Source organism: Coregonus lavaretus (genome assembly GCF_964263955.1).
Source record: "Coregonus lavaretus genome assembly, chromosome: 22".
Taxonomy (NCBI): domain Eukaryota; kingdom Metazoa; phylum Chordata; class Actinopteri; order Salmoniformes; family Salmonidae; genus Coregonus; species Coregonus lavaretus.
This window is the reverse complement of record NC_140009.1, coordinates 3468266-3523265: the sequence shown is the minus strand read 5'-3', so window position 1 is coordinate 3523265 and position 55000 is coordinate 3468266. Positions and strand designations below refer to the sequence as shown.

General features: G+C 44.4%; 1 protein-coding gene across 2 annotated transcripts; it reads left to right on the top strand.

Moving 5' to 3' along the window:
• The first annotated feature begins 25995 nt into the window (after nucleotides 1–25995).
• tcea2 (transcription elongation factor A (SII), 2) lies at nucleotides 25996–44162 on the top strand. 2 transcript variants are annotated; one of them, XR_014615033.1, is made up of 11 exons: nucleotides 26302–26472; nucleotides 27297–27359; nucleotides 30407–30512; nucleotides 30775–30871; nucleotides 39956–40104; nucleotides 40333–40389; nucleotides 40731–40885; nucleotides 41066–41212; nucleotides 42004–42075; nucleotides 43000–43524; nucleotides 43603–44162. XR_014615033.1 is itself a non-coding variant. In XM_084186872.1 (10 exons), exons 1-10 carry the CDS (start codon nucleotides 26404–26406, stop codon nucleotides 43006–43008), a joined length of 924 nt encoding a protein of 307 aa, XP_084042998.1. In that variant the 5' UTR covers nucleotides 25996–26403; the 3' UTR covers nucleotides 43009–44162. The 2 variants fall into 2 exon arrangements, 1 of the variants encoding a protein (XP_084042998.1); XM_084186872.1 differs by having other exon boundaries at nucleotides 25996–26472; nucleotides 43000–44162.
• The last annotated feature ends 10838 nt before the right edge of the window (nucleotides 44163–55000 follow it).

Below are 55000 nucleotides of genomic sequence, written 5' to 3'. Positions count from 1 at the left end.
TGAGGTAAGTTGAGCCAATGGTCTTGGGGTAAGTTGAGCCAATGGTCTTGGGGTAAGTTGAGCCAATGGTCTTGGGGTAAGTTGAGCCAATGGTCATGAGGTAAGTTGAGCCAATGGCCATGAGGTAAGTTGAGCCAATGGTCATGGGGTAAGTTGAGCCAATGGTCTTGGGGTAAGTTGAGCCAATGGTCATGGGGTAAGTTGAGCAAATGGTTGAGCAAATGTAAGTGTTTTCTTCCCGGGTGTAATGCAGGGCATTATCACTGGGATGTGAGGTAACAACAGGGACTATGTAAAAGTTCAAAGTGTTTGTTGGGTGTTAAGCCTGTGTTAAAAGATGCTTAAAATGATTAAAAGATGTAAAAGCAATTGTGAATAAAGATATACATGGTTTTAAAAAGGTAGTGGTGATATTTAATTCAGTACAGAAATTTGTAGGCAGCTTAACTTACCCAATATTTCCCTTGATGGAGTGATGCTGAATGATGAAAATTGCTATACTTACCCCACTCTCCCCTATTGCCCCCCCGATGTTTGAGTATCCAGTTTTCCGTTAGTTATGGGAACATTATATCTACAGTATGTTAGCAAAAATGTCCTGAGAACCTATTTAGCATGTTTTGGCTTTAGAGTCAGGAGAACAATCCCTTAATGTCAAACAGAACTTAGCTAGAACTTGGTTATAAGAATAAGATATTCATGCTCTAGACACATTTATTGGGAACGTTGCAAGAACATTAATGTTTCCAGTTTTCTGAGGGATAAGGATCTAGACAGGTTTAAATGGGAGGTTGCAAAAGGTAATTTCCTGCAATTCTATGCATTTTGACATGACTAATGATGTGTTCTTATGATCAATAAAAGGCATAAACTGACACAGAACCAAATATGTCTTGTAGAGGTGCTAAACGGAGAGTAAAGATATTATATATATATATATATATATATATATATATATATATATATATATATATATATATATATATATATATATATATATTATGACTAAACTGAGAGTAAATATATTATATTATCTTACATATTATTATTTATGACTAAACGTAGAGTAAATATATTATATTATATCGTATATATATTATTATTTATGACTAAACTGAGAGTAAATATATTATATACATATATTATTATTATTATTTATGACTAAACAGAGAGTAAATATATTATATTATATATATATATATATATATATATATAAATATATATATTAATATTATTATTTATGAATAAACGGAGAGTAAACTATAAAAAGAAAGGACATTTCACACTAATTATGCTCCAAAATATTTAATGATATAGCAACCAATGTTTCGGCACGCAGTGCCTTCTTATGGATTATATGGTAAATGCTTGAACCAGGTTACAGTGAGGGAAATAAGTATTTGATCCCCTGCTGATTTTGTACGTTTGCCCACTGACAAAGAAATGATCAGTCTGTAATTTTAATGGTAGGTTTATTTGAACAGTGAGAGACAGAATAACAACAAACAAATCCAGAAAAACGCATGTCAAAAATGTTATGAATTGATTTGCATTTTAATGAGGGAAATAAGTATTTGACCCCTCTGCAAAACATGACTTAGTACTTGGTGGCAAAACCCTTGTTGGCAATCACAGAGGTCAGTCGTTTCTTGTAGTTGGCCACCAGGTTTGCACACATCTCAGGAGGGATTTTGTCCCACTCCTCTTTGCAGATCTTCTCCAAGTCATTAAGGTTTCGAGGCTGACGTTTGGCAACTCGAACCTTCAGCTCCCTCCACAGATTTTCTATGGGATTAAGGTCTGGAGACTGGCTAGGCCACTCCAGGACCTTAATGTGCTTCTTCTTGAGCCACTCCTTTGTTGCCTTGGCCGTGTGTTTTGGGTCATTGTCATGCTGGAATACCCATCCACGACCCATTTTCAATGCCCTGGCTGAGGGAAGGAGGTTTTCACCCAAGATTTGACAGTACATGGCCCCGTCCATCATCCCTTTGATGCGGTGAAGTTGTCCTGTCCCCTTAGCAGAAAAACACCCCCAAAGCATAATGTTTCCACCTCCATGTTTGACGGTGGGGATGGTGTTCTTGGGGTCATAGGCAGCATTCCTCCTCCTCCAAACACGGCGAGTTGAGTTGATGCCAAAGAGCTCCATTTTGGTCTCATCTGATCATAACACTTTCAACCAGTTCTCCTCTGAATCATTCAGATAGTCATTGGCAAACTTCAGATGGGCATGTACAGTGGGGAGAACAAGTATTTGATACACTGCCGATTTTTCAGGTCCAGAAAATCACATTGTATGATTTTTAAGTAATTAATTTGCATTTTATTGCATGACATAAGTATTTGATCACCTACCAACCAGTAAGAATTCCGGCTCTCACAGACCTGTTAGTTTTTCTTTAAGAAGCCCTCCTGTTCTCCACTCATTACCTGTATTAACTGCACCTGTTTGAACTCGTTACCTGTATAAAAGACACCTGTCCACACATTCAATCAAACAGACTCCAACCTCCACAATGGCCAAGACCAGAGAGCTGTGTAAGGACATCAGGGATAAAATTGTAGACCTGCACAAGGCTGGGATGGGCTACAGGACAATAGGCAAGCAGCTTGGTGAGAAGGCAACAACTGTTGGCGCAATTATTAGAAAATGGAAGAAGTTCAAGATGACGGTCAATCACCCTCGGTCTGGGGCTCCATGCAAGATCTCACCTCGTGGGGCATCAATGATCATGAGGAAGGTGAGGGATCAGCACAGAACTACACAGCAGGACCTGGTCAATGACCTGAAGAGAGCTGGGACCACAGTCTCAAAGAAAACCATTAGTAACACACTACGCCGTCATGGATTAAAATCCTGCAGCGCACGCAAGGTCCCCCTGCTCAAGCCAGCGCATGTCCAGGCCCGTCTGAAGTTTGCCAATGACCATTTGGTTGTTCCAGAGGAGGAATGGGAGAAGGTCATGTGGTCTGATGAGACAAAAATAGAGCTTTCTAGTCTAAACTCCACTCGCCGTGTTTGGAGGAAGAAGAAGGATGAGTACAACCCCAAGAACACCATCCCAACCGTGAAGCATGGAGGTGGAAACATCATTCTTTGGGGATGCTTTTCTGCAAAGGGGGCAGGATGACTGCACCGTATTGAGGGGAGGATGGATGGGGCCATGTATCGCGAGATCTTGGCCAACAACCTCCTTCCCTCAGTAAGAGCATTGAAGATGGGTCGTGGCTGGGTCTTCCAGCATGACAATGACCCGAAACACACAGCCAGGGCAACTAAGGAGTGGCTCCGTAAGAAGCATCTCAAGGTCCTGGAGTGGCCTAGCCAGTCTCCAGACCTGAACCCAATAGAACATCTTTGGAGGGAGCTGAAAGTCCGTATTGCCCAGCGACAGCCCCGAAACCTGAAGCATCTGGAGAAGGTCTGTATGGAGGAGTGGGCCAAAATCCCTGCTGCAGTGTGTGCAAACCTGGTCAACACCTACAGGAAACGTATGGTCTCTGTAATTGCAAACAAAGGTTTCTGTACCAAATATTAAGTTCTGCTTTTCTGATGTATCAAATACTTATGTCATGCAATAAAATGCAAATTAATTACTTCAAAATCCTACAATGTGATTTTCTGGATTTTTGTTTTAGATTCCGTCTCTCACAGTTGAAGTGTACCTATGATAAAAATTACAGACCTCTACATGCTTTGTAAGTAGGAAAACCTGCAAAATCGGCACTGTATCAAATACTTGTTCTCCCCACTGTATATGTGCTTTCTTGAGCAGGGGGATCTTGCGGGCGCTGCAGGATTTCAGTTCTTCACGGGGTAGTGTGTTACCAATTGTTTTCTTGGTGACTATGGTCCCAGCTGCCTTGAGATCATTGACAGGATCCTCCCGTGTAGTTCTGGGCTGATTCCTCACCGTTCTCATGATCATTGCAACTCCACGAGGTGAGATCTTGCATAGAGCCCCAGGCTGAGGGAGGTTGACAGTTATTTTGTGTTTCTTCCATTTGCGAATAATCGCACCAACTGTTGTCACCTTCTCACCAAGCTGCTTGGCGATGGTCTTGTAGCCCATTCCAGCCTTGTGTAGGTCTACAATCTTGTCCCTGACATCCTTGGAGAGTTCTTTGGTCTTGGCCATGGTGGAGAGTTTGGAATCTGATTGATTGATTGATTGCTTCTGTGGACAGGTGTCTTTTATACAGGTAACAAGCTGAGATTAATTTTTCACATATCTTGATGTTGGGGTGGTGCTGGAGATGATGAATATGAAATTGAAACCTGTGTGGAGCCTGTGTGGAGCCTGGAGGCCAGCTAGCGGGGTGGAGCCTGGAGGCCAGCTAGTGGTGTGGAGTCTGGAGGCCAGCTAGCGGGGTGGAGCCTGGAGGCCAGCTAGCGGGGTGGAGCCTGGAGGCCAGCTAGCGGGGTGGAGCCTGGAGGCCAGCTAGTGGTGTGGAGTCTGGAGGCCAGCTAGCGGGGTGGAGTCTGGAGGCCAGCTAGTGGTGTGGAGCCTGGAGGCCAGCTAGTGGTGTGGAGTCTGGAGGCCAGCTAGCGGGGTGGATTCTGGAGGCCAGCTAGTGGTGTGGAGCCTGGAGGCCAGCTAGCGGGGTGGAGCCTGGAGGCCAGCTAGCGGGGTGGAGCCTGGAGGCCAGCTAGTGGTGTGGAGCCTGGAGGCCAGCTAGCGGGGTGGATTCTGGAGGCCAGCTAGTGGTGTGGAGCCTGGAGGCCAGCTAGCGGGGTGGAGCCTGGAGGCCAGCTAGTGGTGTGGAGCCTGGAGGCCAGCTAGCGGGGTGGTCCGGCTGTGGTCAGGCCAAGGAGGAAGTGTTGCAGTCCCCAACTGAGCCAGGTCAAGGTTGGAGAGGGGGTTAGGATGGGGGTTAGGGAGCATGTCCTGACAGACTGCTGAGGAGAGAGGTGAGTTAAGAGAGGAGGGAGAGAATGATGTGCTGTGGAGCTAAAGAAAGAACATTGTGAGAAGTGTGATAAAGGGAGATGGATGAGGTAGAAAGGGAGTTGAGGAGGGGTCTGTGTCCGGCAGTATATCAAGTGAAAACCCTGTGCTCTCACAGCAGTGTGTCTTGTTCCAGATGCTGGTTCTGGCAGTAACAACTCAACGACACCAACTCCATCATCAAGTTTGCTGACGACACCACAGTTGTAGGCCTGATAACCAACAACGACGATCCAGGCAGGAGGTAAGTGAACTGGTATTGTGGTGCCAGGACAACAACCTCTCCCTCAACATCAGCAAAACAAAGGAGTTGATTGTTGACTTCAGGAAGCAGAGGAGGGAACATGCCCCGATCCACATCGACGGGACTGCAGTAGAGAGAGTCAGCAGTTTTTAAGTTCCTCGGGTGTCCACATCACCAAGGACTTGTCATGGACCAACACCACCACTCTTGTCAAGAGGGCGCAACAGCGTCTCTGCTTCCTAAGGCGGCAGAACAAATTCATAGCTGACCTAAGTTGTAATGTTCTTATTCTTATCTTTTATTAAATCTTATTGTCGTTGCATGGTCGAGAAGGAACCTGCAAATTAAGCATTTCATTGGACTGTGTATACCATGGTTATCCTGTACTATACATACAACTTGAAACTTGAAAATGTCCAAAAACGCTTTGATATTTTTTAGTGTGCAATTGGTTTTCTTTTACAATTGCTCCGGACATTTAGAGGACGAGGTATATGGGGTGTAACACTGATTGATCAAGGCAAGAAGAGAGGCTTACTGGCAGCAGGGTAGCCAGCTACATAGGAGCGGGTCAGTCTGAGGTGGGGTGGATGGTCATAGGAGCGGGTCAGTCTGAGGTGGGGTGGATGGTCATAGGAGCGGGTCAGTCTGAGGTGGGGTGGATGGTCATAGGAGCGGGTCAGTCTGAGGTGGGGTGGATGGTCATAGGAGCGGGTCAGTCTGAGGTGGGGTGGATGGTCATAGGAGCGGGTCAGTCTGAGGTGGGGTGGATGGTCATAGGAGCGGGTCAGTCTGAGGTGGGGTGGATGGTCATAGGAGCGGGTCAGTCTGAGGTGGGGGGGATGGTCATAGGAGCGGGTCAATCTGAGGTGGGGTGGATGGTCATAGGAGCGGGTCAGTCTGAGGTGGGGTGGATGGTCATAGGAGCGGGTCAGTCTGAGGTGGGGTGGATGGTCATAGGAGCGGGTCAGTCTGAGGTGGGGTGGATGGTCATAGGAGCGGGTCAGTCTGAGGTGGGGTGGATGGTCATAGGAGCGGGTCAGTCTGAGGTGGGGGGATGCTAGGCCATTGTGTGTCTATATTACTGTATTTCCTGCCACTGTCCAGATCAGATCGCCACGGGGTCGCGTCCCAAACACCCTATTCCCTACATAGTGCACTACTTTTTGACCAGAGCTCTACAGCACCCTTGTGAAAAGTAGTGCACTATATAGGGAATAGGGTGCCGTTTGGGATGCGGGCCCACCACATCACACCAGTGTGACTCAAATCTCAGCTTCATCTTGATGTCATTGTTATGGGCTAGCAGAATGAGGACATGAAGACATCAGTCGTGGCACACCCATATAAAAAAAAAAATACTATGGTCTAAATACTGTAGTATTACTACTATATTACTACTATAGTATTCACTGCAGTGTTTTTAGCAGGACGTTACTTTAGTATATTTTAGTAACAGCTGCCGACTAGGGTTAGCTAGCACAACTGCATTTCAGTAGACGCTCTTATCCAGAGCAACTAGGGTTAAATGCCTCGCTCAAGGGCACATCGGCAGGCTTTTTCACCTAGTCGGCTCAAGGAAATCGAAACCAGCGACTTTTTGGTTAAAAGGCCCAACGCTCTTAACCGCCAGGCTACCTGCTACCCCTACCAGACTACACCGACTGTTTAAGGAGAGGAACACCTCTCAGACTCTGGTTGGTGACAGGCCTCCTATTGAGTTGGGTCAACAGTTCAGAGCAATGCAACGGCCCAGACAACAACTTAGCGAGATGTTTGCTTTTTTGACACAGATGACACACGTCGACAAGAGTACACCAAAATGGCTTAGGTCTGTTGCTTCCACTAGATAGCTTTCTGAAATAAAACAGTGCTTTCACAGAGATTCAGCTGACCAAGTACACAAGACGACCAAAAACAGTGATAAACAGTACTGAACAGTTAACCATTGCATTTACATAAACAATATACATTTTAGAAATACAAATGTCTACTTAAAAGACAGTCACCTTCTTGGAGGTTGCTGCCAATAAACTGCCTGGACCTCAAACCAGCAAAGCCTCTCCAAACAAACCAACTGAAAACAAAAGGACATTATTGCAGAGGCTTTACATAATGAACATCTGGAATATTGTCAAATGAATAAACTCACTGGTCAAACTTAACACATAACATTCAGAACAATCAACCACACCGCAAACATTTCTTCAAGACAGCATGGTTCACAAAATGGTTGCTCGCAGAAATAAACCAACAATTGACGATGTTACATTTGATACCGGAGCTCTGAGGCATGCGTCGAAATCGCTAAGCAGTTTTACTTCGAAAAGCAGCGTGCCGACGCCTGTATCACTTTATCAGAAGTGCGTGATCAATGACGTCCGAAGCCTGGTTTAGTCGAACAACCACCTGATTGGTTTGGTATTGTTTTCAGTAGAAGACAAAAAGGCTACACTGAACACGCGCTACAGTGTGTGGGATGCCATCTATAATAATTCGCCCTCCAATAAGTTGTCTGTCTTTTAGTTAAGTCATTTGTATTTCTAAAATATTGATTGTTTATGTAAATGTTAACTGTTTCTTTTCTACCATCAGAAACAGGGGCGCAACTTTCACTGGGGACGGGGGGGGAGGACATGTCCCCCCCCCACATTATGAAATTGCATATTTGTCCCCCCCCCCCCAGTTTTATCATTGGAATGTGATACAAAACGAGGCAACGGTGTGCTTTAGGACCATGCGGATGACTCAGAGCGGTCGGGTAGGCTGTTTGGTGTTTATCCGACTGGATAAGAAATTATAATAATAAGAAGAAATTATGTCCCCCCCCATTTCTAAAACCAAAGTTGCGCCGCGGATCAGAAGTACAGTACTGTTTGTTCCTGTTTTTGGTCATCTTGTGAACTTGGTCAGATGAATCTCTGTGAAATCGTTTAAAGGGATAGTCTACTAAAATACATATTGGTGTTCTTACCCTGTAAGCAGTCTATGGACAAGGTACATTGATGACCAAAATCCATGCTTTGGTTTAGTATTTGTGGCATTTAGCATTTGTGGCACATCCCATTCAAGTCATGGGACCGATATTAGCTTTTTTTTTTTTGCACATCATGTTCGTCTAAGTGATTCACAATACATTTGCGATACTTTTGAAATATTTGTACATGATGTGCAAAAAAATTTCATATTGGTCCCATGACTTTAATGGGATTTGTGGGAAATATTTGATAACAATAACAGGGAAATATAACCACAGCATGGATTGCTGTCATACCTTGTCCATAGACTACTTCCTGGGTAAGGAAACCAGTAATTTAGTAATTTGGGTGAACTATCCCTTTAATAAACCTTGCTTGTTCTGCTTCTGTACTGTTTCCCTTTAACTCATCAGTGTCTAAGCCCTGTCTAAGCCCTGTCTAAGCTCCGTCTAAGCCCTGTCTAAGCCCTGTCTAAGCTCTGTCTAAGCCCTGTCTAAGCCCTGTCTAAGCCCTGTCTAAGCCCTGTCTAAGCCCCATCTAAGCCCCGTCTAAGCCCCGTCTAAGTTCTGTCTAAGCCCCATCTAAGCCCCGTCTAAGCCCTGTCTAAGCCCCGTCTAAGCCCTGTCTAAGCCCTGTCTAAGCCCTGTCTAAGTTCTGTCTAAGCCCTGTCTAAGCCCCGTCTAAGCCCCGTCTAAGCCCTGTCTAAGCCCCGTCTAAGCCCCGTCTAAGCCCTGTCTAAGCCCTGTCTAAGCCCCGTCTAAGCTCTGTCTAAGCCCTGTCTAAGCCCCGTCTAAGCTCTGTCTAAGCTCTGTCTAAGCCCTGTCTAAGCCCCGTCTAAGCTCTGTCTAAGCCGGGGGAGGGGTTCTACTAAGCTATATGGAATTGTTTTAAGAATGTCATACCAAGGATAATTTAGCTTTTCAATTTCGAATTTTAAGACCCCTTGAAGTATCAACAAATATTTTGGGCCTTACTGCTATTAGCCCATACAAAAACACATTGAATAACAGATTCATTACATGGAACAACAGATAGTCCTTACTGCTATTAGCCCATACAAACACATTGAATAACAGATTCACTACATGGAACAACAGATAGTCACAAAAAATATCAAAACGAATTTTGTTCTGACGTGTCTCGCCTACAGTGCATTCGGAAAGTATTCAGGCCCCTTGACTTTTTTCAAATTTTGTTAAGTTAAAGCCTTATTCTAAAATTGATTAAATAAAAAATGTTCCTCATCAATCTACACACAATACCTCATAATGACAAAGCAGAAACAGTGTTTAGAAACGTTTGCAAATGTATATATATAAAAAATATATATATACCTTATTTACATAAGTATTCAGACCCTTTGCTATGAGACTCAAAATTGAGCTCAGGTGCATCCTGTTTACATTGATCATCCTTGAGAAGTTTCTGCAACTTCATTGGAGTATACCTGTGGTGAATTCAATTGATTGGACATGATTTGGAAAGGCACACCTGTCTTAATAAAGGTCCCTAACCAAGCCATGAGGTTGAAGGAATTGTCCGTAGAGCTCCAAGACAGGATTGTGTCGAGGCACAGATCTGGGGAAGGTTACCAAAAAATATCTGCAGCATTGAATGTCCCCAAGAACACAGTGGCCTCCATCATTCTTAAATTGAAGAAGTTTGGAACCACCGAGACTTTTCCTAGAGCTGGCCGCCCCGGCCAAACTGAGCAATCGGGGGAGAAGAGCCATGGTCAGGGAGGTGACCAAGAACCCGATGGTCACTCTGACAGAGCTCCATAGTTCCTCTGTGGAGATGGGAGAACCTTCCAGAAGGACAACCATCTCTGCAGCACTCCACCAATCAGGCCTTTATGGTAGAGTGGCCAGACGGAAGCCACTCCTCAGCAAAAGGCACATGACAGCCCGCTTCTAAGCATCTAAAGGACTCTCAGACCATGAGAAACAAGATTCTCTGGTATTATGAAACCAAGATTGAACTCTTTGGCCTGAATGGCAAGTGTCACGTGTGGAGGATACATGGCACCATCCCTACGGTGAAGCATGGTGGTGGCAGCATCATACTGTGGGGATGTTTTTCAGCGGGCAGGGACTGGGAGACTAGTCAGGATCGAGGGAAAGATGAACAGAAGAAAGTACAGAGAGATCCTTGATGAAAACCTGCTCCAGAGCGCTCAGGACCTCAGACTGGGGCGAAGGTTCACCTTCCAACAGGACAACAACCCTAAGCACACAGCCAAGACAACGCAGGAGTGGCTTTGGGACAAGTCTCTAAATGTTCTTAAGTGGCCCAGCCAGAGCCCAGACTTGATCCCGATCGAACATCAAGAGCAAGGAAGAGCTGAGCTAATACTGTACTGACTGGTGTCCCCAGTGTCGACCACTGCCAGGGTTAGACTGACCCATGAACCAGTGAGTCAGTGTTTGACACACTCATATGAGGGAAACGGCATTGTCTTGGATCCACTCTCTTCCTTAGGTTAGCGTTCTTAGAAAAATATACTTCCTTAGTCCACTGACTCTCTTCCTCTGATTGGAAGCTATAGCTGGTCATTCCTTGGAAAAGAAAGCTCTGATATAATCGTTATCTTACTTTCATTACTAGTCATTATCCTTAACTTCCCATGAACCATTAGAAACTATTGGAAAGATATTCAGGAAGTTGACTCTTTCTTCTGTAGCGCAACTCAACTAAAAACTAGATGCAACATTTACAAAAAATATATGTTTTGTCTTGTCTGCTTGTGTCTCCTGGCCTGTTGTCTGCTTGTTTTTGTTTTTTGTGAACCAGTGTGTGTGTGTGTGTGTGTGCGTGCATAAGTGTGTGTGTGAACTAGTATTGTATGTGCTCCAGTACATGTGTTAGGAATCAAGAACATGTACTCTCTTCTCTTCTAACAGACAGAGAGGACCCTAGACAGAGGAGAGGCAGGGAGGATAATGCCTCTTTGTTTCTCAAATCAGCTTGGATGTCTCCCAGTCCCTTTAAAAAATAAATAAATTAATGGAAGAGCTCAGCTGAGTCCATTTACTGTCCTGTTCTGTGCTCACATATCATCCACCGAACTGTTCCCACTGTATCAGGGATTAGAGAGAGAGGGAGAGAGAGAGAGAGAGAGAACTGTGCAGATCCTTGTCAGTAAAGGCAGGCGCAAAACCGCTGGCTTAGGTGAGAAACCACCAACACTATGTAGCTTAAAACAGAGAGCTCTTTTCATTCTCAGTCTAATATCTGTCCTCATATCAACTCTTATCATCTTATATAAACAACACTGTCTATTACAATAGCCTACTCTGAAGGTTAAACACAAAAATCACACATGGTAGACTATTTAGGGCGGCAGGTAGCTTAGTGGTTAAGAGCGTTGTGCCAGTAACCGAAAGGTCGCTGGTTCTAATCCCAGAGTCAACTAGGTGAAAAATCTGTCGATGTGCCCTTGAGCAAGGCACTTAACCCTAATTGCTCCTGTAAGTCGCTCTGGATAAGAGCGTCTGCTAAATGACTAAAAATATTTAAAACTTCATAATGGTTTTACATAATAATGTGATCAAGGGATGGGAAACTTTGATGGGGGTGGGGGGCCACAAAAAATATGAACTCATCACGAGGGGCTGCAGTGGCTCGCGGGTCTGCGTACCCACATCCATATTTCTGAACCTTTCTAATCGCATAGTATCCACAGAACGTAAATAAAAAATGAATAGGCACATGGAAATCAACAGAGGGTGGTCTACAGAGATAGGTTGGATAGGCTGAGAGTAGCTGAGGGGTGGGATTAAAAGCTCCTGATCTGTAGTGGCTGGGGTCGAGAGCACCAGGTATCATGTGTGCAGCATATGTCTGAATGCCTTTTTGTGTGTGATGTGTATTGAACTGTAGCTTTGTCATGTAATACTATTTTTGTCATGTAATACTATGTGGAAAAGTGTGTGTGTGTGTGTGTGTGTGTGTGTGTGTGTGTGTGTGTGTGTGTGTGTGTGTGTGTGTGTGTGTGTGTGTGTGTGGTGGGGGGGGGGGAAACTAATACTTTTTAACTAATCATCTGAAAACAATGCCATCTAGTGGTGTAATAAAGTAACTGCCATTGGCGACCCGTGCAAAAGGACTGCCTGTAATAATTAACACACATTCCAAGCCCACGTATAAACGCCCCACAGTAACAGTTGGCATAATAAAAACGGTTCTGATAACAACTGATTGACCAGATTGTTTTGATGGAGTAAAATACGTTTAGATAAATGTATTACAAGTTAGGCTACCATAGACCTACTATACCTTCAGCCTACGGTGTATTAGCTACTATAGACCTACTACAATACGTTTACTTTAGCCTACGGTGTATTAGATGTTGAAGACGGACACCCGCAAAGCAAGAAGGCTGTGTGTTCACAGATTCATCTCTCTGTTGAATAACTTTGGTATGACAACATGTCCTCATCAGTGGGCCCCAGGGTCGAAACGTTGTTATAAATAAATATCAGCAGTGTGCGGCATTTCTTTTCCTTTTCTGTTTTTCCCCCAGTGGAGCAGAACAGGAATAGTATAGCCTTGGAAACTGTCTAAAATACATTATCGCACGTGTGTGTGCGTGTGTGTGTGTGTGTGTGTGTGTGTGTGTGTGTGTGTGTGTGTGTGTGTGTGTGTGTGTGTGTGTGTGTGTGTGTGTAGCCTGAACAGTGGCAGAGAGGGACTTCCCCCACTAGCGGAGGTGGAGTTTCCTTACAACGCATAGACACACACACACAGTACACACCATTCCATGTGATTAGAGGCCCACACACCTCACCTTGCCCATTTCTACAGCATATCCTATCCCAGTAAACAAAAATGATGTTGAAAAGACGTTGGCATCACATGTATTTCTGGTGCTGAATGAAAGGTCAGAAGACGTATTTTCCGGAAGCGGAAAATATGTCTTATATGGACGTTAAAAATACATATTTTCTGGATGTCAAAAATATGTATTTTTCGGTCATTGATTCTATGGACAAATTTCAACGGCACACACACTGAACAAAAATATGAACGCAACATGTAAATTGTTGGTCCCATGTTTCATGAACTGAAATAAAATAAACCAGAAATGTGTTATCAACCCTGTTAGTGAACATTTCTCCTTTGCTAAAATAATCCATCCACCTGACAGATGTGGCATATCAAGAAGCTGATTAAACAGCATGATCATTACAAAGGTGCACCAAAGGTGCATCATTACAAAGGTGCACCTTGTGTTGGGGACAATTAAAAGGCCACTCTAAAATGTGCAGTTTTATCACACAACACAATGCCACAGATGTCTCAAGTTTTGAGGGAGCGTGCAATTGGCATGCTGACTGCAGGAATGTCCACCAGAGCTGTTGCAAGATAATTGAATGTTCATTTCTCTACCATAAGCCGCCTCCAACGTCGTTTTAGAGAATTTGGCAGTACGTCCAACCCCCCTCAAAACCGCAGATCACGTGTAACCATACTGACTGGTTTTCTGATCCACGCCCCTACCTTTTTTTAAGGTATCTGTGACCAATAGATACTTATCTGTATTCCCAGTCATGTGAAATATATAGATTAGGGCCTAATTAATTTATTTCAATTGACTGATTTCCCTATATGAACTGCAACTCAGTAATATCTTTGACATTTTTGCATGTTGCATTTATATTTCTGTTCAATGAAGTAAGCATTACTGTATATCACAATAACATAGGAAAGACGAGCCAACTGAAGACTGCAGCAGGATATTTATTATTGCTCCCATCTGTCACATGCTCTTACAGTGCGTTCGGAAAGTATTCACACCCCTTGACTTTTTCCACATTTTGTTACGTTACAGCCTTATTCTAAAATTGATTAAATAGTTTTTCCCCCTCATCAATCTACACACATTACCCCATAATGACAAAGCAAAAACAGGTTTTTAGAAGAAGAAACATTTTCAGAAATATCACATTTACGTAAGTATTCAGACCCTTTACTCAGTACTTTGTTGAAGCACCTTTGGCAGTGATTACAGCCTCAATATTTCATGGGTATGACGCTGCAAGCTTGGCACACCTGTACTTGAGGAGTTTCTCCCATTCCTCTCTGCAGATCCTCTCAAGTTCTGTCAGGTTGGATGGGGAGCGTCGTTGCACAGCTATTTTCACGTCTCTCCAGAGATGTTCAATCCGGTTCAAGTCCGTGCTCTGGCAGGGCCACTCAAAGACATTCAGAGACCTGTCCCAAAGCCACACCTGCGTTGTCTTGGCTGTGTGCTTAGGGTCGTTGTCCTGTTGGAAGGTGAACCTTCGGCCCCAGTCTGAGGTTCTGAGCGCTCTGGAGCAGGTTTTCATCAAGGATCTCTCTGTACTTTGCTCTATTCATATTTCCCTCGATCCTGACTAGTCTCCCAGTCCCAGCCGCTGAAAAACATCCCCACAGCATGATGCTGCCACCACCATGCTTCACCGTAGGGATGGTGCCTGGTTTCCTCCAGACGTGACGCTTGGCATTCAGGCCAAAGAGTTCAATCTTGGTTTCATCAGACAAGAGAATCTTGTTTCTCATGGTCTGAGAGTCTTTAGATGCCTTTTTGGGCAAACTCCAAGCGGGCTGTCATGTTCCTTTTACTGAGGAGTGGCTTCCGTCTGGCCACTCTACCATAAAGGCCTGATTGGTGGAGTGCTGCAGAGATGGTTGTCCTTCTTGAAGGTTCTCCCATCTCCACAGAGGAACTCTGGAGTTCTGTTAGAGTGACCATCGGGTTCTTGGTCCCCTCCCTGACCAAGGCCCTTCTCCCACGATTGCTCAGTTTGGCCGGGCAGCCAGCTCTAGGAAGAGTCTTAGTGGTTCCAAACTTCTTACATTTAAGAATGATGGAGGCCACTGTTTTTGGGGGGACCTTCAATGCTGCAGAAATGTTTTGGTACCCTTTCCCAGATCTGTGCCTCGACACAATCCTGTCTCGGAGCTCTACGGACAATTCCTTCAACCTCCCTCCTGTAGCTCAGTTGGTAGAGCATGGTGCTTGCAACGCCAGGGTTGTGGGTTTGATTCCCACGGGGGGCCAGTATGAAAAATGTATGCACTCACTAACTGTATGTTGCTCTGGATAAGAGCGTCTGCTAATTGACTAAAATGTAAAAAAATATATATATATTCTGAAATACACTGTCAACTGTGGGACCTTATATAGACAGGTGTGTGCCTTTCCTAATCATGTCCAATTAACTGAATTTACTACAGGTGGACTCCAATCAAGTTGAAGAAACATCTCAAGGATGGTCAATGGAAACAAGATGCAGCTGAGCTAAATTTCTAGTCTGAATACCTATGTAAATAAGATATTTTTGCTTTTTACCATACCGTCATCAGAGTGCGCAGCTGAACATTGTATGCTGGAAAACACTTGGTTTGTTATTTTGGATTAAAACAAAAACGCTATTCATAAAAACGAATACAGAACCGCGTCGTGGATTCCAACAGTATTTTAACAGCTAGGACCGCTATTTCTTGTCCCGGAATCCCCCTTAAGAGACAGGTTGAAGCCTGCTTGACAGAGATGCTAAGCTGCTAGCCATCAAGCTAACGAAGTTAGTGCCAGATGAGTTTTCCAATGGAGCCCTCTTTGTCTGGAGAAGTAAATGAACGGTTCCAGAGCTGTAGGAGCTGTATATATTACGCTTTGTTTCAGGACAAACGGATCACTCAGAGTTCCAATGTGGCAATTGTTTACTTGCCGAGGATTATAGGCTTGAGGTGGCTTCCTTGATCACGCAGGTCGCCAGCCTACGTAAGAAACTGGGGAAAATGCAGAGTGGAATGTTTACATTTTCTACGCCGGTGGCTGGACGTCGTTCGCACTTGTTGGATAGATCTCTGCCTTGTCTTTTGTCGTTATCCGACTGGCCGGTGTTGCCCGGAGCTCCCCCATCTGATAGCGCCGTTGAAGGAGCACAGCATGAGGAGAAAGGCAATCAACGATGGTCGCATGTCACGAGCCGTGGAAGCAACCTTCCGTCCCTGCCCTGGATCGAGCAGGGCTTCTCCATCTGTCGGAGGCCTGCATCCTGTGAAGCATGGGAGTGAGTGAATTTCCTCGTCCTTCTCGCCAGCCGTGATTTTGGGCAGCTCAATGGTAAGAAATGTGACTGTTCCTGGTGCAAAAACAACGTCCTATCCCGGAGCTCAAGTAAATGACACTACTAAGCTCCTCCCGAATATACTAAGTCAGGTCATGGAAATCAATTATATCGTAGTCCATGTGGGTTTTAATGACATTATGAAGGGCAGCTCTGAACAGTTGAAACTGGATTTTAAAGAACTGATAGACACTAACTAAAAACCCATCATATCTGACTCTGTGCCCTCTCTGAATCGTGGCATTGAACGCTTTAGCAGGATTCTTGCTCTTCACAATTGGATGCGTGATTATTGCAGCTCAGTGGGTTTAACTTTTGTTGACAATTTCGATACCTTTTGGGAAAAAAACACGTTTTATAAGGAGGATGGGATCCACCCAAATCATTTGGGTTCCTGGATCCTTTCACAGTATTATAAGGCTGCGTTGAGACAATGACTTAGCAATGACCCAAGCCCAGCTCAGCTAATCCCTACCATTGTGACGCAGAGTTGTCAAAATGCTTCAGCAAATGTACATTACAACAAGGGCGTAGGTAGACACAATATAAGTAACCTAATGTATGTTCCTCTAACTGCCCTGAATGCCTCTGCTGATCCTACAGCTATTGTATGCAGGAATCATGTGCCTAAGAACCAGATTTATACTGTTAGCACTGAGCCGGTGTGCCTGAGGAGGAAGTCCACTGTGTGCAGCTCACCCTGCACTAACATAAAGAACATGAGCACATCTACTGCTGCTAAGCTTCCCAGTAAAGCAATAAAAACAAGTAAGCATCCCAGAAGAAAAGTGCTTAAAATAGCCCACGTTAACATATGTAGCTTAAGAAACAAGGTTCATGAAATCAATAATTTGCTAGTAACAGATGACACTCATATTCTGACTATCTCTGAAACTCACTTAGATAATACCTTTGAGGATACAGTGGTAGCAATACAAGGTTATAACATTTACAGAAAATATAGAAATGCCAATGGTGGAGGTGTTGCTGTTTATATTCAGAACCACATTCCTGTGAAGATTAGAGAGGACCTCATGTTAAATTCTCTTGAAGTAATATGGCTACAGGTTCATCTGCCTCACCTAAAGCCAATTCTGGTGGGAAGCTGCTATAGACCACCAAGTGCTAACAGTCAGTATCTGGATAACATGTGTGAAATGCTTGATAATGTATGTGATATCAATAGAGAGGTATACTTTCTGGGTGATTTAAATATTGACTGGCTTTCATCAGGCTGCCCACTCAAGAGAGAGCTTCAAACTGTAACCAGTGCCTGCAACCTGGTCAAGGTTATCAGTCAACCTACCAGGGTAGTTACAAACAGTACAGGAATTAAATCATCAAAATGTATTGAGCATATCTTTACTAATGCTGTAGAGATTTGTTTGAAAGCAGCATCCAAATCCATTGGATGTAGTGATCACAATATAGTAGCCATATCTAGGAAAACCAAAGTTCCAAAGGATGGGCCTAATATTGCGTATAAGAGGTCATAAAATAAGTTTTGTAGTGATTCCTATGTTGATGTAAAGAATATATGTTGGTCCGTGGTGTGTAATGAGGAGCAAACAGACACTGCACTTGACACATTTATATAATAGCTTATTCCAGTTAATAATAAGCATGCACCCATTAAGAAAATGACTGTAAAAACTGTTAAATCCCTGTGGATTGATGAGGAATTGAAAAAATGGTATGGTGGAGAGGGATGAGGCAAAAGGAAAGGCAAATAAGTCTGGCTGCACAATCGATTGGCAAACATATTGCAAATTGAGAAATGTGATAAAACTGAATAAAAAGAAGAAGAAACAACACTATGAAAAATAAATGACATAAAGAATGATAGTAAAAAGCTTTGGAGCACCTTAAATTACATTTTGGGAAAAAAGGCAAACTCAGCTCCATCATTAATTGAATCAGATGGCTCATTCATCACAAAACAAACTGATATTGCAAACTACTTTAATAGTTTTTTTCATTGGCAAAATTAGCAAACTTAGGCATGACATGCCAGCAACAATTGCTGGCACTACACATCCAAGTACAGTGGGAAAAAAAAGTATTTAGTCAGCCACCAATTGTGCAAGTTCTCCCACTTAAAAAGATGAGAGAGGCCTGTAATTTTCATCATAGGTACACGTCAACTATGACAGACAAAATGAGAAAAAAAATCCAGAAAATCACATTGTAGGAATTTTAATGAATTTATTTGCAAATTATGGTGGAAAATAAGTATTTGGCCAATAACAAAAGTTTCTCAATACTTTGTTATATACCCTTTGTTGGCAATAACACAGGTCAAACGTTTTCTGTAAGTCTTCACAAGGTTTTCACACACTGTTGCTGGTATTTTGGCCCATTCCTCCATGCAGATCTCCTCTAGAGCAGTGATGTTTTGGGGCTGTCGCTGGGCAACACAGACTTTCAACTCCCTCCAAAGATTTTCTATGGGGTTGAGATCTGGAGACTGGCTAGGCCACTCCAGGACCTTGAAATGCTTCTTACGAAGCCACTCCTTCGTTGCCCGGGCGGTGTGTTTGGGATCATTGTCATGCTGAAAGACCCAGCCACATTTCATCTTCAATGCCCTTGCTGATGGAAGGAGGTTGTCACTCAAAATCTCACGATACATGGCCCCATTCATTCTTTCCTTTACACAGATCAGTCGTCCTGGTCCCTTTGCAGAAAAACAGGCCCAAAGCATGATGTTTCCACCCCCATGCTTCACAGTAGGTATGGTGTTTTTGGATGCAACTCAGCATTCTTTGTCCTCCAAACACGACGAGTTGAGTTTTTACCTAAAAGTTATATTTTGGTTTCATCTGACCATATGACATTCTCCCAATCCTCTTCTGGATCATCCAAATGAACTCTAGCAAACTTCAGACGGGCCTGGACATGTACTGGCTTAAGCAGGGGGACACGTCTGGCACTGCAGGATTTGAGTCCCTGGCGGCGTAGTGTGTCACTGATGGTAGGCTTTGTTACTTTGGTCCCAGCTCTCTGCAGGTCATTCACTAGGTCCCCCCGTGTGGTTCTGGGATTTTTGCTCACCGTTCTTGTGATTATTTTGACCCCACGGGGTGAGATCTTGCGTGGAGCCCCAGCTCAAGGGAGATTATCAGTGGTCTTGTATGTCTTCCATTTCCTAATAATTGCTCCCACAGTTGATTTCTTCAAACCAAGCTACTTACCTATTGCAGATTCAGTCTTCCCAGCCTGGTGCAGGTCTACAATTTTGTTTCGGGTGTCCTTTGACAGCTCTTTGGTCTTGGCCATAGTGGAGTTTGGAGTGTGACCGTTTGAGGTTGTGGACAGGTGTATTTTATACTGATAACAAGTTCAAACAGGTGCCATTAATACAGGTAACGAGTGGAGGACAGAGGAGCCTCTTAAAGAAGAAGTTACAGGTCTGTGAGAGCCAGAAATCTTGCTTGTTTGTAGGTGACCAAATACTTATTTTCCACCATAATTTGCAAATAAATTCATTAAAAATCCTACAATGTGATTTTCTGGATTTTTTGTGTACCTATGATGAAAATTACAGGCCTCTCTCATATTTTTAAGTGGGAGAACTTGCACAATTGGTGGCTGACTAAATACTTTTTTCCCCACTGTATATATACATATATACTACTGCTGACACTACACATCCAAGTATATCTGACCAAATTATGAAAGACAAGCATTGTAATTTTGAATTCTGTAAAGTGAGTGTGGAAGAGGTGAACAAATTATTGTTGTCTATTAACAATGACAAGCCACCGGGGTCTGACAACTTGGATGGAAAATTACTGAGGATAATAGCGGACGATATTGCCACTCCTATTTGCCATATTTTCAATTTAAGCCTACTAGAATGTATGTGCCCCAAGGCCTGGAGGGAAGCAAAAGTCATTCCGCTACCTAAGAATAGTAAAGCCCCCTTAACTGGCTCAAATAGCCGACCAATTAGCCTGTTACCAACCCTTAGTAAACTATTGGAAAAAATTGTGTTTGCTATTTTACAGTAAACAAATTGACAACAAACTTCCAGCATGCTTATCGAGAAGGACATTCAACAAGCACAGCACTTACACAAATGACTGATGATTGGCTGAGAGAAATTGATGATAAAAAGATTGTGAGGGCTGTTTTGTTAGACTTCAGTGTGGCTTTTGACATTATCGATCATAGTCTGCTGCTGGAAAAACGTATGTGTTATGGCTTTACACCCCCCTGCTATAATGTGGATAAAGAGTTACTTGTCTAACAGAACACAGAGGGTGTTCTTTAATGGAAGCCTCTCCAACATAATCCAGGTAGAATCAGGAATTTGAGTAAAGCCTGAGTGTCTATGTATGCGGATGACTCAACACTATACACGTCAGCTACTACAGCGACTGAAATGACTGCAACACTTAACAAAGAGTTGCAGCTAGTTTCGGAATAGGTGGCAAGGAATAAGTTAGTCCTAAATATTTCCCAAACTAAAAGCATTGTATTTGGGTGAAATCATTCACTAAACCCTAAACCTCAACTACATCTCTGAATGAATAATGTGGAAATTCAGCAAGTTGAGGTGACTAAACTGCTTGGAGTAACCCTGGATTGTAAACTGTCATGGTCAAAGCATATTGATACAACAGTAGCTAAGATGGGGAGAAGTACAGTGGGGAGAACAAGTATTTGATACACTGCCGATTATGCAGGTATTCCTACTTACAAAGCATGTAGAGGTCTGTAATTTTTATCATAGGCACACTTCAACTGTGAGAGACGGAATCTAAAACAAAAATCTTAGAAAATCACATTGTATGATTTTTAAGTAATTAATTTGCATTTTATTGCATGACATAAGTATTTGATCACCTACCAACCAGTAAGAATTCCAGCTCTCACAGACCTGTTAGTTTTTCTTTAAGAAGCCCTCCTGTTCTCCACTCATTACCTGTATTAACTGCACCTGTTTGAACTTGTTACCTGTATAAAAGACACCTGTCCACACACTCAATCAAACAGACTCCAACCTCTCCACAATGGCCAAGACCAGAGAGCTGTGTAAGGACATCAGGGATAAAATTGTAGACCTGCACAAGGCTGGGATGGGCTACAGGACAATAGGCAAGCAGCTTGGTGAGAAGGCAACAACTGTTGGCGCAATTATTAGAAAATGGAAGAAGTTCAAGATGACAGTCAATCACCCTCAGTCTGGGGCTCCATGCAAGATCTCACCTCGTGGGGCATCAATGATCATGAGGAAGGTGAGGGATCAGCCCAGAACTACACGGCAAGACCTGGTCAATGACCTGAAGAGAGCTGGGACCACAGTCTCAAAGAAAACCATTAGTAACACACTACGCCGTCATGGATTAAAATCCTACAGCGCACGCAAGGTCCCCCTGCTCAAGCCAGTGCATGTCCAGGCCCGTCTGAAGTTTGCCAATGATCATCTGGATGATCCAGAGGAGGAATGGGAGAAGGTCATGTGGTCTGATGAGACAAAAATAGAGCTTTTTGGTCTAAACTCCACTTGCCGTGTTTGGAGGAAGAAGAAGGATGAGTACAACCCCAAGAACACCATCCCAACCGTGAAGCATGGAGGTGGAAACATCATTCTTTGGGGATGCTTTTCTGCAAAGGGGACAGGACGACTGCACCGTATTGAGGGGAGGATGGATGGGGCCATGTATCTCGAGATCTTGGCCAACAACCTCCTTCCCTCAGTAAGAGCATTGAAGATGGGTCGTGGCTGGGTCTTCCAGCATGACAACGACCCGAAACACACAGCCAGGGCAACGAAGGAGTGGCTCCGTAAGAAGCATCTCAAGGTCCTGGAGTGGCCTAGCCAGTCTCCAGACCTGAACCCAATAGAAAATATTTGGAGGGAGCTGAAAGTCCGTATTGCCCAGCGATAGCCCCGAAACCTGAAGGATCTGGAGAAGGTCTGTATGGAGGAGTGGGCCAAAATCCCTGCTGCAGTGTGTGCAAACCTGGTCAAGACCTACAGGAAACGTATGATCTCTGTAATTGCAAACAAAGGTTTCTGTACCAAATATTAAGTTCTGCTTTTCTGATGTATCAAGTACTTATGTCATGCAATAAAATGCAATAAAATGCAAATGAATTACTTAAAAATCATACAATGTGATTTTCTGGATTTTTGTTTTAGATTCCGTCTCTCACAGTTGAAGTGTACCTATGATATAAATTACAGACCTCTACATGCTTTGTAAGTAGGAAAACCTGCAAAATCGGCAGTGTATCAAATACTTGTTCTCCCCACTGTATGTCCATAATTAAGCGCTGTTCTGCCTTCTTAACAACTCTATCAACAAGGCAGGTCCTACAGGCCCTAGTTTTGTCACACCTAGACTACTGTTCAGTAGTGTGGTCAGGTGCCACAAGGAGGGACTTGGGAAAATTACAGTTGGCTCAGAACAGGGCAGCACGGCTGGCCTGTAAAAGTACACAGAGAGCTAACATTAATGACATGCATGTCAGTCTCTCCTGGCTTAGAGTGGAAGAGAGATTGACTTCATCACTGCTTGTTTTTTTAAGAGGTGTAGACAAGCTGAATGTACCGAGCTGTCTGTTTGGAATGCTGGCACACAGCTCAGACACCCATGCATACCCCACGAGATATGCCACCAGAGGTCTCTTCACAGTCCCCAAGTCCAGAACAGACTACGGGAAACGCACAGTACTACATAGAGCCATGACTACATGGAACTCTATTCCTCATCATGTAACTCAGTCAAGCAGTAAAATCAAATTTAAAAAAACAGATAAAACTACACTTTATGGATCAGCGCGGACTGTGAAGAGACACACACACACACAGCATTCGCAAACACATGCTAACACACGCACTCTACACACACACATTTTAATATTGTTATTTTGCTGTATTATTGATGTTGTATTGTAAATATGTTATGGTAGAGTAGTGTGTAATTAGGTGTTGTGTTATGTATTGTTTTATTGTATGTAAATTGTGGTTGGACCCCAGGAAGAGTAGCTGCTGCCTTGGCAGCCGCTAATGGGCACCGTAATAAATACAAATACATTTGCCCAAATGTTTAAAAACCTGTTTTCGCTTTGTCATTATGGGGTATTGTGTGTAGATTTTGTTGTTGATATAATCAATTTTAGAATAAGACTGTAACGTAACAAAATGTAGAAAAATAGAAGGGGTCTGAATACTTTCCGAATGCATGGTAAGTATATTTACAACCAATTCTTTAAGACTTTTACTCAAGTAGTATTTTACTGAGTGACTTTCATTTTCACTGAAGTCATTTTATATTAAGGTATCTTTACTTTTACTCAATGTGACAGAATGGCGCTGAAGGGATGGCTGCCGTTTTACATTCTCCTAACCAACTGCGCTATTTTGTGTGTTTTTTCGCATTGTTTGTAACTTATTTTGTACATAATGTTGATGCTACCGCCTCTTATGACTGAAAAGAGCTTCTGGATATCAGAACAGCGATTACTCACCTCGAACCGCGTAATATAAGAAGCTATACACCTTTAATGATAGTTCATAAATCCCTTGTGTTTAACAGCCAATCAGTATCACTCTTGAGGTTGAAGGTCAAGGGGATATGTAAATGAGCTGTCTTGCAGTTTGAAGTGTGCCTGCGTGTACAGCGTTAATTCTTACCATGCTTCAGATATAAAGCTAAAAGTAATAGTACTTCAGTCCCCATTGTCAAGTTAATTCTACCGCGCCATCTAGAGCACGACAAACTGGACGAAGATTTTTTCTTTAATGAGTTGGACGCGAAGGATATAATGTTGCTCCTAGACAAGGTCCAAATTCGCATGAAGAAAATAAGGAAATACAAGGGGAGGAGATCAGGGTGCCTTGTGAGAATTAGTCGGCGAGTGGGTAACCCACCTCTACCATCCGTTCTATTAGCCAACGTGCAATCACTGGAGAATAAACTGGATGAGCTCCGTTCGAGACCATCCTACCAACGGGACATTAAAAACTGTAATATCTTATGTTTCACCCGAGTCGTGGCTGAACGACGACACAGATAATATACAGTTGGCTGGGTTTTCCGTAAAATCGGCAGGAAAGAACAGCTACGTCCGGTAAGATGAGAGGTGGGGGTGTGTGTCTATTTGTCAAGAACAGCTGGTGCACTATGTCTAATATTAAGGTAGTACTGAGGTATTGCTCACCTGAGGTAGAGTACCTCATGATAAGCTGTACCAAGAGAGTTTATCTATATTTTTTGTGGCCGTCTATTTACCACCACAAACCAATGCTGGCACTAAGACCACACTCAATGAGCTGTATAAGGCCATAAGCAAACAAGAAAAATGCTCATCGAGAAACGGCGCTCCTAGTGGCTGGGGACTTTAATGCAGGCAAACTGCTATCCGTATGCCTAAGAGTAACCTTAAATTAAGACTAAAATGCATTTGTTTGTTAATTAATTTTTAAGATATATAGCCAATTCTGACTTTGCGCCTGTGTTAACTAGCGGAAACCGTTGCTCCTCACACGCATATCTGCCCTCTCATTGGCTAAAATGGTCCCACCTGATCTTGCCTCCTCCAGGCTGGCTTCCATTTTTGAATACATTTATTTTCATCGTTAGAACGGCCACTAGAGTATCTGGTCAATATAATCTATAAAATGTGCATCCGGTTTCAGGGGAAATGGAAAGAGACTGTGTCGCCTCTTCCACTTTCGGCCGTTGTCAATATAATAGATACTCTTTGGTTAAGATAGCAAAGTGACTGCTTTTACAATGGAAATACATGTCCTTAATGATGGAAGGCAGGCGAGATCAGGTGTGACCATTCTAGCCAACGAGAGGGCAGTATATGCACAAAAGGCACACCTAAGTCGTTTTTCTCAAAGTTGCCGGAATACCACGTGCATCAGCCTAAACATTACCAAACTTATATTTGATCAAATAAACCTCACGTAATTCGACACTCTCTCATAGACCTCCATACAAAAAAATGGGCTTATCTCACGCTGACAGATTTTGGACGGAGTAATCCTCTCGCTTCGCCTTTTCCTCTCCGGGTTAACAAAGTCGACATCAGAGAGGAAGAGGAGAAGCCTGGCGACACTCCATTTTAACTAATGCACATTTACTGGATTGGATGAACAGTGCAGAAAATAATCTACCCCGACAGTTTTTTTTCTCTCGTCAGGACCAAAAAGAAAGAAATGCCAGAGTTTCTAAATCAAGAGGCGCAACATCGCGAGACTTCCGGGAACGCTTGCGAAACAGACCAGACCAGTCAATGAGAGAAGTGAAAGATTCTTCCTTTAGTTGTTATTTTTTTCTCAATCTAAAAGGCACAACCTAGATTCGAGCCAATGTCTTAAGTAGTTGAACATGTTATTACTCAGACCTCGTGACAAACTGACACGTTTTCATTTTCGTGAGAAAAAAAAACTACTTTATATCGAAGGAGTGCCTTTTGATTTTACGGCCTGCACATGCGCAGTTAAGCGCGATACGACCCGTTAGACCCGATGAGGTGTTTATGCGCATGAGCAGAGCTAGCCAACGTCGCCTACAAGCGTGATCGGGGGATTTCTATTGGAGAATGAGTTTCTGCTCGTCTTCATACTGTACTGTCTTCGGACAAGCCGTTCGAGGAGTTTCTTTTAAACCTGCTGTGTTAGGTTATCCCGCCACTAGTCAACCCAAAAGAGTGGAAACAGCGACGCCCACTGGGCTAATGAAAGAAAGGTGTTATTTACCGAGGCCAGGGAGGTGAGTTCAACAAGAGCAACAGAGGCAGATGAGTCAACTGATTACAGTTTCATGCGGTCTATACAAAAAAACAAAACAGAAAGTGATTAGAGAGATGTTTGCACACGTTTGGAGCGCATTTGGTGAAGTAATGGTTGGGTGAAAGATTAGAGAAATGAACAAGCGTCAAACAGCATATTTTTCTGTAGTCCACAAACTACAAATCCCAACCTCTCTCGCCTTAACAGACAGAAAAGCCACACCGCGCCGTAGGGAAATAAGTGGATGCGTTGGTGACAGTAGGGGAAGGGAAAGAGACGAGAGAGGTTTTTCAACATAAATGGAGGTTCATCCGTAGCGGGAGAGAAGAGCAGCTGCAAAAATATAAGCAAAATGGCGAAAGAGCAGGAGGTCGAACGCATTGCTAAAACGCTGGACAAAATGGTGCACAAGAAAAACACGGTAAGTTGAGTTTGCTAGGTGGCGCGGCAGAAATCAGGTATGCTAGGCATGGCAGGAGTGTTGTGGTGGTCGTGTGATGTCGGATGCACCTTTTGTAGACATCGAAAATTCTAGCAAGCTACAGAAAGCTGTTGGCTATTGGTTTTTCGGGGTTCCGAACAGGGGAAAAAACGAGTTGATTGCGCTGTCGACCTTGAAGTGAAAGTGAATTGTTGCACTTCACTACTACTGTGTGGCAGCGTAGGTTGTAATGGCAACATATTGAAACATTGTTGCATTCACGCGGTGATTTGTTTGTTATGAACGGCTGTCCACACCGTAGACATTAAAACCTGCCCCCAGACCCCCCCCTGCCCCTCCGTTCTCCTAATTAGTTAAGCCCAGTCATGGCTACTCGGGTTTATCAGCGGGATCGTTTGTTATCTGTATAGGTTAACTTTGGCCTAGATATGTCGTTTTTCGAACATGCCACTCACTACCTCTGCTTTCGACCCTTGCATGGAGGCGACACCGGAATATTTTACCTGGAGATAAAGTCCTTACATCCATACGCATTCAGTCCCCGCCACACGGATGACCAGCCATTTAAAACGTACAGTTAACCTAACCAAATTTGGCCGCTGTGCTCACATTCGTTCCCATATCACCATAGGCCTACACCACCCAGTTTTTATTGGTCTTATCATCTAGATTCTAGCCTAATATTGTTGGAATAACAGCATATGCATAATGCTCGTTCACTAAAAAATAGATTGATATTATTGTATACAGCGTCCATTTCAATTTAATAGGTATCAATATTTATCTGTCTCCTTTATTCACAGGATGGTGCCCTATATCTGCTGAGGGAACTGAAGAACATGAAGATGTCTCTGGAGACACTACAGGTAGACCTAAGCTTGTTTACTGTAGGCCTCTCTGTCTATACCACAGAAGAAAATACTATTATATTGTGTTACTATGGTCAATGCAATGGTCTAAGGCACTGCATCGCTGTGCCACTAGAGATCCTGGTTCGAATCCAGGCTCTGTCGTAGCCGGCCGCGACCGGGAGACCCATGGGGGCGGCACACATTTGGCCCAGCGTCGTCCAGGGTAGGGGAGGGAATGGCCGGCAGGGATGTAGCTCAGTTGGTAGAGCATGCCGTTTGCAACGCCAGGGTTGTGGGTTCAATTCCCACGGGGGGCCAGTATGAAAAAATTAAAAAATTAATGTATGCACTCACTAACTGTAAGTCGCTCTGGATAAGAGCGTCTGCTAAATGACTAAAAATGTAAATGTAAAAAAAATGTCAATACAATACTATGTCTTTACAATTTCTCTATGGTGTCAGTCCAGGATCTGCATCAGGGGTGTCTGTTGGGCAGGGCCAGACCATAGCTCAAGACCAAACATGTAAATTAGGCTACAGTTATTCCAAGCCCGATTTAAAAAATGTAACGTCCGTTAACAAATTGATTGGCTTGCTTTAGGACCATGCGGCGCATCCCTTGGAAGGCAGAGACAGTGCCAGACAGTTTGCTTTGCCGGTCAGCCGTTTAGGCAGTGCTCTGATTGCTTTGAATTTGATGTCACCATTTGAACTCACCGATTACTTTCACATTGATGTCGGCATAGGCGGAGCATCCCATAGGCTAGGGGAAGATAAGCTTCCCCTAAAGAAAATGGAATTAAATTTGCTATATAATTGCTTGTGCCTATACAGAAATAAAATACTACACCAGAGCGCATGATTTGGCCCCAGAGGGTCATATTTTTTTATTTTTATTTTTTTGCTGTGGATTGATATAAGTGTGCAATTTGGGCAGTGCGTGGCAAATAGCCTACCAAATTGCTGATTTGTTGAGTCTAAAACTCAAATGGCTATTGTTGAAAAGAGAAGACGGAAGAAAATACTAATCTGTCTCTAGTTTATTTGAATTTTCAACTCCGAATTGGCACCAGCTGAGAGCATCGGCCATATCCCTATTGAGTGTGCATATTCACTATCTTTATCATTGGATCAGTACCACAGGATTTTTTTTTTTTGGGGGGGGGGGGGGGGACAATAATAGATGGACGTCATATTGTACAATTTGTCTCCCCTTTTAGTAGGCATAAATTAGATGGTTGCATTCAAGACAAGGTTGTTTTTACTGAACTGTTTGTCAGTGTCAGCAGAGCAGGCTACTAATTTGTTATATTAAAAAGATGTCCGGTCATGTAAAGTGTAGTAGAATTACATTAAATGTGTTTATAAAAGGCCACATTTTTTTTTTCTTGTGCAAAGAAAGGAGAAGCAACGTCTCTGATCAGTCCTACTCTGTCACTATTGTGCTCAGGCATGCACTGTTCACAACTGTGTTTGCTAACTGAGTGAGTTAGATTATTAGCCTAAGTTATGACTACGCCATTGTAACCGGTGTGAAATGGCTAGCTAGTTAGCGGTGCGCGCTAGTAGCGTTTCAATCGGGTGACGTCACTCGCTCTGAGACCTTGAAGTAGTCGTTTCCCTTTGCTCTGCAAGAGCCGTGGCTTTTGTGGAGCCGACGGGTAACGGTGCTTTCGAGGGTGACTGTTGTCGATGTGTGCAGAGGGTCCCTGGTTCAAGCCCAGGTTGGGGGCGAGGAGAGGGACGGAAGCAACGCTGTTACACTATCTACTCATCACATTAGGAATAGTAGCCTTTCTTGCATTAGTCCTGCAAGTGCGACGATAGATCCACATCAACGGGACTGCAGTAGAGAGAGAGACAGCATTTTCTCGGCATCCTCATCACCAAGGACTTGTTATGGACCAACACCACCACCCTTGTCAAGAGGGCGCGACAGCGTCTCTACTTCCGAAGGCGGCAGAAGAAGTTCAGCATGTCTCCCCGGCTCCTCTCCAAATACTACCGCTGCACCATCTAGAGAATAATTGACCGGTTGCTTCACGGCCTGGTATGGGTATTTCTTAGTTCACAACCGCAAGTTCCCCCAGTGGGTGGGGAAGATGGCCCAGTACATCACTGGGACCGTGCTCCCACCCATCCAGGACATCACTGGGACCGGTGCTCCCACCCATCCTGGACATCACTGGGACCGTGCTCCCACCCATCCAGGATATCTACTTGAAGCAGTGCTTAAGGAAGTCCTGCAGCATCATCAAGGACCCCACACCCCCCAGCCACGATCTGTTCACTCCCTTACTGTAGGGCAGACGGTATCGGAGCATGAGGTCTGATACCAACAGGCTCAGAATAGCAGACAGTTTCTATCTACAAATCATCAGACTGCTGAACACTTGAACTGGACTGACCACATGCTCTGATTCTCCACAACTTGGCACACAGACATATATATATATATATATATTACATACACTACACGCACATCACAACCGCTGCTACCAGAATCTTATTATACTGCTCAGTTTATACACTGCCCCCCCCCCCCTTCCCCAAAACGTGTAAATATTGGCACTATAAATTCTCCTCTATTATATTTATGCTAAAATGTTTATTCTGTTCTATTTACTTTATGTTCGTATTCTTATATTTTATTATTTCTTATTGTTCTTGCATTTCATTGGACGATGTACACCATGCTTATCCCATACATACGACTAATGAAACTTGAAACTAGATGCATGCAATCCGTTATTTTTAAAGCTGCAATTTTATTGTGAAAAAAGACTCAATTTATGATCAGGTTGAGTAGTGGTTGACATTGTATATGCCGTTCCACAGACCTTTTTAAACCTGATATTGATCATTAATGGTCGTTCCACATACCTTTTAAACCTGATATTGAGCATTTAATAGCCGTTCCACAGACCTTTAAACCTGATAGTGATCATTAATGGCAGGGGTCATTTTTTGTTGTTGCTGTTTTCTGAATAGCAGTTTAGAGTTTTTAAATGCAATGTAGAAAAAAAAATCGCTGACCGTAATGATAAAGATGTCTGTGTTAGTCCACCAGGATCGGCATGTCGGTGAACGCTGTGAGGAAGCAGAGTTCAGAGGAAGAGGTCCAGACTCTGGCCAAGTCACTCATCAAATCCTGGAAGAAACTACTGGGTAGGTCTGCCTCGTACCACTGTCTGTCTGTCCTGCAGGTCTGCCTCGTACCACTGTCTGTCTGTCTGTCTGTCTGTCCTGCAGGTCTGCCTCGTACCACTGTCTGTACTGGACAGGTGCGATCCACATGTCTGCTCTAGAGAGACCGGGATGGAAAATTATTATAATACAGACTTGTACAGTAATGAAGAAGACTAAACAGAAAGCATTTTTCTAAAGAGATAAACACCTGAATGGGAATAATGATGTGTTGTCTCTTCAGACGGTGCTGAGGGGAAGGCTGCGGAGGAGAAGAAGAAGGAGGGCTCTCCTCTGAGGTCATCAACGTCCAAGGACAGTCCTGGATCCAGCGACAGGAGGTGAGACACCGTGACAACCAAGTGTGTCAGGTACCAGAGGTAGTTCAGTGAATAACCTTGTGTGAGCTCCCTGAACTAATGCCTAGGCTTTAGCTCAGTGGGCTAATGTGGAGTCATACAGTGCCTTGCAAAAGTATTCATCCCCCTTGGTGTTTTTTCCTATTTTGTTGCATTACAACCTGTAATTTAAATAGATTTTTTTTTTGATTTCATGTAATGGACATACACAAAATAGTCCAAATTGGTGAAGGGAAATGAAAAATATAACTTGTTTAAAAAAATAAATAACGGAAAAGGGGTGCGTGCATATGTATTCACCCCCTTTGCTATGAAGACCCTAAATAAGATCCGGTGCAACCAATTACCTTCAGAAGTCACATAATTAGTTAGATTGCACACAGGTGGACTTTATTTAAGTGTCACATGATCTCAGTATATATACACCTGTCCTGAAAGGCCCCAGAGTCTGCAACACCACTAAGCAAGGGGCACCACCAAGCAAGCGGCACCATGAAGATCAAGGAGCTCTCCAAACAGGTCAGGGACAAAGTTGTGGAGAAGTACAGATTAGGGTTGGGTTATAAAAAAGATCTGAAACTTTGAACATCCCACGGAGCACCATTTACATTTTAGTCATTTAGCAGACGCTCTTATCCAGAGCGACTTACAGTTAGTGAGTGCATACATTATATTTTTTATTTTTTCATACTGCCCCCCCCCCCCCCCCCCCCCCGTGGGAATCGAACCCACAACCCTGGCGTTGCAAACGCCATGCTCTACCAACATCCCCTGCCGGCCATTCCCTCCCCTACCCTGGACAACGCTGGGCCAATTGTGCGCCGCCCCATGGGTCCATTATTAAAAATGGCAAGAATATGGCACCACAACAAACCTGCCAAGAGAGGGCCACCCACCAAAACTCACAGACCAGGCAAGGATGGCATTAATCAGAGGCGCAAAGACATCAACAATAACCCTGAAGGAGCTGCAAAGCTCCACAGTGGAGATTGGAGTATCTGTCCATAGGACCACTTTAAGCCGTACACTCCACAGAGCTGGGCTTTACGGAAGAGTGGCCTGAAAAAAGCCATTGCTTGAAGAAAAAAATAAGCAAACATGTTTGGTGTTTGCCAAAAGGCATGTGGGAGACTCCCCAAACATATGGAAGAAGGTACTCTGGTCAGATGAGACTAAAATTTAGCTTTTTGCCCATCAAGGAAAACGCTATGTCTGGCGCAAACCCAACACCTCTCATCACCCCGAGAACACCATCCCCACAGTGAAGCATGGTGGTGGCAGCATCATGCTGTGGGGATGTTTTTCATCGACAGGGACTGGCAAAGTGGTCAGAATTGAAGGAATGATGGATGGCGCTAAATACAGGGAAATTCTTGAGGGAAACCTGTTTCAGTCTTCCAGAGATTTGAGACTGGGACGGAGGTTCACCTTCCAGCAGGACAATGACCCTAAGCATACTGCTAAAGCGACACTCGAGTGGTTTAAGGGGAAACATTTAAAGGTCTTGGAATGGCCTAGTCAAAGCCCAGACCTCAATCCAATTAAGAATCTGTGGTATGACTTAAAGATTGCTGTACAATGGCTAGATGTGCCAAGCTTATAGAGACATACCCCAAGAGACTTGCAGCTGTAATTGCTGCAAAAGGTGGCTCTACAAAGTATTGACCTGGGGGGGGGGGGGGTGAATAGTTATGCACGCTCAAGTCTTCCGTTTTTTGTCTTATTTCTTGTTTGTTTGACGAAAACAAATATTTTGCATCTTCAAAGTGGTAGGCATGTTGTGTAAATCAAATGATACAAACCCCCCAAAAAATCAATTTTAATTCCAGGTTGTAAAAATGTCAAGGGGGTGGGAATACTTTCGCAAGCCACTGAATGTAGCAGAGGTGGTTCAATGAACTACTCTTGGGTGACGCGTAATCTAGCTTGGGTCGGTAGATGACAGGGGTTTGATACAGTCTCTCTCTCTCTCACACACACACACACACACACACACACACACACACACACACACACACACACACACACACACTGACAGGTGAACACTAGGGCTACACCACACAAGCTACATCTCCCCCTACGTCATCAGAGCGCAACGTATGTTGAACGCTGAACGAGAGACCTCTGTTTTATTGTTTTTGTAAAGTTGTGACAGTGTTTCCTTGCTAAGTTTGATTGATTATACTTTTTGATTTTGGATCCTGCGACGCGGTTAGCCTCAGTTTTCTGTGACCACTACTATCTGTCCCAGGGATCCTGCCAGACCAAAAAGTCTGAAGTTGTTTGCCGACGCTAGCTACTAGCCTAGCTGGTAGCTATCAGTATCAAACTAGCAGGGTTTTCCACGAACAGCTTGAACACAGCCTGCGACGCGGTTAGCACTTGCGCTAACACTGCGAGCGCGGAGGTGTCCCACGCTATTTGTGGCTGTATTCCCTGCTGCTTTTTCCCTGCAACCTGACCTGGCTGGAACGGCGTTGTATAGCTAACGTTAGCCGATGCTAGACGTACGTGCAAAGGCACTCCGCTTTCGTGCTCATCGCAGTGAGAGGATTTAAAGGACCTTAAAAGATCTTTCTGCTTTTTTGGGATTTTGTAAAAAAAAAAATTCTGAGCTCTATCTGTTCACTTAGTTGAGAATTCCATGTAAGGAGAGCGACAAAGAAGCCTAGCTGGCCGGCAGTCTCAAATGGATGTCGCAATTGAACGTTTTCAATGCTGCAGGAGCTGTATATTTCACTTTATTCCAGGACAATGTGGACCGCCCGGACTTTCAATGTAGCAACTGTTTGCCTGCAGAGGACTACAGGGGCGAAGTGGCTACTCTCAGCAAACAAGTAGCAAACCTACACAAGCTACTGGGGAATCCACACCCGCCTACTTCTTCTTTCTCTTTTACCCCAGTAGCCGGACGCCGCTCTGGCTTGGTGGAAGTGTCGGCTCTCCACAGCCGACTGGCCGGTACTCTGCAGGGATCCCTCCCCGAAGGGGTCTCCCCCTTCCCTGGAGAATGGAGCTAGTAGGATGCTCCTGGATGACTTTGGGGATGTTCCTGTTCTCGACCCTACCAACCAGCCATGGAGATATGTCACTCGCTGTGGAGTTCTAAAACCGCGTCCTATGGCAACGGGGGCCTCCTTGGAGATGTTAAGACCGGACATAGACCAGAAATGGCTTTGCCGCCCTGGATCCAGAGGTTCCTGTGCCTTCTTCCCTGGGGGCTTCCGATTCGAGATCAGATCCGAGCTACCTGTGTCTTCATCTTCTGTTCTGTCTCCCTCTCCGGTGGCTTCTATTTCTGGTTCAGATCCTCATAGCTCCCACCCTCATCAGACCGTGAGGCTGTCTGAGACTCCGGCCCGTTCATCATCCACGAAGGATACTAGAGCTGGCTCGGGTCCATTGGTCCCCACTGCCCTTCGGTCCTCAAGGGGTTTACGAAACCTCTCGAGGTGAAAGAACGGCCGGACTTCCTCAGCCATTGCACCAGCTGTCATCATCGGCAGTTCTATTGTAAGAAACATCTTGGTTCCCGGGCCAAAAACCCTGTGCTATCCTGGAGCACGAGTACAGGACATTACAAGGCTGCTTCCGACCATTCTACGACAGATGCCGGGCAGATTCTAGCTCTGAATGATTTCAAAAAGCGGACAATTATTTCCGGTCCGGCACCATAGTTGGGGCGCGGTGTGAAAGATTCAGCAGGCTACTGGTATTGCTAAAAGATTACTGTAGCTCTGTTGGAATCACTTTTATAGAGAACTTCGACACCTTCTGGAAACAGAAGCTGCTCTACAGGAATGACAGAGTCCATCCATTGGCTCCTGGACTCTGTCCACGCATTTCAGGGCTGCGTTGAGATGTTGACTTATCAATGACCCAAGACCAGCTCAGTTAATCCCTACCATTGTGTCGCTGAGTTGTCATAATGCTGTAGCAAATGTACATTATCCCAGGGGCGTTGGCAGACACAATGTAAATAACTTAATTTAGGTCCCCCTAACTGCACTGAATGCCTATATTGATCCTGCAGCTATTGTATGCATTAATCCTGTGCCTATGAACCAGAGTTACACTGTTAGCACTGAGGCGGTGTGCCCTTGTAGGAAGTCCACTGTTTGCAGCTTGCACAATTGGCTGAAATATAAAGAACATACTTCTGACAAGCTTCTCAGTAAAGCAATAAAAACAATCAGGCATCCCAGAAAAGTGCTAAAAATAGCCCACATTAACAATACAGTACCAGTCAAAAGTTTGGACACACCTACTCATTCAAGGGTTTTTATTTTTACTATTTTTTACATTGTAGAATAATAGTGAAGATATCAAAACTATGAAATAACACATGAAATAATGTAGTAACCAAAAAAGTGTTGAACCTCAAATATTTTGATTTGTTTTTCAAATAACCACCCTTTGCCTTGTTGACAGCTTTGCACACTAGGCATTCTCTCAACCAGCTTCACCTGGAATGCTTTTCCAACAGTCTTGAAGGAGTTCCCACATATGCTGAACTTGTTGGCTGCTTTTCCTTCACTCTGCTGTCTGACTCATCCCAAACCAACTCAATTGGGTTGAGGTCGGGGGATTGTGGAGGCCAGGTCATCTGCAGCGCCCCATCACAGTCCTTCTTGGTAAAATAGCCCTTACACAGCCTGGAGGTGTGTTGGGTCATTGTCCTGTTGAAAAACAATTGATAGTCCCACGAAGCCCAAACCAGATGGGATGGTGTATTGCTGCAGAATGCTGTGGTAGCCATGCTGGTTAAGTGTGCCTTGAATTCTAAATAAATCACAGACAGTGTCACCAGCAAAGCACCATAACACCACCTCCTCCAGGCTTTACGATGGGAACTACACATGCGGAGATCATCCGTTCACCCACAGCGCGTCTCACAAAGACACGGCGGTTGGAACCAAAAATCGTCAATTTGGACTCCAGACCAAAGGACAAATGTCCACCAGTCTAATGTCGATTGCTCGTGTTTCTTGGCTCAAGCAGATCTCTTCTTCTTATTGGTGTCCTTTAGTAGTGGTTTCTTTGCAGCAATTCGACCATGAAGGCCTGATTCGCACAGTCCCCACTGAACAGTTGATGTTGAGATGTGTCTGTGTCTTGAACTCTGTGCAGCAGTTATTTGGCCTGCAATTTCTGAGGCTGGTAACTCTAATGAACTTATCCTCTGCAGCAGAGGTAACTCTGGGTCTTCCATTCCTGTGGCGGTCCTCATGAGAGCCAGTTTTATCATAGCGCTTGATGGTTTTTGCAACTGCACTTGAAGAAACTTTAAAAGTTCTTAATGTTCCATATTGACTGACCTTCATGTCTTAACGTAATGATGGACTGTTGTTTCTCTTTGCTTATTTGAGCTGTTCTTACCATAATATGGACTAGGTTTTTTACCAAATAGGGCTATCTTCTGTATACCCCCCTACCTTGTAACAACACAACTGATTGGCTGAAACGCATTAAGAAGGAAAGAAATTCCACAAATGAACTTTTAAGAAGGCACAACTGTTAATTGAAATGCATTCCAGGTGACTACCTCATGAAGCTGGTTGAGAGAATGCCAAGTGTGCAACCTGTTAATTGAAATGCATTGCAGGTGATTTGTTTAACACTTTCTTTAGTTACTACATGATTCCATATGTGTTATTTCATAGTTTTGATGTCTTCACTATTATTCTACAATGTAAAAATAAAGAAAAACCCTGGAATGAGTAGGTGTGTCCAAATTTTTGACTGGTACTGTATGTCACCGGGGGCTTGTTTCTAAAACTTTTGACTGGTAGTGTACATATAACTGGTACTTTCTGTAGCCTAAGAAACAAGGTTCATGAAGTCAATAACTTGCTAGTAACAGATGACATTCATGTTCTGACTATCTCTGAAACTCTCTTAGATAATACCTTTTTGATACAGTGGTTGCAATACATGGTTATGACATCTACAGAAAAGACATGTCAATGCGGTCTATATTCAGAACCACATTCCTGTAAAGCTTAAAGAAGATCTCATGTTAAATACTGTTTTAGTAATATAGCTACAGGTTCATCTGCCTCACCTAACGCCCATTCTTGTGGGAAGCTGCTATAGACCACAAAGTGCTAACAGTCAGTATCTGGATAACATGTGTGAAATGCTTGATAATGTATGTGATATCAACAGAGGTATATTTTCTGGTTGACCTCAATATTGACTGGCTTTCACGAAGCTGCCCACTCAAGAAAAAGCTCCAAACTGTAACCAGTGCCTGCAGCCCGGTTCAGGTTATCAGTCAACCTATCACGGTAGTTACAAACGGCACAGGAATGAAATCCTCAAAATGTATTGATCACATCTTTACTAATGCTGCAGTAATTTGCTTTAAAGCACTATCCAAATCCACAGGATGTAGTGATCACAATATAGTAGCCATATCTAGGAAAACCAACGTTCCAAAGGCTGGGCCTAGTATGGTGTACAATAGGTTTTGTAGTGATTCTTATTTACATTTACATTTACGTCTTATGTTGATGTAAATAATATATGTTGGTCCGTGGTGTGTAATGAGGAGCAACCAGATGCTGCACTTGACACATTTTATGAAATGTCTTATTCCAGTTACTAATAATCATGCACCCATTTAAGAAAACGACTGGTAAAAATGGTTAAATCCCCTTGGATTGATGAGGAATTGATGAAAAATTGTATGTTTGCAAGGAATGAGGCAAAAGGTATTGCAAATAAGTCTGGCAGCACAACCCGCTTGCAAACGTACTGCAAATTGAGAAATATGATAAAACTGAATAAAAAGAAGATACAACACTATGAAACAAGGATAAATGACAAAGAATGATAGTAAAAAGCTTTGGAGCACCTTAAAATTACATTTTGGGAAAAAAGGCAAACTCAGCTCCATCATTAATTGAATCAGATGGCTCATTCATCACAAAACAAACTGATATTGCAAACTACTTTAATAGTTTTTTCATTGGTAAAATTAGCAAACTTAGGCATGACATGTGACTAAACTGAATAAAAAGAAGAAACCTATACTATGAAACAAAGATGAATGATAGTAAAAAGCTTAAATACAATTTTGGGCAAACTCGGCTCTGTCATTCATTGAATCAGATGGCTCATTCATCACGCAACCCACTGATATTGCCAACTACTTTTAATGATTTTTTTCATTGGCATACCAGCAACAAAATGCCGACACTACACATCCAAGTATATTTTACCAAATTAGTTAAGACAAGCATTGTACATTTTCAATTATGTGTAGTGAGTGTGGAAGAGGTGAAAAAATGATCTATCAATAATGACAAGCCACCGGGGTCTGACAACTTGGATGGAAAATGACTGAGGATAATAGAGGACGATATTGCCACTCATATTTGCCATATCTTCCATTTAAGCCTCCTAGAAAGTGTGTGCCCTCAGGCCTGGAGGGAAGCAAAAGTAATTCCGCTACTTAAGAATAGAAAAGCCCCCTTTTTACTGGCTCAAATAGCCGACCAATCAGGCTCTTAGTAAACTTAGTAAAATAGTGTTTGACCAGATACAATGCTATTTTACAGTAAACAAATTAACAGGCTTTCAGCACACTTATAGGGAAGGACATTCAACAAGCACAGCACTTACACAAATTACTGATTGGCTGAGAGAGATTGATGGGGGCTTTTCTATTTAGACTTCAGTACGGCTTTTGACATTAATCATAGTCTGCTGATGGAAAAACTTGTGGCTTTACACCCCCTTCTATATTGTGGATAAAGAGTTGCCTGTCTAACAGAACACAGAGGGTGTTCTTTAATGGAAGCCTCTCAAACTTAATCCAGGTAGAATCAGGAATTCCCCAGGGCAGCTGTTTAGGCCCCTTACTTTTAAAAATCTTTACTAATGACACTTACTAATGCGTAAAGCCAGTGTGTCTGTATGCGAATTACTCAACACTAGACACGTCTGCTACTACAGCGACTGAAATTACTGCAACACTTAACAAAGAGCTGCAGTTAGTTCAGAATGCATGGCAAGGAATAATTTTGTGCTAAATATTTCAAAAACTAAAAGCATTGTATTCAGGACAAATCATTCACTAAACCTCAACTAAATCTTGTAATAAATAATGTGGAAGTTGAGGTGACTAAACTGCTTCGAGTAACCCTGGATTGTAAACTGTCATGGTCAAAAACATGTTGATACAACAGTAGCTAAGCTGGGGATAATAGTCTGCCATAATAAAGCGCTGCTCTGCGTTCTTAACAAGGCAGATCCTACAGGCTCTAGTTTTGTCACACCTGGACTACTGTTCAGTCGTGTGGTCAGGTGCCACAAAGAGGGACTTAGGAAAATTACAATTGGCTCAGAACAGGGCAGCGCGGCTGACCCTTAAATGTACAATGGGAGCTAACATTAATGATATGCATGTCGATCTCTCATGGCTCAAAGTGGAGGAGAGATTGACTTCATCACTACTTGTGTTTGTGAGAGGTATTGACATGTTGAATGCACCGAGCTGTCTGTTTGAACTACTGGCGCACAGCTCAGACACCCATGCATACCCCACAAGACATGCCACCAGAGGTCTCTTCACAGTCCCCAAGTCCAGAACAGACTATGGGAGGCGCACAGTACTACATAGAGCCATTACTACATGAAACTCCATTCCACATCAGGTAACTCATGCAAGCAGTAGAATCAGATTTAAAAAAACAGAAAAATACACCTTATGGAACAACGGGGACTGTGAAGAGACATGCACACAAACGCTAGCACACGCGTTCGTTGTAATATTGTTTTATGGTGGTATTATACATTTTGTATTGTAGATAGGTAGTGGTGTAATAATGTTATATGATGTACTGTTTTATCTTTTGTTTTATGTGTAATGTAATTGCCTTAATGTGTTTGGACACCAGGAAGAGTAGCTGCTGACTTGGCAGGAACTAATGGGGATCCTTAATAAATAAAATACAAAGTACACACACTGATGTTACTGTTTAGAATAAATGGAAGGATCAGTGTGACTCCTAACATGTAACATTTTTCTTCTCGCTGTCACCCTCTTATCTACCCCAGCAAGAAACTGCCTGAGCCCCCTACGACCCCCACCACCCCTACGACCCCCACCACTCCAAAGTTCACCTCCTTCCCCCCCGTGCCCGTCACCACTGACAGCGTACGCACCAAGTGCCGAGAGCTGCTGGTGGCTGCCCTGCAGACCGACGGTGAGACAGACCCTACCAAGATGGCTGCCATTATCAGCACATTCTACAGCTGTATAGGTTGATGACTTCAGCAACTCTCTAGTATTATACGTCTCTGGGTGAGACGTAGCCCAATCACAGAGGGATCTAAGATATGGGGTGGCTGGAGGGCCATTTTAAAATGCATTATTTTGACGTTTAATTTGTGTATATTTTTTTAACTAATGACCACTCTGTTTGATATGTTAGATGACCACAAGACCATTGGAGCAGACACTGAGAACTTGGCTGCTCAGATTGAGGACTATATCCTTTCACCTGTATGCTTGTTGCTGTCCGTTTCTGGTGGTGAGGACCAGACAAATGTGTGGTTTGGTGTTTCTGGTGGTGTGGTGAGGACCAGACAGATGTTTGGTGGTGTGGTGAGGACCAGACAGATGTTTGGTGGTGTGGTGAGGACCAGACAGATGTTTGGTGGTGTTGTGAGGACCAGACAGATGTTTGGTGGTGAGGTGAGGTGAAGACCAGACGACAGACATGTGGATATCAAAGGTTTCTGGATGTGGATTGTCTTTTTTATAGACGGACTCTGCATGTCTAAGAGCGTCTTACTGTGTGCGGTGTTCTCCTTCACTTCCCCGCTCCACGTATCTACCAGGAGTTTAAGTCTACAGACCAGAAGTACAAGTCCAGGCTGAGGAGCCGTATCTCCAACCTGAAGGACCAGAAGAACCCAGACCTCCGACGAAACGTCCTCGCTGGAAACATCTCCGCTGACCGCATCGCTAACATGGCTGCTGAGGTACATAGGGGTCTGTGTGGGGGGGTGTGTCTGAGTTTCATGTTTTGGCAGTGAACCTCTTAGAGTTGAAATATGTCCTAAGGTTGAGTCTAAAATAACATGTTTGTGTACACTTCACATCTGACGCTGAGACACTTCTGTAAGGTCAATTCTTACACAATTCTCTGTTTGACCCACCAGGAGATGGCGAGTGCAGAGCTGAAGGAGATGAGGAAGGCTTTGACCAAGGACGCCATCCGAGAGCACCAGCTGTCCAAAGTGGGCGGGACAGAGACGGACATGTTTCAATGTGGCAAATGCAGGGGCAAGAACTGCACCTATACACAGGTACAGACATAGTGAACTGCACCTCTACACAGGTACTGACGTAGTGAACTGCACCTCTACACAGGTACTGACGTAGTGAACTGCACCTCTACACAGGGACTGACGTAGTGAACTGCACCTCTACACAGGTACTGACGTAGTGAACTGCACCTCTACACAGGTACTGACGTAGTGAACTGCACCTTTACACAGGGACTGACGTAGTGAACTGCACCTCTACACAGGTACTGACGTAGTGAACTGCACCTCTACACAGGTACTGACGTAGTGAACTGCACCTCTACACAGGTACTGACGTAGTGAACTGGACCTGTGTAACCAGCGTCACTGAGTGCAGCCTAACAGTACAGCTTCCTCATGTCCTTATCAGTACTTGATCACCTGTCCTCTGTCTCGCCAACACACGTGATCGCCTGCTGTATAACGTACTAGCAAGTCGCACCACATAAAAGCTAACGCCAGTGGAAATATTTCAAGCTGTGGGGGTGAGCCTACGACGGTACGACATTAACTTCATTACACCAACACACAGGTCAACACGTGTAGTCGGTTCAGTGTAGCACACCTGGGGTAAAATCACAGAAAATAACATGCTTCTACAGGTTAGAACAGTGTGTGTGGGTACATGCTTCTACAGGTTAGAACAGTGTGTGTAGGTACATGCTTCTACAGGTGAGAACAGTGTGTGTGGGTACGTGCTTCTACAGGTGAGAACAGTGTGTGTGGGTACATCCGTGTCCTGTATGTGTGGCTCGTTGTAAATATGCGCCGTCTCTCCCTGTGTGTTGTAGGTGCAAACGCGCAGTGCTGATGAGCCCATGACCACCTTTGTACTGTGCAACGGCTGTGGCAACCGCTGGAAGGTAGGCTGTGTATCCATTTCACTCTGTCTGGGTCTAGTACAGACCTGGGATCATTTAGTTTTATCTATGCTTAATTTGAATATCAAAATAAAATAGTTGCCTTTTTTTAGTTAACTCTTTATCAGCTATATTGGACTACCTCAAGTATTTTGAAGTTTTTAAATAAACTACAAAATAACATTATTTTTCTGCACAGGTCTGATACCCTGTTCCCAAGCTTTGTAGGCAGTTCTTAAATGATTGGATCAGTTTGGTTGGATTGGTTTGGTTGGAGCGTTCACATAATTGCTTCCGCCTATCCAGTCCTGTCAGATCTGCAGGCATGTGTATAGGGGTAGAGACCAGGGGTTACCTAACCCTGACTTGGTGTGAGATGTAAATAAGGGTTAGAAGTAGTGTGGTCCTCTGTAGCTCAGCTGGTAGAGCACGGCGCTTGTAACGCCAAGGTAGTGGGTTCGATCCCCGGGACCACCCATACACAAAAATGTATGCACGCATGACTGTAAGTCGCTTTGGATAAAAGTGTCTGCTAAATGGCATATTAATTAATATTAAAGTAGGGGAAGTGGAAACATGGTGCTTATTATGGCTTGGCTGCTCAGTACTCGTGCAGTACCACCTTGTCACCACAAGATGGCAGCAGACATTGTCAAGCAGTGCTGACTTTACTGGTGCTACTGTTGTTGTAACCATCCAGACTTCTAATGATGTTATACATTCTCTCACATCAAGATAATTCAACACACCTACCGGCCACTTTTTGTTTTGTTTTGTTGTTGTCATGTATACTCACAATCTAGTCATTTAGCACTCTTATTCAGAGTGACTTCAATCAGTGCATTCAACTAAAGTAAATCAACCACATCCCATGATCATTGCAAGTAAAACATTTTAATAAAAACCTTCTCTCTCCCTCCTCCCCAGTTCTGTTGAGATGATATTCTGGATTTGCTACAAGAAGAGCTGACATGGATAACGAAGTCAACCGGGACCTATTTTGTTACGACTGCAGACTGTTTTTCCTTTGTTGTTTTTGATACTTTTTCTTCTTTTTTTTTTTTTTTTTTAAATCTTTTTTTAAACATTAACTCATAAATCTGGATAAAATGTTTTGACATTTAGTAGCATTTAATTTTCATATCCTTTTCTCTGTCTATTATATGGAGCTAGTCTGGGTGCCTTTTGTGTTTCTGCTTGCCACAACCTCTTATGGAATGTCATGCTTGGCTTGATAACGAGTTGGCAAGAGCACAAACCGTTCTGGGACCATGCTGATGTTGAACACTTACTCTTAAAACAACATTTTTGGTTTGCTGTTTATTAGTTGAAGCTATATCTTACTTTAAATTTTTTTTCTTTCTTTCTTTGCATTAGGGAACATAGGTGTGCCTTAATTTGCCCCTCTGTGCCACAAAATAATTATTTTACTGTTAGTTTTATACACTTGCTGTATAGAGTATATACACTCTTAGGGTAAGTCCCAAATGGCACCCTATTCCCTAAGTAGTGCACTAAAAAGAGAATAAGGTGCTATTTGGGACGCATACTTGCTGTATATAAAACAAGCCTTTTTTTTTTTGAAAATGTGCTTGGGAGTTATTCTGAATCTACATGCATACATGCATACATGCATACATGCATACATACATACATACATACATACATACATACATACATACATGCTACACAGGTTCTTATAGTTCCATTTAGGTTTTGATTCTTCCGTAAACAAACGAGAGAAACCAGAGGATTTGCTAGAAGATGTAGAGATTGGAGGAGCAGTGTGAATAAGGGATGAGGAGGACGGGTTGTTCTCTGCTGAACGTTACTAAAGGGTTAGCGGGGACTGGAGAAATAGCCTGACGTCACTATCGAGTTCGCAACACATCTCCGTTTGTTGAAACCAATTTTTATAAAATGTAGGTTGGATTTCAGACATGCTGGAGTGAAGAGCCTCCTGACGAACTATCGACTGGTTTGAAAAGTTTTATCATGCAAGTGATTTATTTTGTATGTAAACGTTTGTCCTCCCAACGGGAACTTGTGTCAATTTAATTAAAAACTGATCTAAGGAGTGTGGAAAGAGTCTGGGGGATCCTGGTGAGTTCTTGTTGACACTTTTTAAACGCTCTCAACCCCGAGCCACGCTCAGTTCAGTAACCGAACATTGTTTAATGTTGGAAAATACAGATGTCATGAATAGAGCAGACGTGATCCTTGGTGTACATGTAAGAGGCATGTTTGTTCTACGTATCATAATTATATCTGAACGTTCCACAACACGTCCTGCTGAACGCGCCCCCTATGAACAGCAGGTGAAAGACCCAAGAAAGTTCTATCTGCATTACAGAATGTTTGCTGTGGAAAAGCCCAAAGAGGAAGCCAATTTCATCTGACTTTATACCCTCATATAAAATATTTGTGAGTACTAGATACAGTGGGGAAAAAAAGTATTTAGTCAGCCACCAATTGTGCAAGTTCTCCCACTTAAAAAGATGAGAGAGGCCTGTAATTTTCATCATAGGTACACGTCAACTATGACAGACAAATTGAGATTTTTTTTATCCAGAAAATCACATTGTAGGATTTTTTATGAATTTATTTGCAAATTATGGTGGAAAATAAGTATTTGATCACCTACAAACAAGCAAGATTTCTGGCTCTCACAGACCTGTAACTTCTTCTTTAAGAGGCTCCTCTGTCCTCCACTCGTTACCTGTATTAATGGCACCTGTTTGAACTTGTTATCAGTATAAAAGACACCTGTCCACAACCTCAAACAGTCACACTCCAAACTCCACTATGGCCAAGACCAAAGAGCTGTCAAAGGACACCAGAAACAAAATTGTAGACCTGCACCAGGCTGGGAAGACTGAATCTGCAATAGGTAAGCAGCTTGGTTTGAAGAAATCAACTGTGGGAGCAATTATTAGGAAATGGAAGACATACAAGACCACTGATAATCTCCCTCGATCTGGGGCTCCACGCAAGATCTCACCCCGTGGGGTCAAAATGATCACAAGAATGGTGAGCAAAAATCCCAGAACCACACGGGGGGACCTAGTGAATGACCTGCAGAGAGCTAGGACCAAAATAACAAAGTCCACCATCAGTAACACACTACGCCGCCAGGGACTCAAATCCTGCAGTGCCAGACGTGTCCCCCTGCTTAAGCCAGTACATGTCCAGGCCCGTCTGAAGTTTGCTAGAGTGCATTTGGATGATCCAGAAGAGGATTGGGAGAATGTCATATTGTCAGATGAAACCAAAATAGAACATTTTGGTAAAAACTCAACTCGTCGTGTTTGGAGGACAAAGACTGCCATACCTACTGTGAAGCATGGGGGTGGAAACATCATGCTTTGGGGCTGTTTTTCTGCAAAGGGACCAGGACGACTGATCCGTGTAAAGGAAAGAATGAATGGGGCCATGTATCGTGAGATTTTGAGTGAAAACCTCCTTCCATCAGCAAGGGCATTGAAGATGAAACGTGGCTGGGTCATTCAGCATGACAATGAACCCAAACACACCGCCTGGGCAACAAAGGAGTGGCTTCGTAAGAAGCATTTCAAGGTCCTGGAGTGGCCTAGCCAGTCTCCAGATCTCAACCCCATAGAAAATCTTTGGAGGGAGTTGAAAGTCCGTGTTGCCCAGTGACAGCCCCAAAACATCACTGCTCTAGAGGAGATCTGCATGGAGGAATGGGCCAAAATACCAGCAACAGTGTGTGAAAACCTTGTGAAGACTTACAGAAAACGTTTGACCTGTGTCATTGCCAACAAAGGGTATAAAACAAAGTATTGAGAAACTTTTGTTATTGACCAAATTCTTATTTTCCACCATAATATGCAAATAAATTCATTAAAAATCCTACAATGTGATTTTCTGGATTTTTTTTTCTCATTTTGTCTTTCATAGTTGACGTGTACCTATGATGAAAATTACAGGCCTCTCTCATCTTTTTAAGTGGGAGAACTTGCACAATTGGTGGCTGACTAAATACTTTTTTCCCCCACTGTATCTGCAATTAACTTAATCATAGAAAATACACCTTCCAAAAGTTGATGTATATTTCCCATCACCTCCCACTGGATCAACTGAAAGTTTGCTGTTGGAAAAACCCAGTGGTGTAAAGTACTGAAGTAAAAATACTTTAAATTACTACTTAAGTAGTTTTTTAGGGTGTCTGTACTTTAGTATTTATATTTGACTACTTTTACTTCACTACGTTCCTAAAGAAAATGTACTTTTTACTCCATACATTTTCCCTGACACGTAAAAGTATTTGTTACATTTTGAAAGCTTAGCATGCCAGGAATATGGTCCAATTCATGCACTTATCAAGAGAACATCCTTCATCTCTAATGCCTCTGATCTGACGGACTGCCTCTCATCTGACATACTCACTAAACACACATGCTTCATTTGTAAATGATGTCTGAGTGTTGAGGAGTGTGCCCCTGGCTATCCATATATAATACAAATAAAAAATGGTACCGTCTGGTTTGGGAATTTGAAATTATTTATACTTTAGATACTTAAGTATATTTTATTAATTACATTTACTTTTATACCAAAGTATATTTAAAACCAAATACTTTTAGACTCTTAATCAAGTAGCATTTTACTGGGTGACTTTTACTTGAGTCATTTTCTATTAAGGTATCTTAACCTTTACTCAAGTATGACAATTGGGTACTTTTTCCACCACTGGAAAAACCCAACAGAGGAACAAACCACTAGCCAATTCCCCTGCCTTGTTATCCATGACATCTCAGCTCCTTTGCATGACACTTACTAGGTACTCCTAAAAGTCAAACTGCTGTACATTTACGTAGGGGGGGCCTGTTCACAATGTAGGAAACAGACCAAAACGGTTTGAAAAGACTGTGAGGTGGCCTAATCTCTACGCTCGTTTCTGTTCTCCATTGCAAAACATTTTGCTGCGATGTGCAGTAATGACCCCGACTCCAGGTCTAGCGTCCTGGTCAGAGTGACCCCGACTCCAGGTCTAGCGTCCTGGTCAGAGTGACCCCGACTCCAGGTCTAGCGTCCTGGTCAGAGTGACCCCGACTCCAGGTCTAGCGTCCTGGTCAGAGTGACCCCGACTCCAGGTCTAGCGTCCTGGTCAGAGTGACCCCGACTCCAGGTCTAGCGTCCTGGTCAGAGTGACCCCGACTCCAGGTCTAGCGTCCTGGTCAGAGTGACCCCGACTCCAGGTCTAGCGTCCTGGTCAGAGTGACCCCGACTCCAGGTCTAGCGTCCTGGTCAGAGTGACCCCGACTCCAGGTCTAGCTTCCTGGTCAGAGTGACCCCGACTCCAGGTCTAGCGTCCTGGTCAGAGTGACCCCGACTCCAGGTCTAGCGTCCTGGTCAGAGTGACCCCGACTCCAGGTCTAGCGTCCTGGTCAGAGTGACCCCGACTCCAGGTCTAGCGTCCTGGTCAGAGTGACCCCGACTCCAGGTCTAGCGTCCTGGTCAGAGTGACCCCGACTCCAGGTCTAGCGTCCTGGTCAGAGTGACCCCGACTCCAGGTCTAGCGTCCTGGTCAGAGTGACCCCGACTCCAGGTCTAGCGTCCTGGTCAGAGTGACCCCGACTCCAGGTCTAGCGTCCTGGTCAGAGTGCACAGTGCTGGTGTTTTGTGGAGCTCTGTGTTTATTCCGGCAATAGCAGGTTATTTCCATACGTGTGAATCCAGAGTGGGACCAGATCAGCCTGTCAAATCCCTCTCTGGTCTGGCAGACACACAGAGGCACCAGATCAGCCTGTCAAATCCCTCCCTGGTCTGACAGACACACAGAGGCACCAGATCAGCCTGTCAAATCCCTCTCTGGTCTGGCAGACACACAGAGGCACCAGATCAGCCTGTCAAATCCCTCCCTGGTCTGACAGACACACAGAGGCACCAGATCAGCCTGTCAAATCCCTCCCTGGTCTGACAGACACACAGAGGCACCAGATCAGCCTGTCAAATCCCTCTCTGGTCTGACAGACACACAGAGGCACCAGATCAGCCTGTCAAATCCCTCCCTGGTCTGGCAGACACACAGAGGCACCAGATCAGCCTGTCAAATCCCTCTCTGGTCTGACAGACACACAGAGGCACCAGATCAGCCTGTCAAATCCCTCTCTGGTCTGGCAGACACACAGAGGCACCAGATCAGCCTGTCAAATCCCTCCCTGGTCTGACAGACACACAGAGGCACCAGATCAGCCTGTCAAATCCCTCCCTGGTCTGACAGACACACAGAGGCACCAGATCGGCCTGTCAAATCCCTCTCTGGTCTGACAGACACACAGAGGCACGCGCTGAGTTACGTCTAAAGAGCTGCAAGACTAGATGCTTAATTTCTGTAGTCTGATTAGGGTTCAGTGGAAATATTCAGACAGCCCCTGTCTTATAGTCCCAGTGTAGCTCAGTCGGTAGAGCGTGGCGCTCTGGATAAGAGCGTCTGCTAAATGACTAAAATGTCAAATGTCTCTGTGGTGAAGTATTCAGCCTATTTCTCTCTCTGGTTGGTAACATATTAACCCCCTCTCTCTGGATGGTAACATATTAACCCCCTCTCTCTGGATGGTAACATATTAACCCCCTCTCTCTGGATGGTAACATATTAACCCCCTCTCTCTGGATGGTAACATATTAACCCCCTCTCTCTGGATGGTAACATATTAACCCCCTCTCTCTGGACACATATTCCCACATCTCTTTCTGGTGACAACATTGAGCGTTTATGTTGAGGTCACAACTGAAGCCGAGGTCTGTATATCCAGCCCCTCTCTCTGCATGGTGGCCTATTCAGCCCCTCTCTCTGCATGGTGGCCTATCCAGCCCCTCGCTCTCCGTCTGTCTCCCTCAGCCCCTCTCTCCCTCAGCCCCTCTCTCTGTCTCTGTCTCCCTCAGCCCCTCTCTCTCTCTCAGCCCCTCTCTCCCTCAGCCCCTCTCTCTGCATGGTGGCCTATTCAGCCCCTCTCTCTGCATGGTGGCCTATTCAGCCCCTCGCTCTGCATGGTGGCCTATTCAGCCCCTCTCTCTGCATGGTGACCTATTCAGCCCCTCTCTCTGCATGGTGGCCTATCCAGCCCCTCTCTCTGCATGGTGGCCTATCCAGCCCCTCTCTCTGCATGGTGGCCTATTCAGCCCCTCGCTCTCTGCATGGTGGCCTATCCAGCCCCTCTCTCTGCATGGTGGCCTATTCAGCCCCTCTCTCTGCATGGTTGCCTATTCAGCCCCTCTCTCTGCATGGTGGCCTATTCAGCCCCTCTCTCTGCATGGTGGCCTATCCAGTACCCTCTCTCTGCATGGTGGCCTATCCAGCCCCTCACTCTCTGCATGGTGGCCTATCCAGCCCCTCACTCTCTGCATGGTGGCCTATTCAGCCCCTCTCTCTGCATGGTGGCCTATTCAGCCCCTCTCTCTCCGTCTGTCTCCCTCAGCCCCTCTCTCTCCCAGCCCCTCTCTCCCTCAGCCCCTCTCTCCCTCAGCACCTCTCTCTGCGTGGTGACATATCCAGTCCCTCTCTCTGTCTCTGTCTCCCTCAGCCCCTCTCTCCCTCAGCCCCTCTCTCTGCATGGTGACATATCCAGCCCCTCTCTCTGTCTCCCTCAGCCCCTCTCTCCCTCAGCACGGTGACCTATCCAGTCCCTCTCTCTGTCTCTGTCTCCCTCAGCCCCTCTCTCCCTCCGCCCCTCTCTCTGCATGGTGACGTATCCAGCCCCTCGCTCTGTCTCTGTCTCCCTCAGCCCCTCTCTCTCTCTCAGCCCCTCTCTCCCTCAGCACCTCTCTCTGCATGGTGACATATCCAGCCCCTCTCTCTGTCTCTGTCTCTCTCTCCCTCAGCCCCTCTCTCTGCATGGTGACATATCCAGCCCCTCTCTCTGTCTCCCTCAGCCCCTCTCTCTCTCAGCCCCTCTCTCCCTCAGCCCCTCTCTCTGCATGGTGACGTATCCAGCCCCTCTCTCTGTCTCTGTCTCCCTCAGACTCTCTCTCCCGCCGTCTCTCTCTCCCTCAGCCCCTCTCTCCCTCTCTCTCTTGTGACAGGCAGCCTCTATATGTTGAGGTCACTACTGAAGATGAGGCCCATGTTGTAGTGTACTGTACATTAAGGAACATCCATGTCTAATTATGTCCAGAGAACATTATGGCTGAAGACATGATGAGGAAATTACCGGTGGGTCACGTTCATTAGAGCATTCAATGACGAAACACTTTAAAAACAGCTCAGAGCAGAATTACAGTTTTAATCATAGTTTTACGGTAACATTATAGATATGTGAGGGTTGACTCCTGTCCTGTCCAGCCGGTCCCTCTAGCATCCAACAGATGGGTTGACTCCTGTCCAGCCTGTCCTCTTGTCCAGCCTGTCCTCCTGTCCAGCCTGTCCTTCTGTCCAGCCTGTCCTCTTGTCCAGTCTGTCCTCCTGTCCAGCCTGTCCTCCTGTCCAGCCTGTCCTCTTGTCCAGCCTGTCCTCCTGTCCAGCCTGTCCTCCTGTCCAGCCTGTCCTCTTGTCCAGTCTGTCCTCCTGTCCAGCCTGTCCTCCTGTCCAGCCTGTCCTCCTGTCCAGCCTGTCCTCCTGTCCAGCCTGTCCTCCTGTCCAGCCTGTCCTCCTGTCCAGCCTGTCCTCTTGTCCAGTCTGTCCTCCTGTCCAGCCTGTCCTCCTGTCCAGCCTGTCCTCCTGTCCAGCCTGTCCTCCTGTCCAGCCTGTCCTCTTGTATAGCCTGTCATGTCCCTCTAGCATCCAACAGATGGCCCTCTTGACCACCGAAGCTGAGGAGACAAACTCTCTTTTAGTCTCTCTGTCAAAAACATAAAATGGAATATTAAAACATGAAGGTTTAGGGCCTACTTACAACTGTGAGGCTTGGTTAATTTGGTACATTAAGGAGCAATTATGATTTGAAGGAGTGTCCACATACATTTCTATATACTGTTTAGGGTACATTTTATAAACAAAAGTATGTGGACACCCCTTCAAATTAGTGGATTCAGCTATTTCTGCCACAACCGTTGCTGACAGGTGTATAAAATCGAGCACACTGCCATGCAATCTCCATGGATAAACATTGGCAGTACAATGGCCTTGCTGAAGAGCTCAGTGACGTTCAACGTGGCACCGTCATAGGATGCCACATTTCCAACAAGTCAATTCGTCAGATTTCTGCCCTGCTAGAGCTGCCCCGGTCAACTGTAAGTGCTGTTATTGTGAAGTGGAAATGTCTAGGAGCAACAACGGCTCAGCCGCGAAGTGGTAGGCCACACAAGCTCACAGAACGGGACCGGTGAGTGCTGAAGCGCATAGTGCGTAAAAATCGTCTGTCCTCAGTTGCAACACTCACTACCGAGTTCTGTTCGTCGGGAGCTTCATGAAATGTGTTTCCATGGCCGAGCAGCCGCACACAAGCCTAAGATCACCACGCGCAATGCCAAGCGTTGGCTGGAGTGGTGTAAAGCTCACCGCCATTGGCCTCTGGAGCAGTGGAAGCGCGTTCTCTGGATTGATGAATCACGCTTCACCATCTGGCAGTCCGACGGACGAATCTGGGTTTGTCGAATGCCAGGAGAACACTACCTGCCCCAATGCATAGAGCCAACTGTAAAGTTTGGTGGAGGAGGAATAATGGTCTGGGGCTGTTTTTCATGGTTCGGGCTAGGCCCCTTAGTTCCAGTGAAGGGAAATCAACGCAACAGTATACAATTACATTCTAGATGATTCTGTGCTTCCAAATTTGTGGTAACAGTTTGGGGAAGGCCCTTTCCTGTTTCAGCATGACAATGCTCCCGTGCACAAAGCGAGGTCCATACAGAAATGGTTTGTCGAGATCGGTGTGGAAGAACTTGACTGGCACAGAGCCCTGACCTCAACCCCATCGAACACCTTTGGGATGAATTGGAACGCCGACTGCGAGCCAGGCCTAATCGCCCGACATCAGTGCCCGACCTCACTAATGCACTTGTGGCTGAATGGAAGCAAGTCCCCCGCAGCAATGTTCAAACATCTACTAAAAAATAAACATTAAAATGAGACTAAGAATTTGAATTAATTACAACTTATGCAACATTGCGTCAACATTACTGAAGAACAAAAGTGGTTTCATAATTGTCTATGCAAAAAGTGCACTGTGAACCATTGTACATGGTTCCTTGAATTAAATAAAGTGCAGGTTTTCTGGAGAACAAAGGAGAATGCACAGAACTTTCACTGTGGGCCATGCAATATTCATGTTTAAGTCACTCAGGGCCTGGGCCTGCATTAATGAGAGAAATTACACTTTCTGTCTCCTGCCAATGCTTCGAACTTTGGCACAAATGGTGTGAGAGCAACTCTGAGACACTTGTGCAGGTGTTCATTGGTGAGCCTGGTGCGGAATTTGTTTTTAATAAAGTTAATTGTGGAGAAGGCTGACTCACAGCTGTCTGTGGAGCCAAACATGGTCAGGATGTACAGTACCAGTCAAAAGTTTGGACACACCTACTCATTCCAGGGTTTTTCTTTATTTTTACTATTTTCTACATTGTAGAATAATAGTGAAGACATCAAAACTATGAAATAATACATATGGAATCATGTAGTAACCAAAAAAGTGTTAAACAAATCAAAATATATTTTATATTTTAGATTATTCAAAATAGCCACCCTTTGCCTTGATGACAGCTTTGCACACTCTTGGCATTCTCTCAACCAGCTTCATGAGGAATGCTTTCCAACAGTCTTGAAGGAGTTCCCACATATGCTGAGCACTTGTTGGCTGCTTTTCCTTCACTCGGCGGTCCAACTCATCCCAAACCATCTCAATTTGGTTGAAGGCCAGGGGATTGTGGAGGCCAGGTCATCTTATACAGCACTCCATCACTCTCCTTCTTGGTCAAATAGCCCTTACACAGCCTGGAGGTGTGTTTTGGGTCATTGTCCTGTTGAAAAACTAATTATAGTTCCACTAAGCTCAAACCAGATGGGATGGCGTATCACTGCAGAATGCTGTGGTAGCCATGCTGGTGAAGTGTGCCTTGAATTCTAAATAAATCACAGACAGTGTCACCAGCAAAGCACCATCACACCTCCTCCTCCATGCTCCACTGTGGGAACCACACATGCGGAGATCATCCGTTCACCTACTCTGCGTCTCACAAAGACACGGCGGTTGGAACCAAAAATCTCACATTTGGACTCATCAGACCAAAGGACAGATTTCCACCGAAATGAGACTTGTCACTCTTTTGCTCTGATAAGAAAGCTTTGGTTTCCTCCTGAATGGCCCAAAAGCGTTCCAAAACCCTGCCTTTGCTGAGCCATCTGACATTGTCATCAAAACATGCCATTGGCCTCTGTCAGAATGCCTCGTAGCAGGCGCTGTTGTAGGGATGATGTTGCTCTCAGAAAGTTGATCCGTTTCATCATCGTTGTCATGACCTCAGAATACTATTTTCCTAGACTGGCACACAGGACATATTGGTGAATGATGCAGCGGTATGATGTCAGGTCAGGGTGGTCGTCTTTCAAAACGTGCAACCAGTCCCCTCCCTCTTCCTATCATGGCTGGAGCTCCATGATGTCAGGTCAGTGTGGTCGTCTTTCAAAACGTGCAACCAGTCCCCTCCCTCTTCCTATCATGGCTGGAGCTCCATCTGTGGTGATGGAGACCACTGACTTCAGATCTATCCCCCTTTTCTGGAGCTCCATCTGTGGTGATGGAGACCACTGACTTCAGATCTATCCCCCTTTTCTGGAGCTCCATCTGTGGTGATGGAGACCACTGACTTCAGATCTATCCCCCTTTTCTGGAGCTCCATCTGTGGTGATGGAGACCACTGACTTCAGATCTATCCCCCTTTTCTGGAGCTCCATCTGTGGTGATGGAGACCACTGACTTCAGATCTATCCCCCTTTTTTGTCAGCATCGCCTTTGATGGCCTCATGAATGTCCTCTCCTCGTGTGTGCGCTTCAAGAGTTGTTAAACCCCAACAGCGCCTCACAGAATTCCTTCTTTGTTTCGTTATAAAATCTGACCAATACCAGAAGCTGGGCATTATCGGTGTTATCTGTTGATTCATCCACAGCTACATAAATGCGTGGTGCATTATGAATGGCCTCATCAAGTTGTGAAATCACATCTTCAGCTAATATTTCAGTTCTCCTCATTGCTGTGGGATCTGTTTGATCTTTTCCCTGAGCTCATCTTTTTTTGTTTACCTTCAAGCAAGGTGTCAGCAACTTCACACATGCATCCTTTTACCATCTCAGCGTCTGAAAATGTTTTTGTGTGTGTTTTCCCAAAACCCAAGCTATCCTCAGTGAACACTCCATTGCACGTTGTTTGGCTGTCAGGGAATTGACAAGGTGACTTGGGTGGACGTCTCATATTGGGATTCGAGTTGGTTAATCCAGTTTGTTCTCACCTCCGTGTTCAGGGGATACGTCTGATCCAATTTACTGTGCCTGGTGTCATAATGGTGCTTAACATGGGCACTTTTCAGGAGAGCTACGACTCACTGCATATCAGGCACGTTGGTTTTGTGTTAGTTGTGGGGAGAATGAATAAATACTGTTCCGTCCACTCGTCTTTGAATATACGTTTTTCAGAGTTTTTTTTTTTTTAACAAACCATATTAACAAAGATACTGGTAACTAAGCTCCTTCTATCTGTGATATTAACAGTTGATACTGGTAACTAAGCTCCTTCTATCTGTGATATTAACAGTTGATACTGGTAACTAAGCTCCTTCTATCTGTGATATTAACAGATGAACTGCGGTCAAATTTTTCTCTTTCTTTCTGTCTGCTTGTCCAAGGTTCCACAGAGGATATTTGGATTGATGTGATTGGGTAAGACGCGGCCTCTTGTATTTGCATATAACCACGCGATTGGACGGGGCACAAGTAGAGGCGGGCGTTGCTTTGAGAGAGAGAGAGAGAGAGAGAGAGAG

Excerpts from the sequence above, each read along its gene's own strand:
- tcea2 (XM_084186872.1), top strand. The coding sequence starts at position 26,404 with ATGGCGAAAGAGCAGGAGGTCGAACGCATTGCTAAAACGCTGGACAAA. Across the intron at positions 40,105-40,332 it reads GGCTGCCCTGCAGACCGACG|ATGACCACAAGACCATTGGA; the intron begins GTGAGACAGACC and ends TTGATATGTTAG. Across the intron at positions 41,213-42,003 it reads AGAACTGCACCTATACACAG|GTGCAAACGCGCAGTGCTGA; the intron begins GTACAGACATAG and ends TGTGTGTTGTAG.